The 70028-nt window shown below is 49.3% G+C and overlaps 2 protein-coding genes across 6 annotated transcripts; both read left to right on the top strand.

Annotated features, from left to right (window-relative positions):
• The first annotated feature begins 1884 nt into the window (after positions 1–1884).
• USF1 (upstream transcription factor 1) lies at positions 1885–29637 on the top strand. 5 transcript variants are annotated; one of them, XM_063316760.1, is made up of 11 exons: positions 1885–2031; positions 6416–6506; positions 12430–12482; positions 13288–13406; positions 14932–15033; positions 16301–16493; positions 19439–19526; positions 24238–24296; positions 26388–26482; positions 27601–27734; positions 28772–29637. In XM_063316760.1, the coding sequence occupies exons 2-11, from the start codon at positions 6499–6501 to the stop codon at positions 28782–28784; spliced, it is 864 nt and encodes a 287-aa protein (XP_063172830.1). In that variant the 5' UTR covers positions 1885–2031; positions 6416–6498; the 3' UTR covers positions 28785–29637. The 5 variants fall into 5 exon arrangements, with proteins under 5 accessions (XP_063172830.1, XP_063172828.1, XP_063172826.1 ...); XM_063316758.1 differs by having other exon boundaries at positions 1886–2031; positions 12433–12482; positions 13294–13406; positions 27601–27729; XM_063316756.1 differs by having other exon boundaries at positions 1886–2031; positions 12433–12482; positions 27601–27729.
• Positions 29638–37657: 8020 nt separating this feature from the next.
• On the top strand, positions 37658–69219 carry F11R (F11 receptor). Its single transcript, XM_063316724.1, has 10 exons — positions 37658–37727; positions 54303–54350; positions 58909–59022; positions 59444–59581; positions 60858–61060; positions 62791–62893; positions 65705–65817; positions 67439–67448; positions 68111–68292; positions 69050–69219. The coding sequence occupies exons 1-10, from the start codon at positions 37682–37684 to the stop codon at positions 69083–69085; spliced, it is 993 nt and encodes a 330-aa protein (XP_063172794.1). The 5' UTR covers positions 37658–37681; the 3' UTR covers positions 69086–69219.
• The last annotated feature ends 809 nt before the right edge of the window (positions 69220–70028 follow it).

Raw genomic sequence — 70028 nt, 5'->3', positions numbered from 1 at the left:
CCCAAAGGGGTGGGGAGGTTGCACGAAGTATTAAAAGGGCTGCCAAGTACAAAAATGGCTAAACCCTGGGGCGCACTTAGCCAGTTTCTTGGAAGGGGGTGCTCTCCAGGAATTCTCGGAAAGGGCAATTCCCTGGAATTCAGAGGGGAGGCGCTCTGTGGTCAGGACCCCTGCTGAGTTGTGGTTTCCCTTGTTTGGGGCAATTAGGCTTCCTGCCAAGCTTCCCCCACCTGCTCCAACTGTTTCCTGTCTAGCAGGCTGTTAGTTTGGAATGTTAATTTTGTTATTTGTTATTTTTCTGTTATTTGATTATGAAGACCTGCCTGGCCTGGGAAGAACGTTCATCTGAATGGGTTCTTTGGGAGCAGAGATCTCTTATTTAAAAGATCTCTTCTGGATAAGTCTGAAAGGAATCTTTTAAACTAGGCTTTCTCAACCTTTTGACCCTGGAGGAACCCCTGGAAATATTTTGCAGGCCTCAGGGAACCCCTGCCGGTTCAGGCTCAAATATAGGCCGGAAGTTACAAAGTCATTGTTTCATGGGTAAGCCTGTAGATGCATTAACAGTGTTCTTAAACTGAAAATAAAGAATGAAACTTCCCTCTTTAAGGTGAAGTTGCCCGAAATGGAAATATTTTTTTAAATAAATCGTGATCTCCCAGGGAATCCCTAGTGACCTCTGGTGGAACCCTGGTTGAGAAATCCTGGTCTAGACTGCTTGGTGCTTCCAATTAAATTTTAACCTTTTGCTTTGCTTGAGGAGGCCAAACTGTATGGTGGGAAAAAGCAGTGTTTGGGGAAGACAGTTGATCTTGATTTCTTCTTACAACATGTGTATTTTTATCTAAAATAATAAGGAATTAAGCTATGCTAGTATTTTATGTCCAAATGTGCCTAATGTATCTAATAATACAGTATATTGAGAGCTGGCTTAGCATAGTGGTTAAAGGCATCAGGCCAGAAACCAGGAGGCCATGAGTTCGAGTCCTGCCTTAGGCACAAAGCCAGCTGGGAGACTTCAGGCCAGTCCCTCCGTCTCAGCTCTGGGAAGGAGGAGGCCGGGCCAAACCACTTCCAAAAATCTTGCCAAGAAAACTGCAGGGACTATTCCAGGCAGTTGCCAGGAGTCAAAAACTAACTGAAAGGCGCTTATATGAACAGTGTTTCTCAACCTTGGCCACTTTAAGATGGGTGGACTTCAACTCCCGGAATTCCCCAGCCAGCAGCTGATGGGGATGCTGGGTGGGACAAAGGAATTATGGGGGATGTAGTCTGGTGGGGCATCCACAACCATGCAGGAGTGGTATTTCTAATTTCCAGTGACAATTCCAGAATAATTTCCACAATGATTAGCAGTGGAAAACCCAGGAGCACAAGAGGGGTGGCTGTTTACAACGCTGCAGCAACCCCAAAGAAAGACCACCCCAAAATGCCCAAAAAGCATCTTAGCGGGGGAAGTTCATCCACCGGAAGTTGAGAACTAAGGGCGGAAGGCGGCGCCCTTTTCCAACATGGCGCCCCGTCCCGCGCCTATAGACCGGGGGTCCGCCAGGAAGGCGCTAACCGGAAGTTGCGTATGGGCTCTTCCGTCTTTGCCTCTACAGCGTAGTTTCTTCTCCCCGTCGCTTCGTGAGGCGCAAAATTATTTCAGAAGTACCGTTAAAGGAATTGCAGTCCGAATGCCAGACATGGGGCGGCCGTCCTCTCCAAGACGGAGCGGAGGAGCGCCCCCTCGCCCGGCCTTCCTTTCCAACCCAAGATGGCGGCGCGGAGAGCTCGCTCTCCCTCCCTCCCTCCCTCCCTCCTCAAAATGGCCGCCGCCGGAAGCGCCGGCCGCCCCAGCGACCGCGTTCCGGCCAGGGAGGCTGGGAGGCGGGCCCGGGCGGGGCTTGCGTGCTGGGGCGGCTTCCGCCCCGTCGGGCCCAGCTGGCGGCGAGGGGAGAAGGCGGAAGGCGCGGGAGGGCGTTCCAGTGCGCATGCGCCGATTTCCATGGAGCGGCGAGGGGCTCCGAGGGACGGAGGGGAGCCCGGGTGAGGACGGCGCCCCCCGCGCGGCCGGGGAGGGGGCTCGGCGGGCACGTCTGCCGGGGAGGGAGCCCCGGCTGAGCGGTCCGCCCCGCGCTCGGTCGCGGGCCCGCCGGCCCTTCCCAGGCCGGCCTCGCCCCGGGGCTGCGCGCCCCCCGCGAGCAGCGCCCAGCGCAGGCGGCGGCGGCGGCGGCGGCGGGCTCGCCCCGGGGAGCCCGCCGGGGGCCGCTGCTGCCGGGGCTCGGCCGGGAGCGGGAGCGGGAGGGGGAGGGGGAGCGGCGCTGGCGGCGGCCTGCCCGGAGGCGGGGCCGGCGGGGCGGGGGGCGCCTCCGGCCTCGGCCCGGCCCCGACTGCCCCGGCCGGGGGAGCGGCTTTCTGGCCCGCTTTGTCAGCGGGGGTTGTGATTGTCATTGCTGCTGCTGCTGCCGTCGCCCCTGGCCCATGGGAGACCCTTCCTGGCCGCATTGTCAGTGGACATTATTGTCGTTATTATTATTATACTGCCCCGGGCCGTGGGAGCGGCTTGGGGGCCGCATTGTCGTCGGTGTTGTTGTTGTTGTTGTTGTTATTGTCCCTGGGCCATAGGACCAGCTTTCTGGGCCGGGCCGCATTGTCGTCGGTATTGTTACTATTATTGTTACTGCCCCGGGGCCATGTGGTTTCTGGGCCACATTGTCAGGGCATATCATCATTATTATTATTGTTATTGCTGCTCCTGGGCCATGGGAGCGGCTTTCTGGGCCGCGTTGTTGTTGTTTTATCCTGCCTTTTTTATACATAACACAAGGTGGGGAACATATCTATACTCCCACCTCCTCTTTTCCCCACAACACCCACCCTGGTTGGTTGGTTTGCAGAAGGCTATAGGACCAGAACAGGTTCCTGGCACAGTGGAGGTCCAAAACCTCAAAGGCCACGTCTGGGGATTGGGGGGGGGCACACCAGGGCAGCAAATGAATGAACGTACCCATTGACCGCTCTTCCTTCTTCAGCTGAAGCGCATTCTTCCATGCTGCCCCCCAGGAGTCAACATCTCAGGCCCGGAAGTTGTGCGGTGGTCCTCAGCGGTAATCAAGGGCTGCTCTCCGCCATAGCAGTTGTGCAGGATTGCAGAATTGTGAAGCCAGTTTGGTCTAGTGGCTAAGGTGCTGGGCTAGAAACTGGGAGACCCTGAGTTCTAGTCCCGCCTGAGGCATGAAAGCGGGCCAGGTGACCTTGGGCCAGTCCCTCTCGCTCAGCCCTAGGAAGGAGGCAGTGGTAAACCACTTCTGAAAAACTTTGCCAAGAAAACTGCAGGGACTTGTCCAGGCAGTCTCCAGGGATTGGACATGATGAAATGGATTAAGAAAAGTAATCCAAATATCTTCTATAGGGAATACCTCTCCTTTTCGGGAGAGATGGGCGGTGATAGAAATTTGAAAAATAAATAAATAAATAAATAAACAATATGCATTTTTTAAAGAAATTAATCCCAGAGCAATCAAATTGTTCACATAGTGGTTTATAGAGTATTGATGGCTTATATACCCATTTGTAAGAATCTTCTCAAAATAGGCAAACTTAAAAAAGCATTACCAGCAAAGACCAGTTTGGTCTAGTGGTGAAGGCACCAGGCTAGAAACTGGGAGGCCGTGAGTTCTAGTCCCACCTTGGGCACAAAGCCAGCTGGGGGACCTTGGGCCAGTCACTTTTTCTCAGCCCTGGGAAGGAGGCAATGGCAAACCACTCCTGAAAATCCTTGCCAAGAAAACCGCAGGGACTTGTCCAGGCAGTCTCTGAGGATTGGACATGATTGAATGGATTTGTTAAAGATGTATTTATTTATTTAAAGCATGAATATAGCTGCCCATCTGATATCAAACTCTGGGTGGCCCCCAACCAACAATTCAGCAATATCAGCATATGTATGTTAAAATCACAAACATTAAAAACCTGGGACCAAGTTAAACTTTCACATACAGTCCATTGCTGAGGCCTCTCATCAAGCTCACCCAAATACAACTTGGTATCTGTGAAGCTCACACGTACTCTGGGCTGCCATTGATTTATTGGATGATTTTCAATCACCCCTTGCTCATAATAGGAGCGAAAGTCTTGGCCTAGGTCCTTGGGCCTGCTTACTGTCCCTTCCTACATCAGAGGAAAGAAACGAACTGTTTCAAATGGCCTGAGTTTAAAAACGTCCAAAAACTGCAGTTGTGCTGGCCTGACCTCTATACATACAATTAGCTTTCCCCACCCTCTTTCCTCTAGCAATGTTGAATCTGTCCCCAGAACCCCTAATGAAAATTCCAACATCAGTGGCACTAATTTGGGGGAAGTTGCATTAAATATCCCCTCTCCCTGCTGTGTCGTTGAAGATACCATTTGGTAGCAGCAATGGGAGCAAGGTGCTGGTGGTTCCTCGGCCCCCGTTTGACAGGGTCCTGGCTGTCTCTCCCATCAGTTGAATTGGCACCCTGTCTGTTGGCCTGGGGCTTTCCTTTGGCAGCCTTAACTTATTTCTTGGCAGCTGTCCTTTCTCCTGTGAACGTGCTTGCCTGTTGAGGCCTCTAAAGAGACCTGGCTCTGTGTCCTACAGATTGGGAACGTAAGATAGGGATTTCCCATCAGAGTTGCCTAGATTGATGGGCGGGCATTGCTTTATTATGATGTTTTTCAGGAGAAAACTAAATGTGCTTTTTAAGGAGACTTCCTTAATATTTGAAATTTGAGCTGTCTGGGAGTACTAGGAAATGCAATAATGTTATCAGTGACCCAGGGCTCAGATTGCAATGAGAAGACAAAATTCTTGGTTTTATTTACACTGTTTCATGCTGTGGCTTGCTTGATTGCACTGGTTCTTGCTGTCTGCTGCTGAGATTCTTATTTCATTGATTGATTTTTCATACGAGAGCCAGTTTGGTCTAGTGGTTAAAGCAACAGGCTAGAAACCAGGAGACTGAGAGTTGTAGTCCCACCTTGGGCATGAAAGCCAGCTAGGTGACCTTGGGCCAGTCCTTCTCTCTCAGCCCAACCCACCTCACAGGGTTGTTGTGGTGGGGAAAATAGGAGGAGGAAGGAGTGTTAGGGATGTTTGCCACCTTGAGTTATTTATAAAAATAATAAAGGTGGGATAGAAAATAAAAATGGTATTTGTGTAGCCGCCCATCTCACATAGTGACTCTGGGCGGCATACTTAATAAAGCAAAATACATAAAAACCAATAAAACCACAATTTAAATTAAAAGTAAAAAACAAAATGGCAGCCAGCATACAGAGAGTGCATCGGTTAACCATCATATAACCATCCAGCAGGCTCCACTCTGCCATGGGATCCCCAACCTTGTTGACAAAACCACGTTTGAGGGTCTTCTGGAAGGCCAACAGGGTTGGGACCAGCCTCACCTCGGGGGGAATGATGTTTCACAGGGTGGGGGCTATGGCAGAAAAGGCTTTCCTGCTAGGACCCACCCAGCGAAACTCCCTAGCTCAGCCTTTCTCAACTTTTTGGCCCTGGAGGAACCCTTGAACTGTGTTTCAGGCCCAGGGGAACCCCTGCCCATTCAGGCTCAAATACAGGCCAGAAGTTCCAAAATTATTATATCCATTTCATGGGTAGGCCTGCATGTATGCATGAAGAGTGTTCTTAAACTAAAAATAAAGAATGGAACTCACCTCTTTAATGTAAAGTTGCCTGAATTTGAAATAATTATTTAAATAAATTGCGATCTCCCAGGGAACCCCTGGTGACCTCTCGCGGACCCCAAGGGTGCTGCGGAGCCCTGGTTGAGGAACTCTGCACTAGCTGATGGGACCCACAACATGCCTGCCCTGCCAGACCTGGTGGGACGGGTAGATTTTATTTATTTTTTCATTCATTCATTCAGTTTGTCCCTGCCCATCTCCTCTGATCAGGGGATTCTGGGCAGATGTTGCTGGGGAGGGGCGGTCCCGCAAATGACCTGGTCCCATGCCACGTCAGGCTTTTAAGGTCAAAGCCAGCACCTTGAATTGGAGCTGGAAGCAGAGGAATGAGGTGGGCAGTCCTTAAAGCACACAAAACTGCCCACGCCGCCACATTTTGCACCAGCTGTAGCTTCTGGATACTCTTCAAGGGCAGCCCCACGTAGAGCGTGTTACTGTAGTCTATCCAGGAGGTGACATGGGCATGAGTGCCTGTGAGTAGAGCCTCCCGATCTAGGAATGGGCGCAGCTGGCGCACAACATGAAGCTGTGCAGAGGCCCTTCCGGCCACGACTGCCACCTGCTCTTTGACCAGGAGTCGCGAGTCCAGAAGAGCCCAAAAATTTATTGCTGTAAGCCCCTGCAGGGCTCTGTTATTAGCTGGCATATCAATAGTAAAATAAAGAAACATCCTCTTCATGAATGTGTTTTTTTTTTCTTTTAGGTTTTGGACAAAATAACTCCGACGAAGTGGTGGGTGAAGGGAAGCCCAGGCTCAGGTCTTCTGATGCGTAGCCAAGTAAAGAAATGAAGGGGTGAGAACGAGCTTTTGAATGTATCGGTGGTTGGGGAGCAGCGCAGGGGGAAGGCTGCTGAGGATCAGAAAGGGAAACCAGATACTGCCTGCATGAATCCAGTCTGGACTGAACCAGGAGGTGTGCTCCCATAAGGGAGAATAAGCAGGCAGGACTTGAACTGAAATTCCCCCCCCCTCCCCTCCCGGCCCACATGATCTTCCTAGGGTCTCCCTTTCCCTCTCTCCCCTTCTCCCAGCGGTGGGAGCCAAAATAGGCAAGTTGGCAACTGCAGTGTCACAACTGAAGGCTTATCCCTTTGCATGCGATGTTGCCGTGCATACAAAAGAGGCGTGGATTGGATTGCGCTGCTGCAACGGCCTTTTACCATTTTGACGCTGCCACCCCCGTACTTCTGCGGGAACAGCCCTATGTCAGTTTGTGTCTGAAACAAAACAGCATCGTTGAATTTCATATCCAGACCAAGCACTCATTTTGGTTCAGACACACACCGCTTGCAGTCAAGCTGTTTTGTTCCTGGAACAGTTCATGTGTGAACTTCTTTGCACATCCATGCTTGCAACCTGCAACAAAGTTTGAATCAAAGAGTTGGAAGGTGCCTAGTCATCTGGTGTAGCCCCAGCGCTCAGTGCTGGAAACAAGCCTCCCAGTCACCCTTTTTCATGATTGATCGATTTAAAGTATGTTGATGCCGCTTAGCCTTCCAATAACACACGGTCCAGTTCGAGCCTTGGTACCTTTCTGTCCTCCCAGATGTGCATCATAATACAAGATATCCGGAGGACCAGTGAGTGAAACATGTGCCAGAATGTAAATAGAGCCTGTTCAGGTGGGGCCATGTGCCCTTCTCCTTCAGCATCCTGTGTCACCGCAGGTTCAACCAGATGCTGCTGAGAAGCTCAAAAGCAGGGCTGCAAACCAGACATAATATTTCTGTCTTGCCCTCAGAGTTGATTTGTGGAGTAAATGTCCTCCCTGTGTAGAGGTTCCATTTTATTTATTTAATAAATTTATGGGCTGCCTATCTCATTTTGTTCCTCTAGACCTTTCATCCTGCGATAGTTTGTCCCCTCTCCTTTCAAAGCGAAGTCATGTTTTGCTGTATATCAGATGCATCATCTGTTAATGAATTCTGTAAGTTGTACGTCTAAAGCAGTGTTTCTCAACCCTGGCAGCTTGAAGGTGTGTGGACTTCAACTCCCAGAATTCCCCAGCCAGCTTGGTTGGCTGGGGAATTCTGGGAGTTGAAGTCCACACATCTTCAAGCTGCCAAGGTTGAGAAAAACTGATCTAAAGGCTTTGCAGTACCATCACACAAGATTTGAACAAGAAAGGGTAGTGGAAAACATATAACATCATCATTAGTTACTCTTAAAAATGGACATCAGAGCATAAGATTATTGTACACATTTATTTATACAGTTATCCCAGATAGAAAGCTTGCACATAATTGCCTGGAAAAAGTGTGGCTGATCATTTCCAGGTCTTTGCTGGGTTCTAACAATACGCTTAACTAAATTAGAGAAAAATCTAGCGTTTGCATTCATACAGCATGCTTATCATCTTTGGCTTTTACGTTTTTGTGGTTTAGCACACTGAGCATACTCTGCTGATTTGGTGAGCTAAGATCAGCGTGTTGTACAACCCCAGAAAATAAGCAACCAAGTTCAACGTGTTCTGTGATCTGAAGGCAGCCTCAGGCTTGTCGTCACAAAGTGGCCGTCTTCATTTGGCTCTTTATTCTGCACCAACTTGCAGACAGATAATTTTACAAACTTTGGTCCTGTTCTCATCCATCCATCGTTGCCCCCCCGCCTCCGTTTAATTCTTCCCATCAGAGGATTGATACCCGCTTCTGTCTGTTTATGATGGTCTGGCCACACCATTACATTGCTGCGCACAGAAACCCTGAATCATCCGTAAGAGAGCCAGTCGGGTCTAGTGGTTAAGGCAACGGGCTAGAAACCAGGAGGCTGTGGGTTCTAGTCCTGCCTTAGGCACGAAAGCCGGCTGGGTGACCTTGGGCTAGTCTCTTTCTTTCAGCCCAGCCCACCTCACAGGGTTGGTGTTGTGGGGAAAATAGGAGGAGGAAAGAGTTTTAGGTACGTTTGCCGCCTTGAGTGATTTATAAAAAACAATACAGGTGGAAAATAAATAAATACTATTAAATTTATAAAAATTTAATTTTATTATTAGATTTATAAAAAGACAGTAAAGGCAGAAAACAAATAAATATTGTGTGCTTAGAACATGCAGTCATCCTTCTATCATTTTAGTTAGTGTGACTTTGTTTTGCTAGCCATTGGGTGGATGAGGGGATCATGACAAAGCCCCCTGCTCAATTGCAAAACTTGCCCACCAGTTCTTGGGTTTGTATCTGGAGTCTTGTTTCAGAGACATGGGACGGTGAAAGCAAATGTCCCAGAGGCTGTTCTAGACTTTTTCATGTTCCCGTTATGCAGAACACGATGCCCAGTTATGTGCTGGGTTCCCACAATAAGGTAGGCCACAATGTGGCTGGTTTGTTGTGTTAAATTCTCATTTGTGAAATGTAGTTTGTGCCTTAGGGTAGGGTGAAGCCGGGCAACTGCCCCTTCATTAAAGCATGGTAAGCAAACTATTGGCCTCATATAGAGGCCCTCCAGATACTGCCGAAGGGCAACTTCCAGAATGCCAGAACTGCTGGGAGTTGTTCTTCAGTTACGTTTTGCGTACCACAGGGTATCTGTCCCTGTATGAGGCCTGAATGAGGCTGTTGAGTCTGTCACTGTTGCTCTCCACTGTATGGAGTCACAGAGTTAGAAGGGGCCTTAGAGTTTCTGCGGGCCAACCCTGTGCTCAGTTTAGGATCCACTAGAACCCCTCTGAAGGATTACCATCCGTTCTGTCTTGCTTGAAGATCTCCAGCCAAGGAGAACTCAGCCCTTCATGGGTCAGCCTGTTCCGTTCTGTGTTTGGAATCGTTCAGAGGAGGCGCTTATTCTCCCTGTTGTATTCTTGATTTTCATACTAAGCCTTTATCAGCAAAATAGAGATAGAAATGGCACCATCACGGGCGTGACACCCTCTTCCAGGTGTTACATTTTGGACAGCAGCTGCCACCTGGTGAAGGTCGTGCTTCATTAGCTTAGCACAGTTCCCAGCTTCTGAAGTTCCTTTATCTCCAGAGACAGTAAGCAAAAAGCTAACTGTTCTAGAGCTTTGGTTCCTAGCCACTCAGCTCTTTTGACTGAAACGTTTGTTCCTTCAGGTGTTCTGATTCGGTGATACGATGTGTCCAAAATATTTGACTGGTGGTTCCTCAAGTCTGCTAGCTCTGGCCTGCTTAAATTTGTTTCAGTTACTGAAAATCTCTTTCTTTTCTTAAATAAAATGAGAAAATAGGTGGGGTTGTTTGGCAGCCAATATAATTCTTCCCATGTACTGCATAGCAAGCTGTGATCTACAGTAGCTAGATTCACAGCGTGCTTTAACATGATCATTGAATTAATCCATTTTCTGAGTTTGCCAAATCTATATTTGCACAATATAGGCAGAAGGCAAGGCTTGGGTGCTCTCAGCAAAGGGGGAGAACAATTCCCACTTCAGTAGCCCGGCTTTCATCCTGAGAACCAAATACACCAGGTGTATTTCTTGGAATAGAAGTAGCCCAGGTTTGCTGTACGTCCCTAGTGGCCAAGGTCTTGTTCAGGGTTTTTCTCTTTTTTTTGCACGTTTTGTTCCACTTCCTCAGTTTCAGAAGGGGAGTTGCCTTGCAGTATTTATAGTCTGTGTAAATTTTCAACTTTCAGAACCTTGGTTTCTCTTGTTGCTCATGAAGGCCAGGTCTGCTGTCCTCATCCATGATTTAATCCTGAGCAGAGGGCAGACCTGGTGTACGTAACCGAACCTGGATGGGTGAGGCGTAGGGGTTCCCCTCTCAGAAGGGTGGCCATTCAGCAGTAGCTGTGAATCCCAGGCAGTGGAGGATTGACGGTCCTGATGTGGGAAACAGAAAGCAGCAGCCAGAGGCACTGTTCCGCAGATGCCTGGGACTGAGGCTTTGTTGGACTAAAGGGATACGTTGGGACTTGAGGTGAGCAGGAAATGTGGCTGAAGGGCTCTTCCAGTTCCTGGGTGCTGTAAGTTTCTGGATGGGACAAGACGGACCCAGGCTCAATCTTGTCATGACAGAGAGGATGTGGGATCAGAATCCAGCTGAGTCCGATAAGCTTCCATCTTTTATCCTAGATGGAGCTCTACTTCTTTGGACTAAGCTGCTTTCTAACTTGTGGATCCTCCCAGACTCACAACTCCTGAGCAAGGAGCAGGTGGCAATTGTGGCGAGGGAGGCCTTTGCGCAACTCCCCACGCACCTGTTACAATTATCCCTGGATTAGGAATTCCTGTTCACAGCCAATACCTGTCTTGGTCACCTCTCAGTTAGACTGTTGCCACTGAGCTACCCTTGAAGAGCACCAGAAGGCCACAGCTTGTCCAGAATGCACCTCCCGGTTGGAACTTCTCAGTGACCTTCCAAGCAACCCTACTACTCCAGGAGTTGTACTGGTTCTCAGTTGGCTTCTGGGTGCTGGATGTCGCTTTCAGAATTCTGCATGGCTACGGACCTACCTAGGTGTCTGTAGGCCCGTCTTCTCCCATCGGCTTCTGCCTGTCCAGGAAGATCTAGAAGGGGGGGCACCTTCCAGGTTCTCCCTTTGAGGGATCGGTGTCATCAGCAGGACCCACAAGCACGCGCCTTTTCTGTAGTTGCGTTTCCTCTTTGGAGTAATGCTCCACCCAAGGTCAGGTCAGCACCAACCTATTGGCATTCGGGGAAGCCACCAAGTCCAGAAAACCTCGGGGGGGTTGATGGTATGGCGGGTATGGATGGTGAGCAGGAGGGGGCCCCTATCCAGGGGGCGAAACGCATGCGCAGTTTAGAGGCTTTGAGCAGCCATTCAAAGAGACCCAGAACAGACCCACCTTGGCTTTTGGGGTTTATCTGTCTGGGTTTTCCCACGCTCCTTCAGTTTGGTAGGATTTTCTGTCTTCTGTAGCAGTTTAATAAACACTAGAGACCTCCTCCTCGTCTCGGCGTGGTCTTTGCTTAAGCCAGGACAGGTCCCCTCCCTGCAGTAGGCAGCTGTTGTTGTGATGGGTCTGGGAGGCTGGAGTTATTCCCCTTTAATTCTCCCTTTCCTTTTGTGTTATTACAAACCACTCAGAGCCTTTTTTGGAAATGAGCAGCATAAAAACGGCAGAAATATGAAACGATAAGCTAAGCAAACAAGCTGGGCTTGCACCACATGCTACGCCACGAAAAAAGTAACCAGGTATAACACTCACCAGGCTGATGATGTGTGAAGGCAGACGCTAGATCTTCTGCTGCGGTCTTTCTCAACCTCAGCGAGCTTAAGATGGGTGGACTTCGACTCCCAGAGCTCAGCACCCAAGAATCCTGGGAGTCGAAGTCCACCCGTCTTAAGCTCGCTGAGGTTGAGAAAGACTGTTCTGCGGTCTCAGAAGCCTACGTAGAATTTTCTCTTCTCTGCGGATCAGGCTTTTCTACCCAGCTGAGGGTGAAGATGGCTGGCTTGGGAACAAAGCGTGTACCTCCCCCTACCGTGTTTAGAAAACTGGAAGCTTAACTTGGTGACAGACAAAGCTGTGAAAGCCAGTGGAAGTGTTAGGACATACAAAATCCCCAAGCCCTCCCTCAGTAGTAGAAACACGTCCAAGCCGTTGGCGAATAAGGCCTGGACTTGGAAGGGCGTCCCGTTTTGGGGCGTCCCAGGTCCTGCCTCTGGCAGTCTCTTGTCTAACCAGCGTCTGGGACTAGGCAGGGTCTGCCTCACCTTCAGGAGGGAACCCGAGGAGGAAGGTGTCTGGTGAAAAGCATGACCCCACGTGTCCTCCACTCACGTGTTCCTACGTGTCTCAGCAGGCAGCAAAAAGCATCCGAGACAGAAGAGGGCACGGTCCAAATCCAAGAAGGTGAGCATTCGCCGGGCCCTCTTATTTTCTGCTCTTCCTACCCCTTAAAGGTGGCTTCCTCCAGGTCAGGCCAGGCTCCGGGAACTCCATGGATTGTCCTTGCAGTTTTCTTGGCAACGTTACGGACGTGGTTTGCCGTTTGCCGTTTCAGGAGGTGTTTCGACTTCTCAGCGGAGAAGTTCGGAGATTCCCTCCAACTCAGATTACGGGTAGTCCCCACTTCGACGACCACAATTGGGACCAGAATTTTGGTTGCTAAGTGAAGCGGTCATTAAGCAAATCCGACTCGATTTTATGACCTTTTTTTGCAGCTGTTGTTAAGTGAATCACCATGGACGTTAAGCAAACCACGTGGTTGTTAAGCGAATCAGGTGGTCCCCCATTAATTTTGCTTGCCCGAAGCCAACTGGGAAGGTTGAAAATAGTGATCGCGTGACCATGTGACGTTGTGACAGTCATAAATGTAAACTGGTTGCCAAGCACCCAAATCGTGATCACGTGGCCATGGGGACACTGCAGTGGTTGTAAGTGTGAGGACTGGTCGGTTTTTTCAGCCCTGTTGTAAATCGGAACCATCACTAAATGAATGGTTGTTAAGCAAGGACTACCTGTGCTAACTTTAATAAGGTCTGGGCCTGCTTAGCTCTTTGAGATCTACCTGATCTTATCTTTGATGGCAGGGATACAGCACCACCTTCAGCCCTTGAAAACAGTACTGGGGAAGGCAGGGAAGAAAAGTGGCTGTTTCAGCCCTGCTTAAGGAGCCACCTCTGGGGGGGGGCTCTCTTTTTCTTCTTTCCTGAAGGGGCAGTAGCGACAGGTGAAGATCCCACCAGCGTGGCCATTGCTAGCATCCAGTCAGCGGCCACTTTTCCAGATCCCAACATCAAATATGTCTTCCGCGCAGAGAATGGAGGCACTCAGGTAAGATGCTGTGGTCTCCTGTTAGTATTTTTTTTTTTTCCGCTTTTCACTCAGTATCTAAAACAATGTTCCTCAACCGTGGCAGCTTGAAGACGTGTGGACTTCGACTCCCAGAATTCCCCAGCCAGCCATGGCTGGCTGGGGAATTCTGGGAGTCGAAGTCCACACGTCTTCAAGCTGCCACGGGTGAGGAACAATGATCTAAACAGTACAGGGTTCTCTGCGCTGCCACTCCCTGTGCTAATGTATTCTGCTAAAACAGTCTGGTCGACCAAGCGGTGGTAACCAGAGAGTTTGGCTTTACGCGAAGGGTCTTCCTTGCTCGCTTGCACTGTTGCTGCCTGCAAGCTCGGTCTTCGCCCTTGTAGGCATTAGCTGCCTTTGAGGTTAATTTTCCCATGGCACCCACAAACCGCAGCCTGGGGGAAAACAATAAGAAAAAATCATTTCCAGGGCCTCTGCTTGCTGTTTAGTATTTATTTCCAAAACGGAGGTCCTTGTTTGTATTAATTACTTACACTTCGTTGGAGTCTGTTACCATTTTTCCATCTGTTCAAGGTGTCACAGATGTTGTTATTTCCCCACATATTCTGTCCTCACAATTACTCTGATTTTGTACTGATTTTTTAAGGGGGAAAAAATCCGAAAGGAAAATGCAGGAGAAAAAGCAAATGAGTTAATTAACACGTACATTCCTATATGTAATCTGAAGGAGAAATGTTAAAAGGGGAGATTGCAGCAAAAACAAAGTCTAAGATATTTTTATGCCATTAAATCCACGTGCTGGTCCATTTTAAGTTTTTAAACATTTCAATTTTGGGGTAATGTTTCATTTTAATTGGTTTATATTTAATCTTATTATTCCAGCAGAATGTGTTTATGCAGTGTGAGGCAATATTAAAATGGGAAAAAAAGAAATATGGCCTGGAAATTTATATCATAGCCAAAACAAGTAAAAATAGGTGAAACTGTTTGAATGTTGCCTTCCTTCCACCTTTGTAGAAAAAAGACTTGGGGTCCTCTTCATAAATCCCTTTAATTTTGCCAAAATTTCCACTGGGACAAATAAGAGCTTCTAAAACCAAGCAGAAGGGTATCATGAATATGTGTGACGATTTAACTTTACACAAGGAGAAAATTCACCATTGAGAATCACGTATGCCGAGGGCCATTTCTGACCAAAGTATACAATTTGGTAGAATCGCATGATGCAAAATCTGCTTCAGAAACCATATTAGAAGCTTTCCCAGCATCTGAAAGAATAATGGCTGCTGGGTCCTCTGCGTTTTGAATTTAAGCAGTTAGATCAATTCAAAAAGCAAGTATTACTGTTGCTGGTTTCCCTAAGTCTGTAAACATCCATTTTCAAAAATAAGACGCTCCTTGCGGTCATTCTGCGAGGTGGGTGGAACCAAGAGACAGGCTGCGGGATGTTGTGGCTCAGCACAAGTCAGTGCTGCCTGTTCTCTGCTTACCGTGTTCACCACCCCTGGTTGTCCCAGCTTCTTTTTGGTCTTTCCTTCAGCTGATGTACAGAGTGATACAGGTGGCCGAGGGCCAGCTGGATGGGCAGACGGAGGGCAGTGGGGCCATCAGCGGCTACCCTGCACCACAGTCCATGACTCAGGTAGGTTCTGCCGATCTGGCCGAAGAGGAAGGAGGGTCTGGCTGGGAATGAAAAGCAGCTCTGCGGTTGGGCTGAATCCTCTCGCTGCAGGTGGATCCCAGGACGCTTCAGCATGGGCTTTTGCCCGGAAGTAGAGGAGACCGTGCTGCTTGAGATTCTCCAGCTTGTTTTCTCAGGGAGCCTCACCTTTCTCAAAATTATCCTGCTGAAAGTCAGCAACTGGCCAAAAGGACAGTGGAGACAGCAGACTGCCAAAAAGTGGCCATGAGTCTGAATGGGACCTTTGGGTTGCCCAGTCCCATAATGCAGAGCCTGCTGAGGTTTGGGATGGGGTGGGTGGGTGGAGAGCCGTGATCAAAACGAGCAGGAGGGTGGCATCCCCCCGCTCTCCATTAAATTCTGCAATTCAACACCAGGTAGGTAATGGATCGGCAGTACGGTCACAGTGAATAAAAGGGAGTTTTATTCTCCTGTTTCGGGTTGCTTGCTGCATCCGAAGAGGGCAACGTGGGTTAGACAAATAAATAAAGGGCATACGCAGGTAACAGCTTCTCTGAAGCATCTGTTACCCTGTGAATTACACAGCTGGACGTTTGTGGCCTTTGCTTAGAAGCAAACGGTGGGGGGTGGTAGTATCCCTCGGGCCCTGATTCTGAGATGTCTCTGGTGGCCCACCGTGTGGAAGGATATGCCGCTCTAGAGGGCCAAATCCTACCCAGTTGCTCTTCTGTTTCGTGGGACAAAACTGAGAGGCCTTGATAGGTTGATGGGCTCGGATCATTCATGTCCACCACGGAATCTTCAAACTCACCCTTGTGGATTTGGCACTTGAAGGTCAGACTGAAGGACAAAAGGGAAATTAATCACCTAGAGCAGTGTTTCTCAACCTTGGCCGCTTGAAGATGGGTGGACTTCAACTCCCAGAATTGAAGATGGGTGGACTTCAACTCCCAGAATTGAAGATGGGTGGACTTCAACTCCCAGAATTGAAGATGGGTGGACTTCAACTCCCGGAATTGAAGATGGGTGGACTTCAACTCCCAGAATTGAAGATGGGTGGACTTCAACTCCCAGAATTGAAGATGGGTGGACTTCAACTCCCAGAATTCCCCAGCCAGCATTCCCCACCCATCTTCAAGTGGCCAAGGTTGAGAAACACTGTCCTAGAGCATGCTCCCTGCTTTCCCCTTCTCCCTAGGAGGGCTTGGCGTCTCCAGGGCATTTTCATGAAGCGCATAAGGTCACCCTCTTGGTCCTCTCCCCTCAGGCTGTCATCCAAGGAGCATTCACAAGCGAAGATGCTGTGGAGACCGAAGCCACGGCCACTGAGACTCACTATACCTACTACCCTGCCACGGCGGTGGCCGACACCAGCACCTCGGCCGGAGCAGGGACGACTGCGGTGGTCACCACCCAGAACTCGGATGCTCTTCTCGGACAAGCTACTCCCACCGGCACAGGTCAGTTGGGCTGGACCGGACCAGATGTCGGTCAGGTCCAGGTTTATCCTTCCACTGGGCTATCATCCTTTTGCTCTCCCGCCTCCAAAAATTATTGATTTGTATTACCCTGGCAGGTGCTGGGAATGTAAACATGGGCGCCAAATCATTTTTGACAGAGCAGAAGTCTTTGTTAAGCTTTCTCTGAGGAAGCTTCCGCTCTCAGGCACCCCTGCAGCATTTTCACCCTGACAGTTATGTATCCGCCAGACGTAAGCGATGGCTGTGTTTCGAATACTGGAGTGGGCTGATTTGTAATTAGCTGGAGGGTGCAAAAGTAACTCCTTTGCACCTTTTCGCCCTTGAGTTTCAAATGCTGCACGGCCCTAAAATCGGACTAGATGTCATCAAGTCACGCTGTAATTTTGGTGGTATAAGGATTTGAGTTTTTCTGCTTCCTTCTTGGTGTCAGGATTCCCAGGAAGGTTCTTCATCTGATAGATCTGAACTGACCCCCCGTTTCGATGCAAATGGAAAAAGAGCTACACAGATAGCCTAGAATTGCTTGAATACTTTTGGAAGACAAATACGTAATTTTACTTCATGACTAATGTCCTTTTTGTGACTGCTTTCTACATTTATTTAATCCCATTATTTTAAATGAATTTACAGTGTATATATATATTTTTTTTAAAGATATAATGCAGGATTTTTAGCACGCAAATTGAAATTACCAGTAAGAAAGGGTAGGTTTAAGTTTCCATAGTTATTCTTATTCTTCCCAACTCCCAGCAACTCTGGGTAGACTGAAATGGGTTGGTCATTCAGGGAAAAGCCAGCCATTCTTTTTAGCCTGTTGTAAAAATCAGGCCATCCCAGTAATTCTTACTGCTTTGAACATAGCGCGTTCTATATGCAGTTCTCTATATTGCCTATAGGTTTAGCCCCGTTAATATTTAGAGATCATTTTAAGTCATCTTGGCTAAAAAAAAGCCTTCAACAAAATTAAATTGTTGGGCTTCTCTACGGAAAGTCTGTGCTCGTTAGGATATGGGCCAGTCCCAGTCGGTGGTGATAGTGGGGGAGAGATCCGACCCTCGACCTCTCCTTTGTGGGGTGTCTCAGGGTTCCGTTCTCTCTCCTCTCCTATTCAACACCTACATGAAACCGCTGGGCAAGATCATCCGTCACCACGGGATGAGGTATCATCGATATGCCGATGATACTCAGTTATATATCTCCATCCTGGGTGAGGTAAGTGATGCTGTGACCGCCCTCTCTCGGTGCCTGGGGGCTGTGGGGGTCTGGATGGGGAACAACAGGCTTCGGCTGAACCCTGGTAAGATGGAGTGGCTGTGGGTTGATGGCTCCTCTGTATCCGGGAAGTTATCATCTTTAGTTCTGGATGGGGTTGCACTGCCCCAGACAGACCTGATGCGTAACTTGGGGTTCCTCCTGGAATAGGAGGTGGCAGTTGTGGCCAGAAGGGCCTTTGCGCAACTTCATGTTGTGCACCAGTTGCGCCCTTTCCTGGATCGGGAAGCCCTTCGGACAGTCACTCATGCCCTTGTTAACTGCAATGCGCTCTACATGGGGCTACCCTTGAAGAGTATCCGGAAGCTTCAGCTGGTCCAGAATGTGGCCGCGCGGGCTATTTTTGGCACCCCTAGAAGGGCGCACATAACACCTTTGTAACACAAGCTGCATTGGATACCAGTTTGCTTCCGGGTCCAATTCAAGGTGTTTAAAGCCTTGAATTTAAACCCTTTAAAGCCCCACATGGCATGGGACCGGGTTACCTGAGGGACCACCTCTTCCCCCTATCATCAGCCCGTCCCACCCGCTCACGCAGAGAGGGCATGCTGCGGACCCTGTCAGTAAGAGAATTCCGCCTGGCGGGGTCCAGAAGGCAGGACTTCTCGGCAGTAGTGCCTGCCCTTTGGAACATCTTGCCCCCGGAGGTGAGATTAGCCCCATCGTTCCTAACCTTCCGGAGGAAGTTGAAGACCTGGCTCTGCCGCCGGGCTTGGGGCAGGGAGGAGAATCGACATGCTTGGGGTTGGCTAGTGCCTTGAAGTGCCCCTCCTACTTAATGACTGAAGGAGATCACAGCCATCTGGATTTTATGAGCTGGGGTAGTTAAGAAATTGTTTTAGAGGGATTTTTATTGGAATTTTATTGTATATTTATTCTGTATTGTAAACCGCCCAGCGTCCCTCCAGTCAGAGGTGACAAATTTGATAAACAAATAAATAAAATATGATAACTCTAGAACCGCCCTGAAACAACAAATCTGGGATATAGATCTGCAAGCAAATTTACTACACCCCAATATCCACCAATTGCTTCTGGAAGGGTTCGTTCCAGCTTCTTGCCTATCTATCATAATGCTGAAGCTTCGTAAAGCTTTTATTTTAGCCAGGCTGGACGCGCTGCCCTCAACAGTCCTTTTCGGACGTTTTAAGGGCACTCGCATGCACCTTCGGCTATGTCCATGTGGAGACGGTTCAACAGAAACCATATGCTATTATATTGTTCCCTCTATAAGGACTCTAGACAGAGCCTTGTGTATCCATTACTGAAGAAATTTCCAGGTGGGGAGAGTGACTTCTACCTAATGCTACTTCTTTCAGACAAGGACCCGAAAATATCCTCCCAGGTTGCCCAGTTTTGTGCTACCATCTGCACAATACGCCGCACCATCGCTTAGATTTGGAATTTTTAACACAGTCTTTTATTTTAATTCATTTAGTATTTTTATTTTAAACAAATTTTGGATCATAGTACATGGATTGCTTTTGTTTTTACGTACATATATGTATTAATGTAAGATTGTTACTGTGTATAGTTTTATTGTGTCTGGCCTTAGGGCTGTAATAAACGTGATTGGTTGTATGCAGAGTTGTTGCCGCCTAGTTTTAGGGTGTTTTGTAAATCCAGGCTTCCTCTCTCCCCCTTTGCATCAGGGCAATTCTTTGTCATGATGTCACCACAGGAAGTGCTGCAGAGTGGAACCCAGAGGTCCATCGCGCCCAGGACTCACCCCTACTCACCGTGAGTGCCGGTCCCTGCGTTTAATGTCATTCTTGCTGAACTCGGAATTGGGCGGGCTTTTTTCTTGGTTTTCCAGCTTGTCGGAATTGGTTTGCTAGGGACTCTTGGGACTCTCTTGGGATTTGTGAGTGCAAATTTGCGTGTAGAATTATTATTTTTTTAATATTCTTATTAGAATTTTTCAATACAATAAAAGTATAAAAAGTTCAAGAAATTTCTGAAAAAGAAAGATAAAAAAAGAAAGAAGGAAAACATAATTATGACTTCCATCCTACTTTCCATGGAGTAATTGCCATCTTAATTTTCCCCTTCCTCTTTAACCCTTTCTAATCCCCAAATCCAAATCAGTTCAGTCTTGTCTTCGTGTGACAAAAAGTCCATAGAAAGTGTCCAGTCTTTTTAAAAAGTCTTTAGCATTTTTTCCCTGACCAAACTGGTCCGCTTTGCCATTTCTGCGAGCTCTCTCAATTTTACAATCCAGTCTCCTACTGTGGATATTTCATTATTCTCCCATCTTTGTGTGTACAATAATCTTGCCACAATTACCATATACAACATTAGCTTCCAATATTTCTTTTCCAGTCCACTGTCCATAAAGCCCAACAGAAATAATTCCGGTTTCATCGTAATAATAATCCTCCGTATCTTTTGCATCAGTGTATGAATTTGCACCCAAAATGCCTCTGCTTCTTCACAAGTCCACCATGCTTGATAAAAAGTCCCCACTTCCTTTTCACACTAGTCTAATATTCCTTTGTACATTTTTTAACAGCTTAACTGGGTTTTTTTTTTTAATCTTACGGCATAGCAGTTCGGTGTTCATGCTGCTTTTTCTTGCTGGGAAATCCTTGTGAGGTCCAGCAGCCAGATGGGTAGACTATTTAGCCGTGACAAGTCACGTTGCCCGGGGGTGCGCCACGAGGAGGCTGGTCTACGTTGCACCGAGTTGGGCTGAGAGAGGGAGACTGGCCCAGGGTCACCCGGCTGGCTTTTGTGCCTAAGGCGGGGCTAGAACTCTCCTACCACACCTGATTGGCTCTGGGGCTGAGAGGGAGGGACTAGCCCAAGGTCACCTGGCTGGCTTTTGTGCCTAAGGCGGGGCTAGAACTCTCCTACCACACCTGATTGGCTCTGGGGCTGAGAGGGAGGGACTAGCCCAAGGTCACCTGGCTGGCTTTTGTGCCTAAGGCGGGGCTAGAACTCTCCTACCACACCTGATTGGCTCTGGGGCTGAGAGGGAGGGACTAGCCCAAGGTCACCTGGCTGGCTTTTGTGCCTAAGGCGGGGCTAGAACTCTCCTACCACACCTGATTGGCTCTGGGGCTGAGAGGGAGGGACTAGCCCAAGGTCACCTGGCTGGCTTTTGTGCCTAAGGCGGGGCTAGAACTCTCCTACCACACCTGATTGGCTCTGGGGCTGAGAGGGAGGGACTAGCCCAAGGTCACCTGGCTGGCTTTTGTGCCTAAGGCGGGGCTAGAACTCTCCTACCACACCTGATTGGCTCTGGGGCTGAGAGGGAGGGACTAGCCCAAGGTCACCTGGCTGGCTTTTGTGCCTAAGGCGGGGCTAGAACTCTCCTACCACACCTGATTGGCTCTGGGGCTGAGAGGGAGGGACTAGCCCAAGGTCACCTGGCTGGCTTTTGTGCCTAAGGCGGGGCTAGAACTCTCCTACCACACCTGATTGGCTCTGGGGCTGAGAGGGAGGGACTAGCCCAAGGTCACCTGGCTGGCTTTTGTGCCTAAGGCGGGGCTAGAACTCTCCTACCACACCTGATTGGCTCTGGGGCTGAGAGGGAGGGACTAGCCCAAGGTCACCTGGCTGGCTTTTGTGCCTAAGGCGGGGCTAGAACTCTCCTACCACACCTGATTGGCTCTGGGGCTGAGAGGGAGGGACTAGCCCGAGGTCACCTGGCTGGCTTTTGTGCCTAAGGCGGGGCTAGAACTCTCCTACCACACCTGATTGGCTCTGGGGCTGAGAGGGAGGGACTAGCCCGAGGTCACCTGGCTGGCTTTTGTGCCTAAGGCGGGGCTAGAACTCTCCTACCACACCTGATTGGCTCTGGGGCTGAGAGGGAGGGACTAGCCCGAGGTCACCTGGCTGGCTTTTGTGCCTAAGGCGGGGCTAGAACTCTCCTACCACACCTGATTGGCTCTGGGGCTGAGAGGGAGGGACTAGCCCGAGGTCACCTGGCTGGCTTTTGTGCCTAAGGCGGGGCTAGAACTCTCCTACCACACCTGATTGGCTCTGGGGCTGAGAGGGAGGGACTAGCCCGAGGTCACCTGGCTGGCTTTTGTGCCTAAGGCGGGGCTAGAACTCTCCTACCACACCTGATTGGCTCTGGGGCTGAGAGGGAGGGACTAGCCCAAGGTCACCTGGCTGGCTTTTGTGCCTAAGGCGGGGCTAGAACTCTCCTACCACACCTGATTGGCTCTGGGGCTGAGAGGGAGGGACTAGCCCGAGGTCACCTGGCTGGCTTTTGTGCCTAAGGCGGGGCTAGAACTCTCCTACCACACCTGATTGGCTCTGGGGCTGAGAGGGAGGGACTAGCCCGAGGTCACCTGGCTGGCTTTTGTGCCTAAGGCGGGGCTAGAACTCTCCTACCACACCTGATTGGCTCTGGGGCTGAGAGGGAGGGACTAGCCCGAGGTCACCTGGCTGGCTTTTGTGCCTAAGGCGGGGCTAGAACTCTCCTACCACACCTGATTGGCTCTGGGGCTGAGAGGGAGGGACTAGCCCGAGGTCACCTGGCTGGCTTTTGTGCCTAAGGCGGGGCTAGAACTCTCCTACCACACCTGATTGGCTCTGGGGCTGAGAGGGAGGGACTAGCCCGAGGTCACCTGGCTGGCTTTTGTGCCTAAGGCGGGGCTAGAACTCTCCTACCACACCTGATTGGCTCTGGGGCTGAGAGGGAGGGACTAGCCCGAGGTCACCTGGCTGGCTTTTGTGCCTAAGGCGGGGCTAGAACTCTCCTACCACACCTGATTGGCTCTGGGGCTGAGAGGGAGGGACTAGCCCGAGGTCACCTGGCTGGCTTTTGTGCCTAAGGCGGGGCTAGAACTCTCCTACCACACCTGATTGGCTCTGGGGCTGAGAGGGAGGGACTAGCCCGAGGTCACCTGGCTGGCTTTTGTGCCTAAGGCGGGGCTAGAACTCTCCTACCACACCTGATTGGCTCTGGGGCTGAGAGGGAGGGACTAGCCCGAGGTCACCTGGCTGGCTTTTGTGCCTAAGGCGGGGCTAGAACTCTCCTACCACACCTGATTGGCTCTGGGGCTGAGAGGGAGGGACTAGCTCGAGGTCACCTGGCTGGCTTTTGTGCCTAAGGCGGGGCTAGAACTCTCCTACGACACCTGATTGGCTCTGGGGCTGAGAGGGAGGGACTAGCCCGAGGTCACCTGGCTGGCTTTTGTGCCTAAGGCGGGGCTAGAACTCTCCTACCACACCTGATTGGCTCTGGGGCTGAGAGGGAGGGACTAGCCCGAGGTCACCTGGCTGGCTTTTGTGCCTAAGGCGGGGCTAGAACTCTCCTACCACACCTGATTGGCTCTGGGGCTGAGAGGGAGGGACTAGCCCGAGGTCACCTGGCTGGCTTTTGTGCCTAAGGCGGGGCTAGAACTCTCCTACCACACCTGATTGGCTCTGGGGCTGAGAGGGAGGGACTAGCCCGAGGTCACCTGGCTGGCTTTTGTGCCTAAGGCGGGGCTAGAACTCTCCTACCACACCTGATTGGCTCTGGGGCTGAGAGGGAGGGACTAGCCCGAGGTCACCTGGCTGGCTTTTGTGCCTAAGGCGGGGCTAGAACTCTCCTACCACACCTGATTGGCTCTGGGGCTGAGAGGGAGGGACTAGCCCGAGGTCACCCAGCCGGCTTTCAGGCCTAAGGCAGGACTAGAACTCTCATACCACGCCTGATTGGCTTTTGGGCTGAGAGAGGGACTGGCCCAAGGTCACCCAGCTGGCTTTCGTGCCTAAGGCGGGGCTAGAACTCTCATACCACGCCTGATTGGCTCTTGGGCTGAGAGAGAGGGACTGGCCCAAGGTCACCCAGCTGGCTTTCGTGCCTAAGGCGGGGCTAGAACTCTCATACCACGCCTGATTGGCTCTTGGGCTGAGAGAGAGGGACTGGCCCAAGGTCACCCAGCTTTCATGCCTAAGGCGGGACTAGAACTCTCATACCACACCTGATTGGCTTTTGGGCTGAGAGAGGGACTGGCCCAAGGTCACGCAGCTGGCTTTTGTGCCTAAGGCGGGGCTAGAACTCTCATACCACGCCTGATTGGCTCTTGGGCTGAGAGAGAGGGACTGGCCCAAGGTCACCCAGCTGGCTTTCGTGCCTAAGGCGGGGCTAGAACTCTCATACCACGCCTGATTGGCTCTTGGGCTGAGAGAGAGGGACTGGCCCAAGGTCACCCAGCTGGCTTTGGTGCCTAAGGCGGGACTAGAACTCTCCTACCACACCTGATTGGCTCTTGGGCTGAGAAAGAGACTGGCCCAAGGTCACCCAGCCGGCTTTCGTGCCTAACGCAGGACTAGAACTCCCAGCCTCCTGGTTTCTAGCCCAGCACCTTAACCACTAGACCAAACTGGCTCTCAGGCTTTAGGGTTTAGGCAAGCTGGCTGGGGAATTCTGGGAGTTGCAGTCCACCCATCTGGAAGCTGCCAAGGTTGAGAAAACACTGAATTAGATCCACCTTTTTACTTCTTGCAGGAAATCAGAAGCTCCACGGACAACGCGGGATGAGAAACGCCGGGCGCAGCACAACGAAGGTGAGGAAGATCCCTGCTTCGGTGGGTTAGGAGAGAGCCAGGAGGGTGTAGTGGTTGGGTGGTTCCTAGTAGAACTGGGGAGACCCAGGATCAAATCCACCCCCAGCCATGGAAGCTCGCTGGGTGGCTCTGGGCAAGGTGCATCCTCTCGGCCCACCCCACCCCACAAGACTGCTGTTGCGGGGATGAGAATAAAGGAAGGTCCCCATGGAAGTGCTTGTGAACTTCTGGAGGAAGCTGAGGGCTGTGTCTAACGAGTAGGCAAGGCCTCCTGGCAGCTGCCTCTAAAGGGACTCACTTGGAGGGGGTGACAGTCTTGGAGTCTGTCGCTTTCCTCTTCCATCTACCCTTAGCAAGCTTGTCCAAACCCCCAGAGCTCTGGAGAAGAGCAAAAGGGAGAGAGAGAAGGGAATCTGATCGGGACAGAAAACCCCTAGGGCGTTTTCCAATTGCTTTGGCACCATCTTCTTTCTAAACCCGCTACGGTGTTTGCGGTCTCGGAGCTCTTCAATTTGATACCCTTGCTTTGGTGCTTCTGCGTAAATACCTGGAAGGAGCCCACTCTGCAAGGTTCTGTTGGACAGGCAGATGCTGCTGGATGTAGGCAGTCCTACAGGTATTTGGGTCCTGAACAGTGAAGGGCTTCATGGGTGACAACCAGCACTTTGAATGTTACCTGGAAGCCAACCAGCAGCCAGTGCTGCTCTCAAAGGATCAGTGTTGCAGTGGCAAACAGGGGAGTGCCTGTAATTAACTGAGCCACTGATTCTAGATCAGCTGCAGCTTCTGAACGCTCCTCAAGGGCAGTCCCATGTGGAGCACACTGCAGTAGTCCAACTGAGTAGAGCCTCTCATTCCAGAAGGCATCATACTGTTACCGTAGATCAGCCTTTCTCCACCTTCTGACCCCGGAGGAACCCTTGCAATATTTTGCAGGCCTCGGGGAAGGAACCCCTGCCCATTCAGGCTCGAAGATAGGGCAGAAGTTACAAAATTATTACATTCCTTTCATGGGTAGGCCTGTATAGATGCATTAACGGTGTTCTTGAACTAAAAATAAAGAATGGAACTTACCTCTTGAATGTGAAGTTGCCCAGATTTGAAATACTTTTTTTAATAAACCAAGATCTCCTGGGGAACCCCTGGTGACCTTTCGCAGAACCCTGGTTGAGAAACCCTGCCCTACGCGGAACGGTGCAAAAGCCTCTTGGCCATGGTTGCCACCAGCTCCTCCATCAGGAGCTGTGAGTCCAGGACAACCCCCCAGTTAAGAGTCAGTTCTGTCCAGGAGTACAAGACCTTGTCCATGGCGAAATATGGTATTCCTCTGGAATTGGAGGGCTGCTGAGCCCAGAGCCACTCCATGTTTCCGGAATTATGCCTAAGCTATGCCTCCCTGTTGAAACCCTAATAGTCCCCAGACACCTGGAGACCATCTTAGCACCTGTAACGGTATGTGGGAGATGGGGGGAAGAGATGCTGCCAAGGGAACAGTCAGATAAGAGGGGAGGGAGCCTGCCGCTGCGTGACGGGCAGAGAAAGCAGCTTAGAAACGATCCGCCCTAATTTATCAGGCTGTAAAAAGAGAGGCGGCGGGAGATCTGTCCTTTCAGACTTGCAAGGTTCTGTCGACGTAGCCTTACAGTGAAGTAGAATTAGCTCATCGGGTTCCATTTCCTGTCTGGTCTGCCTGGGAAGGGTGACATCTCTCTGAGTTCTAGGGCAGCAAGTGAGAAGCTGGTGTAAGCACCCATTTTGGTCAACTAAAGTTTTATTGAGATGAGCCATTACCGTACAGAAACAGGGCTGTCCGTATCAAGTGCTCCTGTGAGAGCTGTGGGGAAGTGGCCAGCCTGTACAGCAGTGCTCCTCAACCTTGGCCGCTTGAAGACGTGTGGACCCCGACTCCCAGAATGCCCCAGCCAGCCATGCTGGCTGGGGCATTCTGGGAGTCGGAGTCCACACGTCTTCAAGCGGCCAAGGTTGAGGAGCACTGCTCTAGAGCCTGGGGCAGTAGATGGTTCTGGGTGGCTGGCTGCTCCTCTTGGGAACCGGGGGGTTGCCCGGCGGTAATCCTTTTCTGCCCTGCAGTGGAACGCCGGCGCAGGGACAAGATCAACAACTGGATTGTGCAGCTGTCCAAGATCATTCCTGACTGTTCTGTGGAGAACACCAAATCCGGGCAGGTAAGAATAGCTGAGCTGCTCTGCCGTAGGGAGACGGGGTTTGGGGCTGGTGATAGCGGAGGTTCTGGCGAAGTAAGACTTCTCGGCAGTTGCCTTCCCTGCCAGAGCGGCTGATGGCGGGCTTTCGCTTGAATTTGATCGTGCAGGTAGTCCTGGAGTTACGGCCGCTCGTTCAGCGACCGTTCAAAATTACGATGGCACCGAACGAGGACTCGACGAACGGTCTGCAAAGTCGCAGCGTCCCCACGGCCACCTGATCACGATCCGGGGGGACGCTGCGTCGCGCATTTGGCAACCGTCGCGCATTTGTGATGGTTGCGGCGTCCCGGGGTCACGTGATCGCCATGTTCGACCTTCCTGGCCGGCTTCCCACAAGCAAAGTCAGCAGGGAAGCTGGCAGGGAAGGTTGCAAGTTGCTCTCATAAGTCACTCCCACCACTTTTACTCCCAAGGAGCCCCGCTGCAGAATACAAGATCCCAGAGATCTCGTACTCCGTGGCACCCCTGCCCGCCCCCAGCACCCACGTGCCTCCCCCGCTCCTTATTTTGGACTCCTGCCTTTTCCCACTTAACGACCTGCATGGTCCTGGGGTTACGACGACAGTTGGGACTGGAATTGCTATCATAAGCGATGCGGTCACATGACGTCTCACTTTACAAACCGCATCACTTAGCGACCGGAATTCTGGTCCCAGTTGCCGTTGTAACCCGAGGACTACCTGTATCGGTCAGAACATGAGGGGTTCTTGGCGGATGCTGCGAGATGTCATGGCAAGACCTCTCCAGCATCCTTCCTCATTGGCTTGTGTGGCAGAAGTTACTAGAAGTTGTCCTATAGAAGGCCCCTGAAGGGCCACAGGTTACACCCCGTAGTGGATTTTGCACTGCTGCTTCTCTAGCTAGTGATCTACTGGGCTCGTAGTCATTAGCTCGTCGGTGGAACAAGAGCGGCCTGGCTCTGATCTTCAGTCCAGGATGTTTGGGGAGGATCCAGAATGGATCCAGAAGGCTCGGCCATCTCTTCATTATACGTGGGGATCAGAGCCTTAATGACGCCTCCCTCGAATTTGCCGGGGTTATCTGCCCTGTTCAGTCCCTTTCTCTTTGTCCTCCTGCAGAGCAAAGGAGGGATCCTCTCCAAAGCTTGTGACTATATTCAGGAGTTGAGGCAAAACAACATCCGTCTTTCTGAGGAACTGCAGGGCCTGGACCAGCTCCAGGTGGATAACGGACTCTTGCGACAGCAGGTGAGGTGGGAGCCCAGCAGGTTCTGGAGGAGACCTGCTGCCTTGGACTTCTCACCACGGGTCCTCGAGTGTCTGGGAGGGGCTGTTCTGGAGCAGTCAGGACTCTGGTTCGGAGGCTGCAAACTTTCCCCAACCTAGACCCCCTCTGGAGGTGCAGGTGCAGCTCAGAATGCCTCTTTCTTGGTCAGCGCAGCCACTGCCAAGGATTCTGGGCTTGATATTTACACCTTGGTTGGGGAAGGTGGCCCCATGCAGTCCAGCCAAGGAAGACTTCTTGTTGCTTCGCTCTGCTGCCATGCGACCCTCGGATGTGCATTTCTCCCTTTGTCCCCCATACCTGTCACTGAAAGCACAGGCGCTGTGCCAGTTTGAACCCTCCAGAGCAGCGTTTCTCAACCTCAGCAACTTCAGGATGTGGGGATACCCATCTTAAACTTGCCACGGCTGGGAACCACTGCTCTAGAGCACACTGCCCAGCGCTCAGAACCAGAAGGGTCTAGGAACTGGGTAGGCTGAGCTTAACAAAGAGAAGACGGAAGGAGACATGACAGCAGTCTTCCCATCCTCGAAGGGCTGCCACAGGGAGGAGGGCGCCAACTTACTCTCCACGGCACCTGAGGGTGGGACGAGGAGCCATGGGTGAAAGCTCATCAGAGGGAGACAAGGAGGAATTTCCCGACAGTGAGAACCATCAAGCAGGGGAAGAGCTGGCCGCCCGCAGTGGTGGGTGCTCCATCGCTGGCGGTTTTCAAAAGATTGGACAGCCATGTGTCCGAGATGGCATGAGGACTCCTGCCTTGGGCAGGGGGTTGGACTAGAGCTGCCAAGTTTGAGGAACCCTGGAGTAGAGGACCTTCAAGGTCCCTCCCAACCCTGTGATCCTACGATTCTATGATTCAGTCTGGGAATTGAAGTCCGCACAGCTTAGAGTTGCCAAGGTTGAGGAACCCTGGACTAGAACCTCCCAGGTCCCTCCCAACCCTGCGATTGAGGAAGTTTAGTCCAACTCATCTCCAGCCCGTTCCTTTCCTTCTGCCCACAGGTTGAAGATCTGAAAAACAAAAACCTGATTTTGCGGGCACAGCTCCGACAGCACGGTGTGGAGGTGATCATTAAGGAGACGCACTGACGAACCACCAGCCAGCGGGGCGGGCCTTGCTCGAGACACAGCCCCACGGGCACAGCGGAAGGCCGGGGTTCCTGGCCGCACCAGCACTTCCAAGCCAGCCTCCGTCTCTCTTGCGCAGGATCGGAAAGCAGCATCCCCACCGTCGGGGCCAGGGCTCGGCTCAGGACGCTTGGCTCTGCCCAGTGCCCCCCCAGCTCAGACCGTGGCTTGGCCCCCCCAAGCTTGACGTTGACAAAAGTACACTTGGTTCGTAGGACCCTAAAATTAACAATCCCCAAGTTGTATTCTTCCTGTACCCCGCCCCAGCTCTGCCGGTTTGCTCAGCGTCGCCTCCCGCTCATGCACTTCACCGGCCCCAGCTTGCCTCCCCTTGCATGCGGTCTCGCGTAGTTTCCTCACACAGTTCCCCACTCCCACCGGTGTGGCCAGGACCTCCCAGGATTGCCCCGTCCCAGGCCCTGCTCCTGCCCAGCACGGGAGTCAAGCACTGCGCAGCCCCTGCCCGCTTGCCTTCCTTCCTTGGACTCCCTTCCGCCCAGAAGGTGCTTCTCGGCGTTCCCTTAACGTGGCTCCACGTTGCAGGAAAGAGGCAAAGTTGCTCCTGGCGCAGAGTGCCAAGGACTGGAGCGGGCCCCGAGCAGCCGCTGTCTTCCTCTCCCGGAGATGATGCATCTATTAATCAGGATAGCAGTTTTCTTTTCGTTTCTCTCTTTTTTAAATAAACCCTGTGTTTTGGGGGAAAAAAGGAACATAATTAAATAGCTGCCTTGCTGGGTTCATTTTGCCTGGTTTTTGTTCAGCGGCAGCCTCGGGTCTGCCTGTGGGGAGGAGAACCTTGGCTGGCGTGCCCGTTTGGGCAGGCTTGTGGTGGCTCTCTGCCCGCTGTCGGACAGCATAATGCTCAGGGGTGGACAGTGGGGGCGTCAGGTAGGCGAAGAGGAAGAGTGTCTGCATGGTGACCCAGAATCTCCTTTCCAGCAGCTGGTGAGTCTCGTAGGCATCCAGGTACTAATGCTGTGCCCAAATCTATGTTATCCGATCTCTGGGATGCGGAATTCTGGGAGTTGAAGTCCACCCATCTTGAAGTGGCTGCAGTTGAGGAATGCTGACCTAGACATTAAGAATAAGAGGGCTGTATTCCACCCAGTGTTCTGCCACTGAAATTTCAAAAGCAGACTCATTTAGCTTGGGGAGAAAAATTAATTCAGATGTGGCCCTTGCAGAGAATCTGCCTTTGAATCTGGGAGGGGTGCCAGGAGGCCTCCGATTTGCAACAGGGGAGAGAACTCTCAGCCTCTGGGCTGTGTGCTCCCCCAGCAATATAAGGATGGTATGTCCAAAGTTTGGTGGCAAAACTCCAGATGGGCAGTTCCTTCTTAAATTAAGGTCAGAATAGGAAGTGAGCAGCAACTCATCTGTGGTTTTATTCCTAAATTTTCAAATGCCTATAAGACCTCCTTTTGGGACAAATTTGACTTTTTTTTCCCCTCCCCAGAATTTAAAAAGGATAAGCACAAGAGGCATCTGAGAGGCAAGCCAGTTGCACCCCTCCTCAACCCCTCCAAGCATTCCAAAATTAAGTCCTAAGTGTGTCTCAGGATGTTCTGCACACCTAGCTAGTGGGATACATTATATTAACCTGCGATCGGTCTCTGGATTAGAGATCCCAGATGGCCAAGAATGCATAGTTTGCTCATGGTTGGGATCAAACTGGGCTTGGTGAGCTGGTGGCAGATGGGCCAAAATGTGCCCAGCACTGTCCTTAGCGGGGAATGCTGCACGTGGAACCGGAGCTGGGAGTACAGTTTGTTGAAAGTCACAAATAACTTTGTCCATCTTGTCACTGAAATAATTAAAAGCAAGCTGGCTGGGGAATTCTGGGAGTTGGCATCCACCCATCTTAAAGTGGCCAAGTTTGAGAAACACTGGAGCAAATCAAGCGTTCTTTCCACACCCCTGTAGATGACTTATACTTCTGCCTACCAAGCCTTTCTAGAAATACCGTTAAATAAAAACAAAGATTATTCCACCCTTGCTTTCCAGATACAGAAGCATTAGTTTAAAAAAGAAAAAAAAATCCTGGTGCCCAGTTCCGAGGGTCCAATGCCTCTCTCCAGATATTGCAGACTTGGTTTCCTCTTCCATTTGAGGCACAAGAGGGACCATCCGGGGGATCTTGCCGGGCAGCACAGAGGGAGGAAGAGCCAAATAATCTACAAAGGGTACACATTAGTGGGCACAGTCTGTACCTTTAGAATTTGGATGCACAAGAGGTTTACTCATGGGGAAATCCACTTAACTGCTTAGGACGCTGTTGCTCAACCTCGGCAATTTTTAAGATGGGTGGACCTCGACTCCCAGAATTCCCCAGCCAGTCCACCCACCTTAAAATTGCTGAGGTTGAGAAGCACTGGCTTAGGACACGCTCTGCAATACAAGGAAGATTGCAGTGAGCTCAACCAGGGTTGCTAGACTCAAGGTCCTTCGAACCCAGCACCCCACCGATGCCCTTCCATGATTCCCTGCCCCACTCTCACCTGCTTAACCTCAGAAACTGCTGATAAAGGCAAGCAGCTCTTTAGGCTGGGGGGCTTCATTTCTCTCCCGTAAATAATTTCCCCAGACAATTCCCAACGTCCTCAGCTCCTTTTGCAGAACAGAGGAAGACTGCTCTTCCCCGATCAAGCCCTGGTGGTCACAGGATTGGTAACCTCTTTGTAATACTCTTTAATATTAATTTAATAAATTAATGAGAGCCAATTTAGTGGTGAGGGCACCAGGCTAGAAACCAGGAGGCCATGAGTTCTAGTCCCACCTTGGGCACAAAGCCAGCTGTGTGACCCTGGGCCAGTCACACACACTCACCCTGGGAAGCAGGCAGTGGCAAACCACTTCTGAAAAACCTTGCCAAGAGAACTGCAGGGACTTGTCCAGGCAGTCTCCGAGAATCAGACACGATTGAACAGATTCAAAAAGTTAATGAAGTAATAACACTTAACAATACTCTAATCAAGGAACTACCAAGGAGACAAACAGAAAACAGGCAGGGCAAGCTGCCCTACATAAGCAGGGAGCGAACCCCACACTCCTTAGCACTGATGATGTTGCCTAGCTGGGTCGTGAAACGTCTGCAGGCCAACCGCCAAGCTCAGAGAGCGCCAAGGACTCCACAGTCCAACACTGAGCCACGGAGATTCTCTTCTATCGAGACCTTTTCCCTCTCCTGTTTTCACACAACACAAGGGCAGGAACCACAGTTCTGCACGCATCCGTCACCCGGGTTGGGTTAGAGAAGATGCTCTTCGCAGGGCATCCATTCGGGGTCCCCAGGACCTCCCGCCCAGCCACGGGGGGGGGGGGGGTGTCAGGCGGCAGCCTGGTCGCCTGCGGGCAAAACAACCGGGTCACCCTCAGCCGCTGCTTCCCAGCCACGCCAGTCTGGACTCCCCCTGAGGGCGGGGGTGGCACCCACAAGGAACTAGAGGCCGTGTTGGCAGCTGGCAGTGAGGAGTTGCTAAGATTGCAGGCCAAAAGCCCGGGAGTGTGGCCACTGAACCCCGGGGATGCCCTGGCAGAACGCTGCGCACCGTCCACAAGACTCGGGATGGTGAGGTTTGCTGCATGTGCTGGGTGGAGAAGAAGGAAGGGTGGCACTGCCGCTGGAAGGAGGGAGGACGGCCTGGTTCGCTTTTGGTCCTCCCCGAAAGAGATCCTGCTGGTGGCCCCACCTCACCTGCCTCGGAAGATTTTTTTTAATCGTATGGCATAGCAGTTCGGTGTTCGTGCTGCTTTGTTTTCTTGCTGGGAAATCCTTGTGAGGTCCAGCAGCCAGACGGGTAGCCTATTTAGCCGTGACAAGTCCCGTTGCCCGGGGTGCACCAGGAGGAGGCTGGTCTGCATTGCACCGAGTTGGGCTGAGAGGGAGGGACTGGCCCAGGCTCACCCAGCCGGCTTTCGTGCCTCAGGCGGGACTAGAACTCACGGACTCCTGGTTTCTAGCCCAGCACCTTAGCCACTAGACCAAACCGGCTCTCGCCTTGGAAGATGCTGAATGCTTTTGAAAAGCGATCCCTTTGCGGAAGACATTGAAAGAAGCAAGATAGAGGAGGGAGGGAGGAAGGAATAAGGGGCAAACAAATAAACAAGGGGCTTACCTGTGTCATGGAGAGAATAGCTTTCCAGCACGTCGTTAGTGTGTTGTGAATAACGGACTGCGTTATTTAAAAGACTGAAAATTGAGGTTCAGCTCTAAGCCAAGCATGAATAATAACAATAATAATAATAACAATAATAATAATTAATAATAATAATTAATAATAATAACAGCCAGTCATCAAGATCACCAAGCCAGTCACTGTTCTAGTTTGGAAATGCTTGAAAAATGAACTATAAACTCTAGGATAGAGAAACTGAAAACCTGAATATGTTTAATTCATGTGTTAAATTACGTTTTTTTCAAATTCAATCAAATCCAAGCGCTGCAGTTCTTCCCAAACGATTGTATGCTACTTATTTCAAGGTATACTGAAACCAGCCAGGTGAACCAATCTGGCTATTGCGCAGTTAAGAGTCTCCAAAGATTTTTATCTTTCTCTGGTTATTAATCCAATCTTGCAGTCTGAATGAATCGTTCTCTCTCCACTGCACAATTTTCTTCATGTTTTGTCCTTCATAAAAATAAACATTTAATAAGGAAGCAAGAGGAGAAAAAATCTGGGCTTACTCTTTTCTGATATTTATCCCAGATATTCAACACATTATTTATTACTGCACAATTTTTTTTTTCTTCTCAGCATTTTTCCCGCAGGTGCAGGGTCTGTTTTTCTGGATCAACTGAATGTTGATCTGTTGGTTGCAACAAGAATTAACTGACTGGCTTGTCACCCAAGCCTGATGTTGTGGGCTGAGAGAGTGACTGGCCCAAAGTCACCGGTCTTTTATTATTTTATTTTATTATAAATAAACAGGATTTATTATTTTATTATTATTATTATTATTATTATTTATTGTATTTATTTATTTCATTATTTGTTTAATTTCTATAGCTGCCCATCTCAAGTGATTCTTTTATTACTGCACAAAGTATTATACCAGTGCTTCCAAACCTTGGCAACTTTAAGATGGGTGGACTTCAACTCCCAGAATTCCCTCTGGGGAATTGGTCCATGCCAAGGTTGAGAAGCACTGTATTATACAATAAATTGTTTCTCTCCGTATCAACTAGAGATAGCGATGCAGACTGTCTTGCCCCTTCCATAGAAGTAGCCGGCTGGCCCTAAAGAGAGAGAATCCACGTTAAGCAATGGGCATGGTAGTACAGTGTAAAGTCTGGAGCTGCCAATCCACCTAAATCTTTCAAGCCCTGTAAAATCTTGAATTTAATCCTTTTGTAAACTAACACGAGGGTCCATTAGGTGTCAAGTATGGTCCTTTCCCTGCTGAAATCTGTGTCACAGGTTAACTCCAGAGAAACCAGAGGGTGATCTGGCCATGAGAAGGGGGTGATAGAAATATTCCCCATCCTTTGATGATGCCTCAGCTACTCCAAGACAATAAATAGGTCTAATATGTAGTTGCCTGTGTGGGTCGGGCCAGTAATCACCTGGGATGGGCCCATGGTTGCCACGGTGGCCACAATGATCTCATGAGCCACTTCTTCCCTCCCCGGGGGGGTTAAGTTGTACAGGTAGTTCTTGCATAGCAACAATTCATTTAGTGACAGTTTGGACTTACAACGGTGCTGAAAAAAACTGACTTACAAGCAGTCCTCACACTTACGACTGTCGCAGCATCCCCACGGTCACATCACAATTTGGACACTTGGCAACCAGTACGCATTTATGACCATTGCAGTGTCACAATGTCACATGATCGCCATTTTCAACCTTCCCAGCCAGCTTCTGGCAAGCAAAATCAATGGGGAACGTGATTCACTTAACAACGTGGTTTGCTTAACGCTACAGTGATTTGCTTAATGACCGCTGCAGAAAAGGTTGTAAAATTGGCTTGGATTCACTTAATGACCACTTCACTTAGCAACCAAAATTCTGGTCCCAATTGTGGTCGTTAAGCGAGGACTACCAGTATCAGATTCAGAAGGGAATTTTTTTCGATCTACAAGTAAGTTCTAATGAGTTCCACTGGCCTTTCTCTCAAGTAAGCTTCTTAGAGTCCTGATCAATTCCATATTTACCTACTGCTGAGGATTTCATTGTGATAAAAAGCCACATGCGCTGTTAGAATGGGAACGGGCCTGGTTGAAGTCGGTGCTTAGTCCTAATACTTGTAGCCACTTCTCACAGCCACGAAACCAGCCCCAAACATGGCAGTGCCTGTATCAAGATCTTCTCTCTTCTCTCGCTTCATCCTGAAAGAGTTACGAAATGCAGATCTTGTTATTTCAAAACCAGCCCTCCTCCTAGCGTCCCCTTCTGTCCTGTCTGACGAAGAGCTCTGGGGAACCCGTGCGGAGGAAATTTGCAGACAGGGTAAAGGCAGGGACACTTCATTTTTAATTCCAGGGTTGGGCGAAGCATATCAGACACCCCTCTTGCTCTACCCTCCTGCCTGCCACGTATCGATACAGTTTTTTATACATTTCTTGTTCAAGGCAAACTTTAAACCAACACAAACAAAGGCGAGGGAAGCCTAGAAGGGAGAGCGAACGTCTGCTGAGATTTAAGGGTCAAGAGGATGAGCTATTAAGAGTGACTAAGAAGAGTGCTAGACATAATGGTTCATGGGACCTATTGAGGTCTAGCCACTTGACAAAGAATTCCAAACAGGGCAGGTCCATAATCAGGTGCAGGTCAGTCTAGCTGACCTCCATCTGAGAGATTTCAGTGGTGGGGAACAGATTCAGGAATGCATTGGAATAAAACTGGGAATGCAGGGGTGGAAGTTCAAGAGCAGAAGAACAAGAAAATACGGAGGTAGGTTTTTCCTTCCCTAAAATCCAGGATGACTGAAACAAGTAAAGAGCTACAACAGCAAAGAAGTAACAAGATTAATTGAGAAAATATGCAGGAATATTAAACGTCCACAAGGCACGAAAGCCTGCAACCTCTTTCGTGACGTTTGAGTCAGCTTTGTGAAGATGGCACTTGGGGCTGGTGGGATGAGGAGGTGCCACGCTGCGTTTGCAATGATTGCCCCAAATTGTAGGCCTTCACAGTTGGATTAAGAGGAAAATTTCCCACCATCATTATCCAGGGGATGGATTGCAAAGCCAAGCCTGCCAGCAGCTAGCTGGGGAATTCTAGGAGCTGAAGTCCACCCGTCTTAAAGCTGTCAAGGCTGAAAAACACTGAGCTAGAGGCTGAAACAGGCTCTGCCCACGGCCCAGCTGTCGTTCTGTGCGGCCTTTCACTGGACCCAGCCTCCCGCACCCTCTGGTGTTGGCATTTCCCAGGACAGCAACATCTGTCAGGTCTTCCTATTTGACGCCTCCAACGCCAGCCATCTTGCTTGGCCCAGCCTCATCTTCACTTGGAGGGGAAAAAAGTGCTTTTTGAACAAAGAAAAATAAGTGGAATGGTGAAAATCCATCTCTCCCCTCCTCCCCTTAAGCTCATTGAAAGAAGAACAGAATAAGGGCAGCTGGATCTTTGCTTATTTTTAACCAGGTGAGACTGCAGGGTTCTGCCATAGTCACTTGTTGAAATGGGTGGCCATAGAAATCAAATAAACAAACAAACAAACAAATAAATAAATTTCCCCCCTCTAGCTCAAGAGACAAGAAAAATGATGACAGCGGGGGGCGGGGTTGTGCATTTCCTTCTCTCTTCCCTTTTAACCCAGTCTAGGAAGCATCAAGAAGCAGGCCATCTGCCAATCAGGGTTGGGAAAAACCCTCGGGACAGAACGCCAGGCCAGGCCAGGCCAATGCCAAAGCAGAGGAGCCTGGATAGATAGATAATTTTATTAAAAGTTTTACAAAGAACATAAAAACTAACCCAAGCTAATAAAGAACAGAACAGAACAGAACAGAACTAGGCCAAAGCAGGGGAGCTATGTTTTATTAAAAAAGTAAAAAATTCCCTTCTCACCCCTGTGGGTGGTGTGTGTCTTCCTCATCCTCGGGTCCTCTACTGGAGGCCTGGGAGTTTGAGGGATCTCAGCTGTTCCTGGCACTGCATCTTCTGGACAGAGAGCTCTGGAGATGTTCCTGGGATCTGCGGGAGCCCCTCTCCCCGCTTGGGGGTCGCAGCCCCGAGTGCCCCTCCCACCGCTGGGACCCCTTTGGCCTTCGCCTTCCACATCCGCTCCGGTTCCTCCTCCAGGCCCCGGCACTTCTCCAGCTTCTCATCCTCCTCCTTCCTGATGTTGCTGCCCTTGGCACCGCCACATCGATCCCCGCCGCTGTCCTCTGGTCCTCGGCTACCACCGATGAGTCTGGTTGATTAAAGTTTTACAGAGAACATAAAAACTAACCCGAGCTAAGCAAGAGAGAGAGGGAGAGAGAGAGAGAGAGGCCAAAGCAGGGGAACTTTGGACCGAAACCCCAGAGGGCAGCCTCCTTCCCAGCAGCTCCCGGGGCGGGGCAGACGCGCCCAGGTGGGCCGGCCCCCTCCCAGCTGGCTCCGGGGACGTCGGGCCGCCCGCCCCGCCCTGGAGAGCCCCCCCGCTCGGCCCCTCCCCGCTCCCTCCCTCCCTCTCGGAGGAGGCGCCGGTCCTGCGCAGGGGGCCTCACCTGGGCAGGGGCGGGGCCTGCCGGGATGGGCGGGCGGCGCGGCCAATGAGAGCCGCCCTCCGCTCACCTGCGCACCTCCGGAGCAGAGCGGAGCCGAGCCGAGCCGAGCGGGCGGCGCAGGGGAGGCGGCGATGGCGGGCGGCTGGCTCTGCGGGTGCCTCTTCTTCGCCGGCGCCTGTAAGTCCGCGCGGAAAGCGCCTGGCGCGGGTGGGTGGGTGCGTGGGCAGAAGCGCCCCGGGATCCCCCGGCCGGGATCCCCCCGGGAACAGCGCCGAGCCGCGGCGCCCTGGCCGAGCGCGGGAGCCCGGCTGGTCGCTGCCGCCTGCCTGCCTGCCTGCCGCGCGCGGCGGGGGCGGGCGCTTCCCTGGACCGGGCTCGCCCCGTCCCGGCCGCGCGGGGGAGAAGCGCTCCGGGGTGCGCAGCGCCCGCGCTGGCCCTGGCCCTGGCCCTGGCCCTGGCCCTGGCCCTGGCTGCCGGCCTGGGGCCCCTTGCAGCGGGCCGAGATCCCCCCGCCCCGCTCCCTGCTGCGGCTTGATCCCTTTCCTGCATGCTGGTTTGTGAAAGGAGGGGCGGGGTTCCCCCATTGAGCTAAGCCGTGGTCGGTTTAACCGTGGATGATGATGAATCGGGGCGGTGGGCCGAGTTCCCACAGCCGGGAGACCTTCGCTTCTGGGAAACGCGTTAAGGCTCGCGTCACGCGTGTTGAGTGAACCGGGGGTTATGTTCCTTAAGAGTGGGTGGAAACTGACCTCTGGGATGCAGAGACCCCGAAACCGATTGGGGGCTAAGGCGGAGCTGCGCCTCTGCGGAGCGGTGCCAGCCTGGGTTGGCAAAAGGACCTGCGAAGGCAAAAGGACCCGCTTGTTCTTCCCCCTTTAGGACGGAGGGGCTCGAGCTCACCTGGCCAGCCCGCCCCCCCCCCCCCGGCTCCGGACCTCCTGGGCCGGTGGGGAAAGGATTGCGGAAGGAGAGTGGCCGGCAGACCCCCGCCTTGGGAGGGCCTGTTTCGGGCGGATTCCTGCGGGGTGGTGTGGTGTGGTGTGGGTGGATAAACCATGCCCTGCTTCCGTGCCTGGCGGAGTCACCAGCAAGCTAGAAAGGAAAGCGCAACGCGCCGCAGTTGCTGGGCGCTTTGACTCACCTTTCTCAAGGCGTTGGGCTAGAGCAAGCCGGGTCTTGCCCCCCCCCCGCCCTCTAAAACCACACCCTGGCAGTACTGGAGAGGCTGCGGGCCGCTGACCCCACGGCCCTGCCCGCCCGTCTTCAGGCGGCCACGGCTGAGAAACACTGCTCTAGAGGAGGGTTTTTCAAACAGGCTGGCTGGGGGATTCTGGGAGTTGAAGTCCACCCATCTTCAAGTGGCCAAGTTGCAAAAACACTGTTTTTAGATGGTACCGTTTGGTTAGCCGCCTTTGTGAGGGTGCTTGAAAAATCCAAGCAGCCAGTCCTAACACCGAATAAAAGTGCAATAGAGACTTAATCCTGGTAGATGGATTTTCCTCTGATGGGAAGGGCTGATTCTGCCTTCCACCGTTGCGTGGATGATGAAATATTTTGTCGCCAGGCAGACTTTTTGTCAGGGAGAGATTCCATTCAAATCTGCCCCAGAACTCCAGCTGGAACTAAGCTTGTTTCTGTGGCTGCGTAACCACTGGGATTGTGGTGAAGGGTGTCTCCACCTCTAATTTTGTATTTTGTAAAGTGTCACGGACATTGGGATGCTTTACCTATCAAGAGGCATTATTATCTTTCTCAGCACTTAAGATTACAGGTAGTCCTCACTTAACAACCATTAGTTTAGTGACAGTTTGGACTTACAGTGGTGTTGAAAAAAACAACTTACAACCGGTCCTCACACTTATGACTGTTGCAGTGTCCCCAGGGTCACACGATCACGATTTGGGTGCTTGGCAACCAGTTCGCGTTTATGACCGTTGTGGTGTCACGTCACGTGATCGCCATTTTCGACCTTCCCGGCTGGCTTCTGGCAAGCAAAATCAATGGGGAACAGTGTGATTCGCTTAACAACCATGTGGTTCGCTTAATGCCCACAGTGATTCACTTAATGACCACTGCAAAAAAGGTCATAAAATTGGGTCAGAGTTGCTTAATGACTGCTTCGCTTAGCAACTGAAATTCCAGTCTCAGTTGTGGTCGTTAAGCGAGGACTACCTGTAATGGTTTGTGTGCTCTGGGTTCCAAATGCAATTTAAGCCAAAGTTAAATTTCAAGCAAGGTTATACACAGATTATTCCTCTTCCCTTCCTTTTTCTTTGACCTTCTTTCAGATTCATTTCTGACTTTCTGAATTAACATTTATTGTTGAATGTCTCCTTGAGTGAAGGAGGCTTAATGAATAAAAGGGGGTTTCTACTATGCTAGGAAATAAGCACTATTGTACACAGGAATGGCACAAGAACGTAGTATATAGTGTGCGTGTTCCTGGCAGACTTTGTTCCACAAAGTGGTTTCACAGAGAAAGTTGGTTTCAGACCAGCCCTGGACTTTTCTTTCCCCAATAAATGATTTTTATTGAAACTTAAAAGAAAAAGATTAAAAACTAATCCACACTAATATAAAGTAAGGAAAAGAAAAAGAAAGGAATCAGAGAGAAAGCAAAAAGTGCAAGAACAGAAAACAAAAGTTGAAGAAAAATAGAAAAAAGGGAAAAAAAGATACAAAGCAGCGGCTTCTGATCTTCTTCACGGCAGTTGTAAGTACAATTATATTTTAACCTCTCTTTCTAAAGTTATATCATAATACTCTTCTTTCTATAATCTATTCCAGTGTTTCTCAACCTTGGCCCCTTGAAGAGCTGTGGACTGGGGAATCCTGGGAGTTGGCTGGGGAATCCTGGGAGTTGGCACAGCTGGCTGGGGAATCCTGGGAGTTGAAGTCCACAGGTCTTCAAGGGGCCAAGGTAGAGAAACACTGATCTATCCTGTCGAATCATCAGCCATAAATCGCAAGTTCCGTTTTTGCTGGCTGGGGAATTCTGGGAATTGAAGTCCACAGGTCTTCAAGGGGCCAAGGTAGAGAAACACTGATCTATCCTGTCGAATCATCAGCCATAAATCACAAGTTCCGTTTTTGCTGGCTGGGGAATTCTGGGAGTTGAAGTCCACAGGTCTTCAAGGGGCCAAGGTAGAGAAACACTGATCTATCCTGTCGAATCATCAGCCATAAATCACAAGTTCCGTTTTTGCTGGCTGGGGAATTCTGGGAGTTGAATTCTGGGACCTTGGCACAGAGTTACAGAGAGCATGTGGCTTCTGACTCTGGAGAGAATATATGCAGCCACCAGAATACAGGCAGTCCTCGACTTACGACCACAAGTGGGACTAGAACTTCCATCGCTAAGCAAGGTGGTGCTGAAGTCATGCCCAATTTTACAAACTTTTTGCCACTGTCATTAAGCGAATCACATGGTCGTTAAGTGAATCCGGCTCCCCCATTGACCTTGCTTGTCAGAAGCTGGCTGGGAAGGTCACAAATGGCGATCACGTGATCCTGGGACGATGCAGCCATCGTAAATACGTGCCAGTCACCAAGCACCTGAATTTTCATCACAAGGCCACAGGGACACTACAACAGTCGTAAGTGTCAGGACCAGTTGTAAGTCACTTTTCCCTGCACTGTTCGAACGGTCACTAAACAAATGGTCATAAGTCAAGGACTGCCTGTTGCAGCTGTTAATCATATTTGTTTATTTGAACTCTAGATCACCACAGCCTTAGTTTCCCTGGGCAGTGTGCCCATTTCTTAAGTAAATAAATACGACAGAATAATAAACATTTAACCATGCTGACATAGTATCACTTCTGGCCGATTCAGCTGATACCCTGCCCTGAGAAAGCCAGCAGCCAAATGCCGTTCAGAAGCCCTGCCATTATTTCCCAAGCTCCTGCTAAGCCCATCGGAGCAGGCTGCAGCGCTTCAGCTTGTGGCCAGGAGTTCCACCGTTGAACCCTGGGCGCTCCGAGGCGGTCTGTCCTTTTCGCCTGTTTTCAGTTGGCCTGCTCTGCCCTTCGCTCGGGGACCTTGTTTGGCGAGGAGAAGACCACCATTTTCTCTGTACGGCAGCGTGTGGATTTCGGTTCCCCACATTCTCAGCAGTGCTGGTGAGGCATCCCAGGACATGAAACCCGCACATCTGGAGGAATGCTTTGTACCAACAGCTAGAGGCCAAATGGCCCTTCGACTATGCTCGCCATGCCTTTGTTTGTCTCTCTGTCTCCCTTCTGGAGAAGTGTGGTCCCCTTTGGATTCGAGGCCATTTGGGCCACTTCCAAAGAGTTCCCAAACCGGCCCTTTGCACCAGACAACTTGGCGACGCTCCCAGGGATCAGGGAACCAAGTGGTCTTCCTCCTGCACTCCCACTTCATCTTTCTTTGACCATCAAGAGCCCTTTTCCCACTTGCTAAGCAGGAAGTCACACGTAATATTATTTTCAACTTCCCCGTTCAGCCTGCAGTCTTCAGGCACTTTGACGTCTGCCTGAAACCAGAAGGCATTATTTTACGAGCTGAGTCTTTTTTGCAAGATTGATCGAAAAGGAAGAGGCGAGGGTGAAACTTTATGGCCAACTGAACAATTGTCCAATGTAACCCACTGTATATCAATTCCATTTTTTACTGCCTTTCCGTGAATTGGTGGGTCCTTCACCGATAATGAGCTTGCAGATGGTTGTTTTTAAAACCATCTCCTGAATTCTTATCAGTGTGGGAACCAACCATTGCACCAATCCTGGAATTTCCTAGTGGTCTCCCATCCAAGAACCCACCAGTCTAACCCAATTAGCTTTTTTTTTTTTAGATCAGCAAAAGTCAGATAGAGGCTACAATCTATTGTAAGGGACTTAAGATTAGTTAATAGCCCAGTAACTAACAGTTGGTTCTGGTTCAAATATTATATTTACTAGGTCATCCTTGGTAAATTTCTCAATTTTTTTGTGTTTCTGATTTAGTACCTGTATTAATATAGGCACTGTGGACAGTAAACCAAGCTTTATAGCTCAGCATGTTGTGTGAATGTAGCTAATTGTGCTTTATCATTTATCCAATGATCCCAAAAAATGTGGCTTAGTGTGATTTATGAACTGAATACTCTTTTAAAAAAATGTATATTGCATTTACAGTTTGTGTTATGATGTATTTTCTTAATGTAGTTTGTGGATCGTTGCTTGAGATAATATTGAAATATCTGGATAGAGAGAATATCCTGGAATTGCATTGGTGTTTCAAGAGTGGTAGTGAGAAAATGAAAGTGTTGTCATCAGTTTCAGTAGTTCTGGTGCTTAGTTAAAGTTTTATTTTGTGCTCTGATCAATGTCCATGGAAATTACCATGTGACTGGCTGATCTTGAGGTTCTACCAAACTGAATAGGTGTAACGATTGCCTAAACCCAAATACTCAGTCTCACAAGCTCGGGCTTAAAGATAACTGATTTATTAAAGGAATAGTATGCAAATACAGAGAAAGCTGAGAATGAGCAAAAGCGCGCCAAATACAAACTTAAAAGCCTTGCTTGTGGGCAGGTCCCGCCCCGTCACCCGTCAGGACGCTCCCCCTCCCAGGTGCTGAATGCCGTTAGACGCGCCTGGGAAAGTAACCTTGAACAGGAGCGCAAACCCAAACATGCATTCCAAGCCCTCAAAACAAGGGAGGGCAACAGAATGGAAAAACCCCGGGTGAAGGGATACGGAACAGAGAATGACATGTGAAACGTTACAATGTTAACCAGACATTAGAATGAGAACATGACATATTGCCCCCCCAAAAGAAATCAGGGAGCCGGTTTGTCAGGATAGGCAGAGTGAAATTGGGCTATGAGACGAGGAGAATGCACGTGTGGAGCAGCAACCCATTCAGGATGAGGGAAATGTTTCCAGCGGACGAGGTATTGTAGAGTAGAGCGCTGGCGTCTGGAATCGAGAATAGATGTCACTTCGAAGTGCTGCTGGTTGTCAATCATGAGGGGAGGTGGAGGAGTGGGTTGCGGATGCCAACGGTCCGATGACAGGCAGGGTTTGAGTAAGCTACAATGGAAAACAGGATGTAAACGTTTAAGGTTGTGAGGTAAATCAAGTTTAAACGTAACAGGGTTGAGCTGAGCAACAATTGGAAAAGGACCGACAAATTTAGGACCAAGTTTTTTAGAGGGTTGTGGGGACTTGATAAACTTAGTTGATAAGTAGACTTTATCCCCGACTGCAAAGGATGGTTCTGGGGAACGCTTTGCATCAGCATGGCGTTTATAGGTGGCTTGGGCATGGTGGAGAGCGAGTAGAATATTAGACCATGAATCTTTGAGAGAGTCTGCCCAGCCAGCGAGGGTGGCTGGGAGTGGTTGAGGATGAGGAAGTTCAGGAATAGGAACAAATTGACGTCCAAAAACGGTTTTAAAGGGAACTTGACCAGTGGTTTGATGAATGGAATTGTTGTAAGCGACCTCAGCAAATGGGAGTAGATCGACCCAGTTGTCTTGCTGGTAGTTGACAAAAGCTCTGAGGTATTGTTCTAATGTAGAATTAACCGCCTCTGTAGATCCGTCCGTTTCCGGATGCCAAGCAGTAGAAAGTGATTGTTTCGTACCCAAAAGTTTCAAAAATGCCCGCCAAAATTGTGACGTAAATTGTGTGCCTCTGTCACTCACCAAACGGGCGGGGATACCGTGGAGGCGGTACACGTGGATGAGGAAGAGGCGTGCCAGCTGTTGTGCGGTGGGGATAGAAGCGCATGGGATAAAGTGGGCTTGTTTGGAGAAAAAGTCTTTGACGACCCAAATGACAGTTTTTCGTTGACTAGGGGGTAGATCAACGATAAAATCCATGGAGATATCTTGCCAAGGGACAGACGGAGTGGCCACGGGTTGAAGGAGACCCTGGGGCTTGCCCGGTTTGCGCTTTATCGCCGCACATACAGGGCACGCAGTGACATATTCCTTTAAGTCTTTGAGTAAAGTGGGCCACCAAAATTGGCGGCGAACGAGGTGCAAAGTTTTCACGTAGCCGAAATGCCCCGCTAGCTTGTCATCGTGGCAGCGCTGAAGTATGGTTTTTCGCATTGCGTCGGGGACATAGAGACGATCGTTGCGCCAGGCAAGATCATCGGTGAAAGTTAACATGTGTCTGTTGGCTTGCAACCAAGTATCTGTTTTAAGGTGGGAGAGCAACTGTTGTTGCAAATCGGAGGGAATTGACAAGGGAGGCGGGCCGCTGGAAGGCTGAGCGGCTGGAGGCGGAGTCGATTGTGCTCGGGTCTGGCTGCGAGTCACCGCTGCCAGACTTAATTGTTTGTCGGTCCAGACGGTGCCTTGGACCGTTGGCCCTGGGCCCGCATCTTGGGGTCTGCGCGAGAGTGCATCAGCCAAAAAGTTTTTCTTGCCTGGTATAAATTTAAGAGTGAAGTCAAAGCGGCTGAAGAACTCAGCCCAGCGCAGCTGTTTGGGACTGAGTTTTCGGCTGGTGCTTAGAGCTTCCAGGTTTTTATGGTCTGTCCAGACCTCAAAAGGGTTGGAAGTACCTTCCAATAGGTGTCGCCACGTTTCTAAAGCCGTTTTTACAGCAAAAGCCTCCTTTTCCCAAACGTGCCATCGTCTCTCTGTTTCAGTGAATTTGCGAGAGAGGTAGGCACAGGGTTTTAAAGCGCCAGATTGGTCAGATTGTAACAAAATTGCGCCTATGGAAAAATCAGAAGCATCGACTTGTACCACGAAGGGTTTAGAGGGGTTTGGATGCTGTAAAATTGGTTCTGTGATAAAAAGTTGTTTGAGCATTTCGAACGCTTGCTGACAGGCTGGAGTCCATTTAAGGAGCGCGCCTGGGTTCTTCGAACGTCGCGTATCCCCCTGTCCTTTGGTTTTTAACAGTTCAGTAAGGGGGAGGGCGATTTCTGCAAAGTTTTGGGCGAATGCCCGATAGAAATTAGAGAATCCAAGGAAACTTTGTAATTGTCTCCTGGTACGGGGAGGCTCCCATGCCACAATAGCTTCTACTTTTGCAGGGTCCATTTCAATGCCCTGAGCTGAAATTCGGTAACCTAGGTAATCAATTTGCGACTGATGAAACGCACATTTTGACAGTTTTGCGTACAACTCTGCTTTTTTCAATTTAGCCAATACCTGACGCACCAAGTGGATATGTTCTGACATGGTTTCAGTATAAATCAATACATCATCCAAATATACCAGTACCCCCTTAAATAGGTGGTCATGCAAGACCTCATTGATTAACTGCATAAAAACCCCGGGTGCCCCAGATAAACCGAAAGGTAAGACTTTATATTGGAAAGCCCCAAGAGGACAGTTAAATGCTGTTTTCCACTCATCCCCTTTCCTTATGCGAATGCGAAAATAAGCTTCTCTCAAATCCAGTTTTGAGAAGATTTTGCCTCTGGCCAGATGTGATAACATATCTTTGATCAGGGGCAAAGGATATTTATTTAATATTGAGACCGCATTGAGCCCGCGGAAATCGGTACAAAGTCTTAATGACCCATCCTTTTTTGGCCGAAATAGGACAGGAGCTCCTACCGGGGAATTTGCCGGCTCAATGAAACCCCTAGCCAGGTTTTTGTCAATGAACTCCCTTAGCGTGGTAAGCTCTTTGGGAGACATGGGATATATTTTCGGGTGAGGCAATTTTACATTTGGTAAAAACTCAATGGCACAGTCCGTTTTTCGGTGGGGTGGCAAGCGATCCGCTTCTTTTTCCCCAAATACTTCAGCAAAATCCTGATACTGATTGGGTAGTCCTTCAAGAGGTTGAAGCGTTTGCACAGTAGTATACGCTACCCCTCCACCCTCCATGTCCTCCAGTAGGTCCTTTTCGGGTACTTTGTAAAATCCATCTGCAAACGTTACAGTTCTATGGAGCCAGTTGATAAAAGGGTTTTGTTGCACAAACCAAGGCATTCCCAGGATTACCAGAGGACCCCCTACTGGAGCTACCACAAATGGCAGCTTTTCTTGATGGGAGCCCATCTGCAAAGCAACCAGTCCCGTGGAAAGATTGACTGCTTTCCCTCCCGCCATAGTTCCATCCAATTGGGTGAAAATCATGGGTCTTGCCAAAGGGAACGTGGGCAGTTCGAGAGCTGCTACCACGTCAGGGTGCATTAGGGAACGGGAGCAACCCGAGTCTAGCATGGCCCACACTTCCACAGTTTTGGTTTTTGAGCTCAGTTTAACTTTAACAGTCAGTGTGGGGAAGTTTCCACTCACCGAATCATGGTTACGCCCGGTTTCTTCCACCTGCCCTAGGGCGCCCTTCAGGGCAGGTGGTAGGCTTTTCCCGCCGGCTGCTGGAATTGCAACTCTTCCTCCTCTTCTCCGAAGGGTAGGTCGGGGGGGTCCAGTTCTGCGAGGGCCGCCTTCAGTTTTCGCGGTGGAGCAGGAGCAGGCGTCTTTACCGTGGGTTTCGTCTGTCGTTCCTCAGGACGGCGTCTCGGGCACGACGTGGCTCGATGCCCTTCTTTCCCACATCTGAGGCACTGACCCTTGGAGAACCGTTGCTCCCTCTCCTCTTCCCAGGTTTTCGGTTTGGGGCGGCTGGCAAGTCCAGATGTGCGCGCTCCTCTAGCAAGACGTGTTTGTCTAAGCTCTTTGGTATGGGCGTAGGTTCGTAGGGCATTTTCTGCGCTTCCCGCCAACTGAATCCACCCATATAGCGTTTTGGGATCGTCTCTGCCTAGCGCCCATCGAAGGATTTCGGGTTCTAGCCCCTGCTTGAACAATTCGATGATTGTTGGCTCAGACCAGTCTTCCACTTTTCCTGCTAAAGCTTTAAACTCCAATGCATATTTAGCAACTGAGAGGGACCCTTGGTAGAGTTTGCGCAGGTCATTTTTGGCCGTTTCTTGAGCTAGGGGGTCTTCGAAATGCTCCTTGAGTGCCCACAAAAACTCATCAAAGTCCTCTAACTCAGTTGCCTCAGCTTGGCATAGTTGCACATACCAATCTGCTGCCCTTCCTCTCAGCTTGTTGGCAATGAAATTGACCTTGCCGTGTTCAGACCGAAAGTTCCGACCCCAATCTTCTATATAATGCTTGGCATTCGTAATAAAGAAGGAGAGCGTTGCGGGATCCCCATCAAACTTCACTCCAAATGGTGGGAAGGTTCTTGCCGGCTCAGCTGGCTGTGGCGGTGCCGCGAATGACAGCGTACGCCGAGCCCCCACAGGTGGTCGATCCCTAGGAGGTCTTGCCTCTCGCTCTCCCCTTTGATGGGCTGATCGAGTCTTACTTCTCCCCCGGGTCGACAGGGTGCTGTGCCTGGGGTACTGTGACGGCTCTTCCTCCCAATCCTCCGGGGTGGGCTCTGCCTCTCTGGGCTGATCCTCTCTGGGTAGATCCTTGAGGATCGTCACTATTAAATCCATTTTATCTTCCAATGCCCTCATACGGGCCGGAGTGACCGGCTCCTCCGGGGGTTGGTTGGTTATCACCACCTTCGGTGACAAGGGGACTTCGTGCTCCCAGGACAATTGGGGAGACCCCCTCCCCGTGGTTCTTTCCATAACAGATCTCTGTTCACTCCTAAGACTCTCCTGTATGGATGTCAGCAGCTCGTCCAATTGGGTATCTCGCAACTCCCGACGTGCTGCTCTTTGCGCTCTCGAGGTTAGCGCTGGCCGGCTTTTGGCCACCTCCCGCTCTTCTTCGCCTCCCTCACTTACGCGAAGTTGAGGTTCTGTCATCGCTGGCGTTCCCTCTTATCCAAGGATTGGATGGGGCCAGCGGAAAATGAAAAAAAATGATTCTCAGCTTTATGTAACGATTGCCTAAACCCAAATACTCAGTCTCACAAGCTCGGGCTTAAAGATAACTGATTTATTAAAGGAATAGTATGCAAATACAGAGAAAGCTGAGAATGAGCAAAAGCGCGCCAAATACAAACTTAAAAGCCTTGCTTGTGGGCAGGTCCCGCCCCGTCACCCGTCAGGACGCTCCCCCTCCCAGGTGCTGAATGCCGTTAGACGCGCCTGGGAAAGTAACCTTGAACAGGAGCGCAAACCCAAACATGCATTCCAAGCCCTCAAAACAAGGGAGGGCAACAGAATGGAAAAACCCCGGGTGAAGGGATACGGAACAGAGAATGACATGTGAAACGTTACAATGTTAACCAGACATTAGAATGAGAACATGACAATAGGGTTATTTTTGTCTCTCTGCTATCAGTGCAAATTTTAAAAGACCAATAAACTAGAAAAGCCATTATTTATCCTTGGAACTGGACCAAGACTGCAGTTGGTAGACTCAAAACAATGAAGCATATGCTTTGGCTTAGAAATCTTCCTGTGCCACTGTTTAAACTTAAAAGTCTGTTTAAACTTAAAGGTCTGTACCACTATTTTCTGAAATCGAAAGCATTTTCCTGAAACAGGAGCACAGAATTTGCTCCCTACTTTTTCTTATTTTATTTATCTTTCCATGCACATTTCACCCTAGATTAGGAGCAATGCCTGTTCATACCAGTCTGAAATAGTTTAAGATATAACCACGCCAGAAAAGTGTATCAGTTACCAACCAAAGTAAAAGCAGACCGTCCTGCTTAGGAGATAACGGAGTTACTGTATGTAAGATGGTAAAAATTTCTCCCAGATGATCTGCTGGTGTCTACTGTTGGCTTGGATTCTAGGCAAAGGAAAGAATTATTATCCATCCAGGCTATTCAGTACAAGATAAGCAATATGGGATAAAAATAGAGCATCCTTGCATGATCCTGGCTTTCCTCAACTTGCCCTATGGCCAACGTCTTGCTGGCCAGAATGTCAGAATAAAACCACAGTCCAACAGTTTGTCACTCAGCTTAGGAGGTCTGTTCTAATTCAATTTATAATCTTTGCATGTACTCAGGAAAATTTGCCTGCACAAATGTGGGTGATGTCTGTGCCCTGTGGAGACTGAAGCAATTAGTTTGTGCAAGACCTGGCTGGAGAAGGTCCCACTTCACAAGGTTCTTCTGGCTAATAAATAATCGTTTCCCACCTCTGCTCCAACAGCCACTGGGTCCAAAGTTACACAAGTTTTGAGGTCCAAGAGATTTTTTCCTTCCTCCCTCCCTCCCTCCCTCCCTCAACCTGTATGTGGGAAGACCAGAGCTAACAGGGAAACAGGATGCCACAAATAAACCAGTCTTATTCTGGATTTTGGATGGATGGAAAGCGATGGATTTTGAGGAGAAGTCAGGATGAGGGCAAGAAAGTAAGAAGAGATGAAATCTATCAATTTTATTTACAGCCAAAAGGCCCCAAAGCAAATGGCAAATGTAATCTAAACTTGGCATTAGATAAAACAGTTTAGCAAGTAAGATATTTAATAAATCTTAGGTAACACGCTTAAAACCCCAACTCATTGATTTGTTACTAAAAGCCTTGTTTTTATAGCCATGGTTAAAAATCTGGCTGTTGCCACTGTAATCTTAGGATTTTCATCTGCAAGTAGAATTTTTACACACTCAGAAGTCTCTCTTCCTGGTTTGGATTTTACAATAGGCCAGATAACTTCCTGCTGAAGACTCTTATAAAATTCACAATACAATAAAATACAATCCATTGTTTCAGGGTCAGCACCCTTACAGGGACAAAATCTTTGAGAGATGGGAATTTTTGGAAATCTACCATATAGCGTATTTGATGGCAACACATTTAATCTGGCTTTTGAAAAGGCTGTTCTGTATTTACTTATATATAAGCTATTCAGATATTTAGGAAGTTGAAAAGTGTATCCATAGTTAATTCGAAAAGCTACAGGTGAAGACAAAATCCTGGCTAATACGGAATTATCCCATCATCTTTGTTTGATACAATGAAATGCTGATGACATACCCATTAGGAAAGCCCATTAAAGGAACAGAAGACTCAAGGGCCAATGGTCAGGAGACCGTTCCCCAACATGGGGTCCTCCAAAGCCTTGGCGTATAATTGGGCCCAGTCAAGATTATTTTTTTGCCATTTATTTCTTTCCTTTCTGCCTGTGGAGCTATGTTTCTCAACCTTAGCAACTTTAAGATGTGTGGACTTCAACTCCCAGAATGCCCCAGCCAGCATCTCATTCTTACTTCCTAGGATGTTTCTCGGCCTGTACAGGCTTTCGCTGCAAATATAGACGGGTGTTGGCTACAGCCCGGAGCTAAGCTTTGGAATATGCCCATCTGTCTTGGAGAAATGCACAGATACGCTGAGGAGGGGCTGGCTGAGAACACCCTGGGAAGGTTGAGGGATGTTTGGCGGGGGATACAGGTAGCCCTCGCTTAACGACCACAACTGGGACCAGAATTTTGGTTGCTAATTGAAGTGGTCATTAAGTGAATATGACTCAATTGTACAACCTTTTTGCAGTGGTCGTTTAAGTGAATCACATGGTCATTAAGCAAACCATATGGTCATTAAATGAATCACACAGTTCCCCATTGATTTTGCTTGCCAGGAGCCGGCTGGGAAGTTCAAAAATGTTGATCATGTGACCATGGGACGGTCATAAATGTGAACCAGTTGCCAAGTGCCCAAATCATGATCATGTGACCATGGGGATGCCGTGACGGTTGTAATTGTGAGGACCGTTTGTAAGTCAGTTTTTTTCAGCACCATCATAAGTCTGAACCATCACTTAACGAATGGTCATTAAGCAAGGACTGCCTGTACTGTGCTCCCCTTGTTATTAACTCAGTTTGTAGTACCAGAATGTATGGAAGTTCACAGAGCAGCAATTCCCTCAGGGACCTCACTATCCTAGTTTAAGGTTACAAATGGTCTCTGTCCCAGAGCGTGTACGTATCTCTGAGGACTGGTCAGATGCGCAAGCACTTGTGTTCTGCCTGCAGACTTCCCAGAGACTGTGATTGGTCCTCGGGGAATTGGGATGCTACCACAGATAAACTAGGTTTCCCTAATCTTTTCAAGTGCCACGGCCTGATCTCTCACAACGGACCAGGTGCACCACCTCCCAATTCCTGGAAGTATTGCAAAATATCCCGAACCCTGGCAACATGTGAGAGAATGCTGAGAAGTCTCACCAGAGTTCTTGAGCCATATGGAATATTTTACATTAAGCCCATTAATTTGGGGGGGGGGCCTTTGAAGAACTCTTCTGGGGGGGGAACACCCGTCCTGATGCAGCTGGAGTCCCATCTTCTTCATGTGCCCCTCTCGATTCCTGTCAATCGAATCGAAACGATCTTTAGTATGGTCATCGACCAGCATCATTCCTCTTATTCTGCCGTATCGCCACTGGGTTATTAACTAGGGTTGAATTGCTTTTTGTTCTGTTCACTTCCTCGGAGATCTATGTGCAATTTGGGGGTGGGGGAGCTGCGTTGTAAAACTCCAGAACGGTCACAGGAGCAGCGGCGTCTGTGTTGTGATACAGGTGCCTGCACAACGTTCCATTCCGGTGCAGAATGTTCCAGAGCATTATTTCCTGTTCCAAAAGATTTGCTTCTGGAAAACGGCTGGAGCATACCTGGAACTGCCAGATCATCGTGGTGTGATAGAAGAACTGAATGTTCTGAAGTTCTGTCTCCATAATGAAATGGTTCACATTGACGTACTGCAGCTAGCCATGGTTACTGTGGGGGGAACATGCCCTGTTGACCATGGGCTGGTGTATTTTGCTCCTCCAGCAAGGTGTAAAGAAAGGGTGAGCCAGGGTTTAGCATTATATCTCAACATAGCAAGCCATCTGCAATACTCCTGTGATCAGTTGAAACAAGCTAAGTTCAGAACCAAACCGAACCATAGTTGAGATTAACCACATTCAGCGAGAGATGCTGCCTTCTGGGCTCTCTTTGCATGATGCTGCTGGAAGGAGATGAAGGGTGATTTTATTATCTATTTGTTTAGTTATCCGCTTGATGCAGCCACCCATCTCACAAGAAGTGACTCTGGGCAGTGAACAATAGTTTTAAACAGTTCTGTGTTGATGCAGAGGGAAGTGTTCAATGTGCCTTCCCTCACACCCTTGGTCCAGTGCCTTCATTGATCCAGTGCCTTACCTTAAGCTCTTTCAGAGTATGGAGCTATTTCTAAATTCCCAGCAACAGGAGCCCCAGTTGGTAGATAGGCAGGGAGAGCGTAAGCCCAGCCTTCTCCAGCCAGATGCCCTGCAGGTGCCTTCAATCCCAAACTCCCAGAATTGTCCATTGGCATGGCAGCTGGGAATGCTGGAAGTTCCCGTTCCCAACACTTCTGCACAGTGCCAAATCGGGCAAAGGTTGCAGGATTGCCAGTCCACTGTGGGAAGCAACTGGTGGCAAAATCAGCTGGTGGGCCTGGCAGGGCTTCCTTCTGCAATGACGTCCTGCAGTTTTGATCAGGGGGTGGAAGAAGGAGGAAGTTCCAGAATCCAGTTTCATTTGCAGACAAAATTCAGGGGAATAGCTGCCAGCCACCCACCCAGGTTAGTCAAGTCAGTTTCTTCTAAGAAAGCTGAAGTGAGTCATGGGAGGGGAAACCTTGGAGCTGAAACTGGCAAGGCAGGAAACTCAAGAAGTTGGGTTGATTGCCACACCTTCACCCATCTGCTACCTGGAGGAGAAGTTTATTAGGTTCCCAAATGATTTCATTTTGCATTTTCAAGCCAGGATGCACAAACTCAAATTTAGTTCTTATTTGCAAAATCTGAGAAAGAATTATCAGAATTTTGTGATGCAGTCCCCACAGTGTTATTTAGAGGCATATAAAGCAGAAGTATAAAAATGTGCCTGTATCTGATAATAGAGCATCAAAATGCACTTTGCTGATTATTTATAGTAAGGAAAGTTGCATGTTAAAAACAGGTGTCTAGAGAAATATTCATCAAAGCGGATTTTAGCGCAGCCTTGTTATTTAAGAAGTTTGTAAACTAACCATGATTTATTGTTCCTATTTCCTGCTCACTCCAAACCCCTCTTAGGTTGTGTGTTCTGGATAGTCAGTTTTGATTTCAGGGCAATCTAAGCCAGCAAACAAGCAACAATATGAAGCTACAATGTGTTTTACATGGCAGAGACTTAGGTTTCATGAACTCAGCCAGTGTGGCTTTTAAACCATGGTTTATAGTTTAGTGCAATATGTGAATCTACCCAGTGTGGCTGCTCAGATGTCCCATGGAATGCCTTTGAGTGGCAGGTCATTTACTCTTGACCCGTGTTTGTTTGTGTGCTTTATTTAACTATTTATTTAACTCCCCTCTTTGGGGGGAGATGGGCGGTAATAGAAATTTGAATAATACATACATACATACATACATACATACATACATACATACATACTCTGGTTGAAACCAATGGCTGTTTGCACAAATCCTTATTTCCCATTTCTGATTCTGCTAATGTGCAATTTTAAATGCTGAATCACATTTTTTGCTGAATGAGCTTCCTGGTACTGATCTCCCTGTGCCTCCTGGGTGTGCGTGGCCCGGCTGGAACACAAGCAGAAGACGGGCAGAATTGGGTGGCCGCATTTATTGTTTCTTTACGGAGGGAGTGAACAGTGGGCAAATCTCCGGGGCAAAGTAGATTGGAGCGTAACCCACACTTGGCTTGGATCTTCTTAGGGGTGTTTTCGGATGAACCGTCTTGTTAACTGTACTAACTAATTTTGGAGGTTGTCCTGCCTGTCCCACCTCAAAACCGTAGGAAGCTGCATTCCCACTGGAAGAAAATTAAGCTGTAGAAAAAGGCTTTGGATACTCAAGTATTTGGGAATGGCAGCTTGTGAACTCATCCAAACCCTGAAGAGAAATTTCTTGACATTTTGTCTTTTCTCACCAGGGTCCTTGATTCTGGGTCAACTGACGATCGAAGTTGCTGAGAATAAGGGTAAGTTTCAAGCCGGTGCTTGTCTTACCCTTTTCTTCGTTTGTTCTGGAGCGTAACGTGGGATTTTCTGAGCCTTTCAATTCTAATTTTTTGTTTGGTCTTGCACCGTCCTTCAGTCCACTCCCAAAGTGGGGACCCCTTTTCTCCTTGGACCTGGACTTCAGTAGCTATCGTGTTTAATAGCCGCCAGCAGCGACAATTGATAGCTTTCTTAAAATTTGAAGACACAGAAAAAGGTCCAGCCAGACATGTCCTTTTTCACTGCAGAGTGGCAAAATGGGTTGAAGTTGCAGGGAATCCGATCCCAACAGAATGGTTGGGATATTTTTTTTAAGAACAAGATCAGTTTGACAGAGGAACCAACACTGCCCTTGCAGAGCACGTTCAAAGGGAGGAAGGACATAGGGATGCTTTCATCCGGTTTCCTGCCCTGAAGGATGGCCTTGCTGTCCCCTTCCAACTTGAGGATTCTAGGATTGTATGAAATTCAAGCTACAGACTCTCCCTTGCTGAAGAAGGAAATGTGGAATCTGGTCAGAGCCCATATAGGTTATTGTTCGAACAGTTTAGAACAGTGTTCCTCCACCTTGACCACTTTAAGGTGTGTGGACTTCATCCACCCTCTTCACTGGTGGTCAAGAAGGGGACGCAGGATTCTAGAAGTGACCAAGTGGCTAAGACAATGGGTGTAGAGCGGTGTTTCTCAACCTTGGCAACTTCAAGCTGTGTGGACTTCAACTCCCAGAATTCCCCAGCCAGCTATGCTGGCTGGGGAATTCTGGGAGTTGAAGTCCACACAGCTTGAAGTTGCCAAGGTTGAGAAACATTGGTGTAGAGAGTAAGGAAGATGACCTTGACCGAGATATTAGGAACTGTTACTTTGGCAAAAGGGGCTGAAAGATATTTTTTAAGTCCAGAGCAATGAGATAACATTTGGAAACGACTCAAACAGATGCCCCCCAGTTCACTGGAGTTTAAGAAAGTGGAGGAGGTCCCGCACAATCAGACTTGCAAGGTTCTGCTATTACAGCCACTCTCCTTAAAAGTCGTTTTAGCCTTCCTTGGAGTTGATTTCCTGGCCTGGTCTACCCAGTGGTGCAATAAAATCTCAGAAAAGATTTGAAACCCGTCAGGGATGCAGGATAGTTTGGACCTCCCAAAGGAACCGAAACATGTCTTTGGCAAAGTTTTTCAGTTTAACCAAAAGGAGAAGGGCCCACAGCGGCGCAGACTCGGGTGAAGACGTGCTGGGCATTAGGAACATGGTTGCGCATTGTCATCAAGAAGGACATGGCAGGAAAGAGGGCTTTGAAATCTCCAACATAGGGGGACAGGGACACCGGTAAACAGTGAGATGCCCAGTCTCCAGTGTCCGTACACCAAGGCACAGACTCTCTTTATGGAGTTACTAGAAGTTCTAACGTGGAAAATAAATATATGCTGAGAGGTATCATAGAAACCTGCTGGAATGAAAATCAAAAAGAAGCCATACGCCTGCGAAGAAATCCATCTCCCTAAATGCAGGTAGTCCTTGACTTACGACCATAATAGGGACCAGAAAATTCATCGTTAAGCGGTGCAGTTGTTAAGCGAGGCATCACACGACTGCACCTGATTTTATGACATTTTTTGCAGTGGTTGTTATGTGAATCACACGGTTCCCCATTGACTTTGCTTGTTGGAAGCCGGCTGGGAAGGTCGCGAATGGCGATCACGCGACCCCGGGACGCTGCAACCATCGTAAATGCATGCTGGTTGCCGAGCGCCTGAATTTTGGTCACGTGACCAGGGGGACACTGCAACTGTTGTAAATGTGAAAACCGGTTGTAAGTCACTTTTTTCAGTGCCGTCATAACTTTGAACAGTCGCTCAACGAATGGTCATAAGTCGAGGACTACCTGTATGGAAGTCCTGCTGTGAGCATCTGAGTAAGATTGAAAGAGATCAGCTTCTCAAGAAGGCAGGCTGTAGCTTAACAGGACGTCACCTGCCCCAATAACTGCTGGCAAAGGAAGTCCGTTAAGAGTGAACGAGAACTCTATCAGGTCCCCGATGTGTCTTGCTGGCCATTTCATTCTTCAGAAGGTGGGAGAAGAAACGGGGTCAGGTGTCCTGGGCCTGACCCTCGCCCAGAGAAAGGAAGTGGCACCTTGTTGGAATCCAAGGGAACGAGGGGTGGAAAGGGGAGAGGAGCCATTCACATGCCCTGGACTTCCAGAAAGCTGATTTTAATGAACTTAGGTGGAAGATGGGCAGCGTGACATGGCTCAAAATCCTGAAACATAAGAGGAACTGGGATAGGAAGTCCTGAAAACCAGGATTATTGACGGCTCAGAGACAAACCATCCGTATGAGAAGGAAAAATGGGGAAAGGGTTAGGAGGTCTTGAGGTGAATGGCCAGCTGGGAAGCAAAATGGAGATGCATAAGAAATGGAGACCCCGGCTGAAAACCAAGGAGGAACACGGACTGGATGACCAACTCGGCACTCAGTGGATAGCAACTGCCACTTCTGTGGCCCCAAATTTGCCAAATTATTTTGTGATTCCTCTTTTGAAAAGACACAAACACACACTTAAGGAGGGGCACTTCTGCTCCTACACCTCCTGCTCCTGTCTTTTTTTTTTTTTTTTACAAATAACCATTGGTGGTGATTCTTTCAGAAACCCGTGTTCAGAAAGAATTCTCCCTTCTGCTACATCCCAGGATAAATCCATAGAACCTCTGGAGATCTCATGATCTGTGGCACATTCCCCAAAGATCTTTCTGCTGTTCCTGGGTCAATTGCCACAGCTGCAAAAGCGTGTCCTCGTAGGAGTTTTTGGCAGTGACCTGAGATGGCTAGCCCTGTTTGCTCTGGGCGTGCTCCGTCGGGGCTGGCGCAAAACTCCTGGCTCTGCAGCACGTTGGCCGACCTGCTCCCCCTGGAGCAGGACAGCTGCCCTGGCAGAGCGTCCGGGACGGAAGGCTTGCCCTTTGCAAAGCCTTCTTGATGCACAACCTACTGGCATCTGAATGAGATCAGAGACTGAGCAGTGTCCAGCCAGGCTGCTGCAGAAAAACTTAGTTCCTCAGGGGCCTGCACGACCTGGAGAGAGAAGTTTTGTGTGTGTTTTTTTCATCCGCTCAATCGTGTCTGATTCTCGGAGGCTGCCTGGACGAGTCCCCGCAGTTTTCTTGGCAAGGCTTTCCAGAAGGGGTTTGCCATCGCCTCCTTCCCAGGGCTGAGAGAGAGGGACTGGCCCCAGGCCACCCAGCTGGCTTTGTGTTTAAGGCAGGACTCGAACTCACCGCCTCCCGGGTTCTAGCCTGGTGCCTTGACCCCTGCACCAAACTGGCTCTCATGGAGAGAGAAGCCGAGCCATGCAAAGACCTTTGTGCATCTTTCCTCTTTCAAACAGCAGGGTGGGTTGAAAGACTTAGCAGTTTTATTTGCACCACTCACCCATGGCTAACCCATGGTTTCTGGTTTCGTACAATGCGCTAAACTACAAGCGAATGCACAGATTCATATGACATGCGAGGCTAAATTGTTCTGAACGCATCTGTCGTGGTCAGCAAGAGCCACAGCATGCTTGTTGCAGCCAAATCAACAAAGTGCTTGCTGGTATGTAAAACCCAACATACTTATTCTTCCGTATACAGGTAGTCCTCGCTTAATGACCACAGATGGGACAGGAATTTCAGTTGCTAAGCAAAGCGCTCATCAAGAGAATCCAACCCGATTTTATGACCTTTTCTGCAGCGGCTGTTAAGCAAATCACTGCAAGCGTTAAGTGAACCATACGGCCGTTAAGCAAATCACATGGTTCCCCACTGATTTTGCTTGCCAGAAGCCGGCTGGGAAGGTTGAAAGTGGTGATCATGTGACCAAGTGATGGTCGTAAGTGTGAGGACCAGTCACAAGTTCTTTTTTACAGCACTGTTGTAAGTCTGAACTGTCACTAAATGAATGGTCATTAAGTGAGGACTACCTGTAAGCTTATGTCCACCTGATTAGCTCTGTGCATGTGTTGGATTTGTTTTGCTTGGGTAAACTCTAAGCCAGATACCCTGTTGGAAGGAAGGGAGCAGCTGGCTCTCTGTCTCGGTGCCAGCTTACCCAGATGATCTTGCGAATCTGCAAATGCCGAAGAGGGAAACTGGACCCATTTCAGAAGCTGGCTCCAACCCCCCTCCCCTGAATGGGCTGAGCGCGTAAGGGAGGGGGCTTGGAGGAGGAAGGACCAGTCCTGCCCAGGGAATCTCTGTTTCTTCACATGGTGGGAAATGGGAAATAATCCATTGCCCTCTCTTCTCGCATGGAGCCAGGCAATGCTGAAGTAACTGGGGGAGGCACTCTTTTCACCGCCCTCCCTATGGAAGGCATGGGGCTGTTGAACAGTTGCCGCGTTGCCTGGCGTGCCCATTGGCCGGGGACTCCTGGCAATCTTCCAGGGCACACTGGGGGAGAAGGTTTTGATCTCTGTCTGCAACCCATCTGGGGGCCGGAAAGGAATTCTGCCCTCTCTCTCTCCTGCCTCTCTCATGCCCATTCCTTGCCTTTTCAACAACTGTAGGGGTTAACTTGCCTTGCACAGCCTTGGGATCCCAGCGCAACCTGAAGCGTCAGGAATGGAAGTTCCAGGGGGACGGGACCACCCAGCTGTTCTACCATGACGACCAGTTCACAGGTGGGCGGTTCGAGGGAGCGCGGGCGTTCCGGGCGGTTCCGCTTCCCAAGCTGCGCGTGGGCCTGTGACTGTTGCGATGGTGGTCTGGGACAGCCTCCTGCAGCGTGGCGCTTCCTGGTGGCTTAGAACAGCAGCTCCCCAGATCTCTGCTGCCTGTGGATCCTGGGAGCTGATCCAATAAATCTGGACCATGCCTGGTTGGGGAAGAAGTTGGTTCTAGCTAGCCCAGTGTTTCTCAGGCTTGGCCCCTTTAAGATGGGTGGCTGGGGAATTCTGGGAGTTGAAGGCCACCCATCTTAAAGGGGCCAAGCCTGAGAAACACTGGGCTAGGGTGTTCCCACCTACACCTGTCGGTGTGTATTCCACCAGCTGGATTCTAGCTGAACCTCTCCTGTGCTCTGTGCCATGTTTCTTTCCTCAGGTAACTACAAGGATCGTGCCATCTTCTACCCAAACGAGATTCATCTCAAGTCGGTGACCCGCAAAGATTCGGGCTTGTACACCTGTGAAGTCCTTGGAGATTCTTTTTCTGAGTCCCAAGTGCAGCTGATTGTCCAAGGTACCAGTTCCACTTACTGCGCCCAGGATAGGGTTGGCCCTGATGCTCCACTTTCGGTCTGGATGATCCCCGGGCACCCTCCCTTCAAGGGCCCAAGTTGGGAGAAAGAATGCTTTCAGCTCTGCAAAAAAAGAAGGGGGATTTTATGGAAGGGCTGCTGGATGCAAACTTTTTGGCATGTAAATTGGACCGTGCGGGAAAGACTTTTGCCACCGTTGCGCTCCGGGGCAGCTGGCTACGCTTTAGAGGTAGGCAGCATGATGCCCAGACTCCTTCCTTGGCAGCCACAGTGGCTGTTTGCGCCACTGACTTAAAAACCCCAATAAGAAAAGTAGAACCAAACAGGAGCCTGTGGCCTGTCCAAAGTAAAGCCCCAGCCTCTACCATCATACTTATTTGCAGAAATAAATGCTTTTATGCCTAGGGGAGGACTAGAAGGCAACCTTCTTACGCCTTTAATCACTCCACCAAACTGGCTCTCATCAGCTGTCATGGCTTCTTGAGAATTTCCATGCTTTACAGGTAGTCCTCGCTTAACGACCACGGTTGGGACCGTAGTTTCAGTCGCTAAGTGATGTGGCATTAAGCAAATCCGACCCAATTTTACGACCTTTTACGCGGCAGTCATTAAGTGAATCACGCGGCTCCCCATTGATTTTGCTTCCCGGAAGCCAGCTGGGAAGGTCAAGCTGGGAAGGTCGAAAATGGCAATCTCATGACCACAGGATGCTGCAACGGTCGTAAATGTGAACCGGTTGCCATGCGCCTGAATCGCAATCACGTGACTGTGGGGACGCTGCGGCAGTCATAAACGTGAGGACTGGCTGTAAGTCGGTTTTTTCAGTGCTGTCGTAAGTCTGAACCATCGCTAAACAAATGGTCGTTAAGTGAGGACTACCTGTACTCAAAACGGCTCCAGGCATCAATCAGAGGTGGGCAGCCTGCACTTTGAAAATAAAAAACAAAAAGAGTTTGGCCTGTGGGGTACTCAGGCTTTGGGTCATCCCTAAAGGTTAACTAAAGAGTTAGAAGATTTCCCGTCCACCCACCAAAGAGAAAAATCCAGGGGGGCAGACGCAGATCTTTGGGATCGCTCTCTGCTGCTGTGAGCGATGCGACTCCAGACTGGTGCGAAGGGGTGCTTGCCCTATGTAAGCAGAGACCCCCCTCCAAACTGGCCCCCACCAGATCCACAGAGCTGTAGTCAAAGGCTGGCGGAGGGCGCCCGGGACGGCCTTTTCCTTTTCTGTGAGTGCCTCTCTCCTTCCTTGTGCAGTCCCCCCCTCCAAACCCAAAGCCCACGTTCCTTCCGTGGTGACCATTGGAAACAAGGCGGTCCTGAGATGCGAGGAGACCGACGCCAATCCACGGCCGACCTTCAAGTGGTTCAAAAACAACATCCAGATGCCCACGGATCCCCAAACCAGCTCCCTCTTCAGGAACTCGTCCTACACGATTGACCCGGACACAGGGGTGTTGGTACGTTCTTGCGTTACTGAATTTTAGCTGCATTTACTTTAGGGTGGTGAGTTGCACGGTCCCCCTCCCACCCAGTAGTGACTGTGAGTTGGGCGAGGCAGCTTATGTTCTCTGGCAAGGAGAAGATAAACCACTGAACGCAGACACAAAGCTGGTGCAAGTGGCCGTCAATGCCATCCCTGCGTGGATGGCTTTGGAGGTTAGGCGGAAGATCCCCGAATGCTCGTGCCTGGTGAATTTAACCCTTTCGGCAAGGCCTAAATAGAGCATCCATCTCTTACCTGGGTTCCCCTGTCCCCACCTCCCCATCCACATTTGCTTCCTCTTTCTCATTCCTCCTCTTCTGAAGGCCGTTACTGCTTCCACTTTCCCCATCTTCATTTTGGTTTTACAGGTAGTCCTTGCCTTGGTTAATGACGGGAATTGGGACTAGAATTTCTGTTGCTAAGTGATGCAGTCATGAACTGCGATGGCATGTGACCGCATCACTTCGTGACGGCACTCCCCATTGCCATTCTTAAGCAAGGATTGTGGGTCATTAAGTGAGTCTTAGGCAGCTTGCAAGCAGGCTGGCAGGCAGGTAAGACATGGCGCAAGGGTGGCGGGGCCGGGGTCGGCTGCTGCGGGCCAGGGAAGGTGCGAGCAACTTACTGGAGGGACTTGTGACCTTCCCTGCCAGCTTCCCATTGGCTTTGCTTGTGGGAAGGTCGCAAATGGCGAACACATGACCGCGGGGCACTGCTGCAACCATCGTAAGCGCAAGCCGGTTGCAACGTGCCCAGATCGCGATCACATGACAGCGGGGGTGCTGGGACAGCCAAACTTTGAGAATTGATCATAAGTGCCACTTGTTCACCGCCGTCGTAACTTGGAATGGTGGTGAACAAGCAGACGTTAAATAAGGACCACCTGTATTCTTATTGTTTGCTGTTTCTCTTAGAAGGGAGGAGGGAACATGCACGTGGCATCTCTCTTGCGTGCATAATTACGGGTGGGGAGAACTTCAGGATTTTTCAGCCAGAAACTCTAGGAGGGCAGCAGGGATGCGTGCAGGAGCAGGGCCGCAACTGGGGGGGGGGGCAAGCAGGGCACGTGCCCTGGGCGCTGCGCTGGGTGGGGCGCCAAAATGGGTCTGGAATCCATGTTTGCCCTGGGTGACACAGACCCTAGTTGTGGGCCTGTGTGGGAGGGGGGGCAAAATCGGTCCCCAGCTCCGTCTCCGGTGGGACATGGCTGCTCCCTCATTCCAGCGGAGAATGATGCGCCTGCGCACTTTTCCGTGCTGCTTGTTCATTGGTGAGATTGGTTAGTTAGATCCGTGTCCTGCCATCTTTGAGTCGCTCAACACAGTGTTCACAGTTTCCCCCTTGTGGTAAATCGGGCTGAGAGAGCGCAACCGCCCAGGTTCCCCCGGGGGCTCCTGTGATCAAGGAGTGCCTGAACCCGTCTCCCTGGTGCCAGTCCAGCACCGTGACTCCTGGGCCACCCTGATGCTTGGGCCTTTTTCCTCTGAACTCTTGTGCTCCAGTTTCATGGCATAGCCAAAACTCCCAGAATGGACGATCTGATCAGTAGCCACATGCTTTTCTCCTGTGCACCACTGTCTGGCTGCAATTTTGGCAGCAGAAGAATCCCAGAGAGAGCTCAAGAGACCGTTGGATCATCCTCTTGAGAAGCAGGGGGGGGGGGTCTTCCTGCTTGAGAATGGGGTGTTCTTCTCTTTCCTACAGGCTTTTGAGCCCGCCACGGCCCTGGATGCGGGGGACTATTTCTGCGAGGCCCAGAACAAGGTGGGGAGCCCCCAGAAGTCGGAGATTGTTCGCATGGAGACCAGTAAGTAAGCAGGGCCTCATCGCCAGGCTGGCATCCCCCTGCTCTTTGGGGCATGCTCTGCCATCCCTTCGGAGCCTTCAGCCCTTGCTGTCAAGTTGTGTTTCATAAGGGGGCGGGAGTTGGGATTCCTAAATCCATGGAGTAAGGAGATGGTCCAAAGTGAACCAGTTGAATTTGAATTACATTGTCATGGTGCAATGGGTGTGTAACCTCAACAGAAGAAAGCTTAATGGGTCCCTGACTAAACAGATGCCTTAGAGATTACCCATGGGTAATCCAGATGCCTTAGAGATTACCCATGGGTAATCTTATTTACTGGACTTAAATAATTTAACCCAGTGTTAATTGCATTTAAATCAAAACATATTTAGTCTTGAGCCTGGACCCTCTTGTGCACCTTGTTTAGTCCAACAGACATCCTTTCACAGTTGAAAAGATGGCTGGGCAGCACGGTTTCGATTTCTCTTAAGGAAGAAATCTGCGGTGCAGAAGCCATGCCAAAGGGATTTGCATCAAGAGAGCCCTTGAAAGAGTCTCAGTGTGGCCGTTTCCCTTTCAGAAGCCACTCCGCAGAGTTTCCCCTAATTTCCAAGGCAGCAGATAGTCCCTTTAAAACTCTGCAGTAAAGCAGCCATCAAACCATTTTTATTTATGAAAAAAAAGTCCAGTCCATATTTTTCTGTGGGGTCTGAATATGTTGATGAAGATGCTCAGTCTTCCTGGTGGAACTGTCTGTGGGTTGAGTCCTGGCCACTGGATTTCTTTCTTTTTGGTTGAAACATTTCACTGCTTGTCCAGGCAGCTTCTTCCGTCTGGGCAAAGGTTGGTGAGGGGACCCCATATATGTCTTGCAGGGCGGCTGCATTGTCCCTGCACCTGAATGGCTTGATAACTGGGCCATGGAGGTGTGAATTGTCTTTGGGATGTTTAGGATTTAGGAGTAAGACATCCTAAAGACAATCCACACCTCCGTGGCCCTGTTAACAAGCCATTCAGGTGCAGGGACAATGCAGCCACCGTGGAAGACATTCATGGGGTCCCCTCACCAGCCTTTGCCCAGCCTGAAGAAGCTGCTTGGACAAGCAGGGAAATGTTTCAACCAAAAGAAAGAAATCCAGTGGCCAGGACTCAACCCACAGACTATGGGATCTGAACCATCTTAAGAACTAGCTATTGTATATGGTGGGACCATGGCAGGCAGGCAGGCAGGCAGGCAGGCAGGAAGGAAGATCGGTCTCCAGGGAACAATGTAATTTTGAATTCATGGCTAAAAATAAATGGAAAGCCGTGGGTTGCAGAACCGAACATAGGTAGTTCTCATTTAGTGACTGCCCCGTTTAATGACTGTTTGCAGTTACAACAGAGATGAAAAAGGAATTTTGCGACCAATCCTCACATTGGCAACCTTTGCAGGTCTGTAAAGCAAAGGAAAATTGAAGTAAGATCATAAGCACAGTTGCAGTTTCACTTCACAACCGCTTTGCTTAACGACTGAGTTGCTGGTCCCCATTGCGGTCCTTAAACGAGGACTACCTTTTATATGAAATGGCGTGTGTGTGAAAACCAGGCTAGGAAAGCTTGGATATAGAGATATTATTAAAAAAAAATCATAGTGGGTCACAAACAGTTTGATCTCAAAAATGTCACCTCTCTCCCCCACTTCCATTATACAAAACAAATCCCCAGCTAGTTCTCTGCAAACATTCCAGAGAAAGAAAAAAAAAAAAAAGGCAGGGGGAGGAAAGGGAATTGGAAAGTCCCTTAATGCAACAGAGGTCTGATTTTCCTTGTTAGTAAACAAATCTAAAAGAAAGAATTTTAATTTTGTGTGTTTCATTATTTATTTAAACAGGTTTTCTGGTAGTTCAGAATAGCCGAACTGAAATATTAAATGAGAAATAAAAATCCAGGATATGAATATTATGTGCATGAGATTGTCAAACTGTTTCAGAACTTTATTTTTAAATTTTTCTGGGGACACTCTAGTATTGGTAGTCCTCACTTAACAACCATTTGTTTAGTCACAGTTCAGACTTACAATGGCACTGGAAAAACCGACTTACAACTGGTCTTCACACTTACGACTGTCGCAGCGTCCCCACAGTCACATGGTCGCAATTTGGGCACTTGGCAGCTGGCTCACATTTATGGCTGTTGCAGTGTCCCGCAGTCATGTGATCGTCATTTAGACCTTCCTGGAAAGCAAAACCAATTGGGAATCACATGGTTCGTTTAACGGCCATGAGATTCACTTAACAACCACTGCAATAAGGTCATAACATCAGATTGGATTTGCTTAACAACCGTATCGCTTAGCGACCAAAATGCCAGACCCAATTGTGGTCGTTAAGTGAGGACTACCTGAGGTGGATCCCTGCCTTGGGCTGGAGGTTGGACTAGATGATCTCCAAGGCACTTTCCAACATTGACATTCTGTGCTTCTATGAGTCTTCTTAGCTGGAATGCTCGTTGCTTTATATTATTTAGGTTTTATGGGGAAAAAATTGAAGGCCCTGATAGCTGTAAATATAATTTCACTGTGCCTGGAGTACTGTGCTCCAGGTGGTTTGAAAGTCTGCTTCTGCTTTAAGTGAGATTCTATATAGAATGCCCAGAGGTAAAACATATAAAACCAGGGAATAAGGAGTAAAAATTACGTTCCCAGGTGTTAATTTTACCCACAGTTGTGCAAGGCCTGTGTGGAGGGTGATCGATAATGGGCTTGCATTTTTCTGGTTTGTCGAAGCATCTTGCCTTGTGAGAATTGCACAGTTGCTGTCCATAACTTTTTACCCCTCTCCCCGTGTGCAGGTGAACTAAACGTGGGCGGCATCGTGGCAGCTGTGGTGGTTCTCCTCATCATCCTGGGTCTGGTGATCTTCGGCATTTGGTTTGCTTATAACCGGGGTTATTTCAGCAGTAAGTAGAAAATGGTGTGTGTGTTGTTTTCCCAGACCAGGAAAAACACAATTCTTTGGTTTGCGTTCCGCTTAGTCACGGCGTTCCGTTCAGTCATGCCGGCCACATGACCACGGAGGAAGTGTCTTCGGACAAACGCCGGCTCTTCGGCTTTGAGGCGGAGATGAGCACCGCCCCCTAGAGTCGGACACGACTGGACTTAATGTCGAGGGAAACCTTTACCTTTTACCTTGGTCTGCTAGCCCGGTTTCTCTAACCACAGCCTTGCAAGGTGAGGGTGTGTCAGAACAGAAGGAAGATTTGAAAGCAGATTTTCTAAGATTTGGGGCCTTGATGGAGTTCACTGCCCAACTCCTAGTTTTCATGGTAGCCAACAACATCATCCTAGGAATAGCTCATGAAAACTGGTATTGATCCTGGACATGGATGAATCATCAGCTGTCACGAGTAGAGAACTGTTACAGAGCTCGGCTTTACAAATGTTTATTACATCTCCTCTTACCAGCTTTTTTTGTCAATTACAAAGCCCTCAAAAATTTGTTAATTACAATTTTTTATCGATTACAAAGCCCTCAAAAATTTAGCCTTTGCTTGTAAGAAAGATGTATCAGAGGAATAATTGACTAAATAAATGCATGGATGTTGCCTGTTATTAAAAATGCCTTTTGTTAGGTCTATTCTATTGTTAAGTCTATCATTAAGTCTGTTATTTAAGTTTTATTTATTTAAGTTGTTATTAAGTTATTAAGTCTATTATTTAAGTTAATTATTTAATTAACATTTATTAAGCCTCTTATTAAGTTAATTATAATCATAATTTTATATTAAATTATAAACACTTCGATGCTTTAATAATAAAGTTATTATTCTTATTAAGTCTATTTGGTTAAGTTTGTGAAATAGGGGGCAAATTTTGATTTCTTCACAACACTTCACCAGAAGAGGTTTTTTTAAAAAAAAGAAGAAGAAGAAGAAGGAGGGCCATGGCAACCCTTTTTTAAAATTTATTTTACATTCATTTATATTTCAGATTTAGTCCATCTCACTCAAAGAGCAACTCTGGGAGGTCTACAATAAAACTAGAATAAATAGAGATTAAAATACAATACAATACAATACCAAATACCAAATACCAAATACCAAATGCCTGTAGCATCGCCCCAAAATGCCCAATGTCTCCTCTGTCCAATCACTGCCCGCCCCCCCGGTGGTGTGAATTCTGGGGACTGTAGTCTGAGGAAACCTAGAATCCTCCATGTCAGGTTGGAGAAGAGGCCAAGAGGACCTGAGGTGTGGTGGCTGGGTGGGCACACCTTTGCTAAGTCGATCCGTTCTAACAATGCAGGAGAGACATCAGCTCGATAGAAGTGAATCTCTGTAGCTCAGGGTTGAACTGTGGACTCCTTGGTGCTCTCCGGGCTGGGTGGTTGGCGTGCAGACGTTTCGCTGCCTTGACTAGGCACCATCTTCAGAAGCTGCTGATCTTCAGAAGATTCTGAAGGTGTTGCCTAGTTGGGCAACGAAGCGTCTGCACGCCAACCACCCAGCTCGGAGAGCACCAAGGAGTCCACCGACGTCAACCCCTCCTTTCTTGGCTAACTGATAATTTGTCTTTTTCTTTTTCAGAAAGAACAGAGTGAGTGGCCGTTCCTCCTGCCTGCCCCCCATTTCTTGCTGCCAACCCACATGTCATCCTGCCGTGAGATTTCCCTTTCTGGCTGGGTGAGGGAGAGGGGAGGGTAGAGCTTGGCACTGCCATGTGTCCTCCGATTTGTTCAATTTCTTTCGCTGGAAAAAGTGGGGGGACCCAGTTCACAAAAGAGCAAAGCACAGTAAGTGAAACAAAAAGGATCAGACCCAACGTTGAAACCATAAACCGGCGTACCCCAGCTTTGAGCCCCCCAGAACTATTGGACGTAAATTCCCAGAATCCTCCATTTCCAGCACTTAATTGAACTCCCAGGTTGGAGAGGACTGCCCAAAAGCAATTCAAACGCTTTGGAGCTGAGCAACCACAGTATCCACCAATACCTTAACAAAGGTGGTAACAAAAGCCCTCGGGGCATAGCGTCACCTGCACTGACCTGCGGGGGCACTAATTCCACTGTTAAAAGAGCAAATGCCCACTAGAGGGCATCTTTGTGGCAGCTGGTTGAAAGAGAAATATATCAGGAAGAAGCTGCTGGGCCTGATGCTGCGCTGTTCAGTCAGGGACCTCTTTGGCTCCACGTCTGGCCAGGAGAGCGAGAAGTCGCCCGGTGTGTTGCTAAAGAGGAATTGGACAATGACCCAGAGCAGTTTTGAGCTGCCCTTCCCAGGCTGTGCCCAAGGAAAGGTTAAATCACCATCTGTCTGGGGTACCAACTGGGAATCCTGCACCCTTCTGGTTCTGTGATGCTAATCTCTCACCTTTCCCTTCTCCGACCGTTTCCAGCAGTACCAAGAAGGTCATTTACAGCCAGCCTTCCAACCGGAGTGACGTAAGTAGAAAGAGAAACCCACCTGGTTCGTTCCCCAGGAATCTGGGTCAGCAAATGATGACTTTGTCTTCTGGTTTTAATGGCACGATGACGCAGTGGGTGGCAGACAAAGCATTTTGCGGCTGCGGAGAGCTTATAATAATATTTGGGTTGCATTTTTGGTTTTTTAGAGAAGGGTAAAAGTGAGCTGTCGACTCATCTAAAACATCTTTAAATCTCAGACATTTTGTGCTTTTAAAGCGTCTGAAGCAGTGTTTCTCAACCTTGGCGGCTTGAAGATGGGCTGACTTCAAGCCCCAGAATTCCCTAGCCAGCCATGCTGGGGAATTCTGGGAGTTGAAGTCCACCCATCTTCAAGCTGCCAAGGGTTGAGAAACTGGTCTGAAGCATTGGATGCGTCCTGGCACAAAGCTACGATCCAGGAACATTTTCTATTTAAGGCCGAATTTTAGAGAAATACCATTCTGCACAATGGAAGTAATCTTTTAGGCAATGAACTAAATCAAATGCTTTGAACATTTGGGAAGAGCCAAGCATTGCAAATTACTCATTATTACAACCTGTCACATTATTTAGGCCATGCAGTTGCAGTCATGGTATTTTGCTGGCACACGGTCATCTCTTTGGAGCACATGTAGACAGGCACCTGAGATCTAGTTGGCTTCAAAACTTTCTGGGTTCTGAATTCATACAACCTTGCTGCATCTTTATTGTACTCTGGAATGTAGAGACAATTCTCTTTCTCTTGATTTTTCAGGGTGAATTTAAACAGACGTCTTCCTTCTTGGTCTGATCATTGCCTGCATCCTTCATGTTTTAAACTCCACGCTTCTTGCTCAGGAGTGCTGTAAATGTTCTTTATGGATCTTTGTAATTAAGTGTGATTTTTCCAATTGTTTTTTTAATATATCTATATCTATATATATATATATATATAATAGTTTGCCTTTATGTTTTCTTTTTAAAAGATGCTATTTAAAAATGCTGGGCCACCATTCTTTCAGATTATTCATTGTTTAGGCAATTGAGTTGTTATACTAGGAGGCGGTGAGTTCGAGTCCCGCCTTAGGCATGAAAACCAGCTGGGTGACTCCAGGTCAGTCCCTCTCTCTCAGCCCAGCCCACCTCACAGGGTTGCTGTTGTGGGGAAAATAGGGGGAGGAAGGAGTATTAAGTATGTTCCCCGCCTTGAGTTATTCGTAAACATAATAAAGGCAGGATTAAAAAAATAAAATTTAAAAAATGATTGAATTCCTCAGGGTACCTGTTTTTGGCCAATATAAGTCACTCAAATCCAACTTGGGGTAGTTCTGGGTGTAGGGACAGGTGGTTGTAAAGTTGGTTGCCTAGTTGCATTTCTGTCTTCCTCCTGTGTCACATCACAGCCACACGTCCCAGCAGGACATTTTTGCTGCAAATTAAATATTAGCTTACTAAAGAATCATTCAACCCCAAGCAGAAGACATAATCAAGGCTATCTAGGGCAGTGTTCCTCAGTCTTTGCAACTTTAAGGTGGGTGGACTTCAACTCCCAGAATTCCCAGCTGGCAAGCTGGCTCCCAGCAACAGCCAACAATTCTGGGAGTTGAAGTCCACCCACCTTAAAGTTGCCGAGGTTGAGAAACACTGATCTAGAATGAGCCACGTGAGGCCAGATTTGGACAAGAAATCAAGTCCCGCATTTTCCATTTAATTCTGTGGCAAATCAAGTAGCCACAATTCGTCGTAGCTCCATC

The sequence above is a fragment of the Candoia aspera genome, chromosome 17 (assembly GCF_035149785.1).
Source record: "Candoia aspera isolate rCanAsp1 chromosome 17, rCanAsp1.hap2, whole genome shotgun sequence".
Taxonomy (NCBI): Eukaryota; Metazoa; Chordata; class Lepidosauria; order Squamata; family Boidae; genus Candoia; species Candoia aspera.
The sequence above is the reverse complement of the archived record's forward strand: the minus strand, read 5'-3'. Positions and strand labels throughout refer to the sequence as shown.

Coding starts and splice junctions, on each gene's coding strand:
- USF1 (XM_063316755.1), top strand. Junction 15,034..16,300: donor CACCACAGTCCATGACTCAG/GTAGGTTCTGCC, acceptor CTCTCCCCTCAG/GCTGTCATCCAAGGAGCATT. Junction 19,527..24,237: donor AGGACTCACCCCTACTCACC/GTGAGTGCCGGT, acceptor TACTTCTTGCAG/GAAATCAGAAGCTCCACGGA.
- F11R (XM_063316724.1), top strand. CDS start 37,682: ATGGCGGGCGGCTGGCTCTGCGGGTGCCTCTTCTTCGCCGGCGCCT. Junction 37,728..54,302: donor CCTCTTCTTCGCCGGCGCCT/GTAAGTCCGCGC, acceptor TTTTCTCACCAG/GGTCCTTGATTCTGGGTCAA. Junction 68,293..69,049: donor AGCCTTCCAACCGGAGTGAC/GTAAGTAGAAAG, acceptor TTGATTTTTCAG/GGTGAATTTAAACAGACGTC.